This window comes from Budorcas taxicolor, chromosome 5, assembly GCF_023091745.1.
Source record: "Budorcas taxicolor isolate Tak-1 chromosome 5, Takin1.1, whole genome shotgun sequence".
Classification (NCBI taxonomy): domain Eukaryota; kingdom Metazoa; phylum Chordata; class Mammalia; order Artiodactyla; family Bovidae; genus Budorcas; species Budorcas taxicolor.
Window position 1 is genome coordinate 65,798,310 of NC_068914.1, and position 72,089 is coordinate 65,870,398.

Genomic DNA, 72,089 nt, shown 5'->3' on the forward strand with positions numbered 1-72,089 from the left:
TAAATGCAAAGTATTAAGCCTCTGACTTTTCGAAAGTGAGAAAAAAGGGATTCAAAATTACTCATTGCTTTCTCTCCACAATTTGGGAAGTTGTGGTGTTTGCAAGTAAATAAGGCACCCTGTGCATCAGGGAATACCACTGTGATATTTTCCATTTATGATTCTCATTTAAGTAAATTATGAAGGGAAAGTTTGTAATAAAATAACTACAAAGACAGTGTTGGTACAGATTTAAAGAGAAGTAAGGATATGAATTTTACATTCATAACAGTAGTCTGTGCAGGTATTATTTGCTATTGCCTTTTAAAAATATTACCAACCCTACAACAACTCAAGGTTTTCAGAGGATTAGCAAAATATATTGTAGTCCTATTATCTGAGAAATATGTGTATTCAGTGAGAATTACTTCGGAATTTCAATATGGAGATGTTCGCTTATAAATAGTTATAAAGTACACTATAATATGGGGCAATAAAATGCAATGTCCTCCCGCTTGGAAAAGAACCTGTAATATTTAGAGAAAAAGAAATGTGTATAGCATATTCATAAAGAAAAACTGTTGCTATAAAAAAAAAAGATTGTGTTTAATCAGGGATCAATTTTAGATCAGAGCTTTCAATTAAGAATATGAGGTGTTTAAAGTGGTCGTTTAAATAGGGTACATTTTAAAGGAATGCCATCATCAGTTCAGTTCAGTCGCTCAGTCGTGTCCAACTCTTTGCAAGCCCATGAACTGCAGCATGCCAGGCTTCCCTGTCCATCACCAACTCTCGGAGTCCACCCAAACCCATGTCCATCGAGTCAGTGATGTCATCCAGCCATCTCATCCTCTGTCATCCCCTTCTCCTCCTGCCCTCAATCTTTCCCAGCATCAGGGTCTTTTCCAATGAGTCAGCTCTTCACATCAGGTGGTGCAAAAATTGCATATTTTCAGGGTTATAGTACTTACTTTGTCCTTATAGAGTTGATGATGAATTGCATCTGTAAAGCAGCCTTATGAGTAGGCAGTCATAATGCCCATGAGAATGTCAACTGACCCCATAGCTTTTGCATAATGATATTCTTTTTATCCCAGTATTTTCTTTTGTTTCTTCCTTCCTTCCTTCCTTCCTTCCAGTCTTTTTCTTTCCTTCCTTTTCATTCTTTCCTTCTCTTTTCATTCTTTCTTTCTCTCTCTCATTATCCCTCCTCCCTCTTTCTTTCCTTTAACTACAACTCCCTACACCCCACTCTCATGACTTTTTAGTCATGGTGTGTTGAGAAGACTGTGAGAGCAGAGGGGTCTTCTATGACATTTGTGGGGAGATCTGAGATCATCAGTAGCTTGTGTGGGCAGGGCATTATGAATTTATGGACCCTTTCCTTCATTAAAAAGTGAAAGTTATAGTTTATATCATGTTGCTATAAACACTAATATGTTCCAGGCTGGATTCTTTATTGCCTGTTTACTATTATTATTCTAATCATATGTTTTCTTTTTATTGAAAAGCATATGCAAAGTTCCAAAAATGAGTAAGTCAGCTCTGCCTGCTGGGAGTCTTTCTTTACCCTCCTGGTCCAAAGCATCTCAGTCCATCTTTCTGCTCAAATTCTGGAGGTTGGGTATCTGGAAGCCTACTCTGGACCCTAGAAGTGTTTACTCAGATGTGACTCAAAGGCCTTTGGCCATTTGGAAGTCACTGTGGCATGCAAAAAGATAACACTGAGCTTGACACCTGTGTTAGTCTGTTTGGGCTACCATAATACCATAGACTGAGTGGCTTAAATAACACAATTTTATTTCTCCTAGTTTTGCAGGATAGGATATCCAAGATCAAGGTCTCAGCTGATTTTATTTCTAGTGAGAGCTTACTTCCTGGATCGCAGATGGATGACTTCTCATTATGTCATCACATAGATTTTCTTTTTCTTTTTAATTAATTTATTTATTTTAATTAGAGGCTAATTACAATATTGTTGTGGTTTCTGCCAAACATCGACATGAATCCGCCACAGGTGTACGTGTTCCCCATCCAGAAACCCCCTCCTACCTCCCTCCCCATCCCATCCCCCAGGTTCATCCCAGTGCACCAGCCGTGACCACCCTGTCTCATGCATCGAACCTGGACCTGTGATCCACTTCACATGATAATATACATGTTTCAACACTACCCTCTCAAATCATCCCACCCTCACCTTCTCCCACAGAGTCCAAAAAACTGTTCTTTACATCTGTGTCTCTTTTGCTGTTTCACATATAGGGTCATCGTTACCATCTTTATAAATTCCATATTCATGCATTAGTATACTGTATTGGTATTTTTCTTTCTGACTTCACTCTGTATAATAGGCAGTTATACAGAGTTTCATCCACCTCATTAGAACTGATTCAAATGCATTCTTTTTAACGGCTGAGTAATATTCCATTGTGTATACGTATCACAGCTTTCTCATCCATTCGTCTTCTGATGGACATCTAGGTTGCTTCCATGTCCTAGCTATTGTAAACAGTGCTGAGGTAAACATTGGGGTACATGTGTCTCTTTCAATTCTGGTTTCCTTGGTGTGTATGCCCAGCAGAGAAATTGCTGCATTGTATGGCAGTTCTATTTCCAGTTTTTTGAGGAATCTCCACACTGTTCTCCTTAGTAGCTGTACTAGTTTTCATTCCCACCAACAGTGTAAGAGGCTTCCGTTTTCTCCACAGCCTCTCCAGCATTTATTGTTTGTAGACTTTTTGATAGCAGCCATTCTGACTGGCGTGAGATGGTACCTCATTGTGGTTTTGATTTGCATTTTTCTGATAGTGATGTTGAGTATCTTTTCATGTGTTTGTTAGCCATCTGTATGTCTTTGGAGAAATGTCTGTTTAGTTCTTGGCCCATTTTTTGATTGGGTCATTTATTTTCTGGAGTTGAGCTGCAGGAGCTGCTTGTATATTTTTGAGATTAATTCTTTGTCAGTTGCTTTGTTTGCTATTGTTTACTCTCATTCTGAAGGCTGTCTTTTCACCTTGCTTATAGTTTCATTTGTTGTGCAAAAGCTTTTAATTTTAATTAGGTCCCATTTGTTTATTTTTTCTTTTATTTCCATTACTCCTGGGAGGTGGGTCATAGAGGATCCTGCTGTGATTTATGTCAGAGAGTGTTTTGCCCATGTTCTCCTCTAGGAGTTTTATAGTTTCTGGTCTTACATTTAGATCTTTAATCCATTTTGAGTTTATTTTTGTGTATGGTGTTAGAAAATGTTCTAGTTTTACAAGTGGTTGACCAGTTTTCCAAGCACCACTTGTTAAAGAGATTGTCTTTTCTCCATTATTTATTCTTTCCTCCTTTGTCAAAGATAAGGTGTCCATAGGTGTGTGGATTTATCTCTGGGCTTTCTATTTTGTTCCATTGATCTATATTTCTGTCTTTGTGCCAGTACCATACTATCTTGATGACTATAGCTTTGTAGTATAGTCTAAAGTCAGGCAGGTTGATTCCTCCAGTTCCATTCTTTTTCTCAAGACTGCTTTGGCTATTCGAGGTTTTTTGTATTTCCATACTAATTGTGAAATTACTTGTTTTAGTTCTCTGAAAAATACTGTTGATAGCTTGATAGGTAGTGCATTGAATCTATAGATTGCTTTGGGTAGTATACTCATTTTCACTATATTGATTCTTCCAATCTGTGAACATGGTATATTTCTCCAACTATGTGTGTCATCTTTGATTTCTTTATGGCTTTTCTTTAGTATAGGTACACACCCCCCTCCCACACACACACCCACACAGAGTAGTCTCCTTTTCTTCCTCTTCTTATAAGGCCACTAATCCCATCATGAGGCCCCTACCTCATGACCCCATCTAACCCTAATTAAACTCCCAAAGGCCCCATTTCTAAACACCATCACAATGGGGAGGGGGTTATTTAGAACTTCAACATACAAATTTTGGGTGTAAACATTCAGCTCATAACAACTTCCCTGTCCAGTACGTACACCATTTTCTTGTATTACAATACAGGGAAAAGATACATCCATGGTATATGAGACAGGACAGTGAGGTGAAGTGTAGAATAGGCCTTTGGGATCAGCCCTTAACCAGCGGCAAGTTGTTTAAGCTCTCTCTCTGATCTGTGACTGGAATAGTCATTACTATCTGCAGCTCCTAGGATGTTGTGAATTAATACATGCAGAAAACCTTAGTAGATGCCTAGTACATCTTTTGTGTTCAAGAATTGGTTCCTGTTGTAACAATATACATCCTTGGAGTAAGCTGATATCTGTTTTTCAAAATCAGTAGAGCTGTGTGTGCTAATACAGTAGATACGGTAAGAGTGATCAAGGAGTAGTTTTAAGTGAAACAAGCAAAATAGTCATTATCTATTGTGTTTAAAAATCCATGTTTACATATACCAACACATACATAGTAGTGTTATATATATATATAATATATCCATATGTATTTTTGTAAAAGAGGAGCAATTATTTTATGTGCAAGTTTTTGCTTCTCATGGAAAACTTGATAAAATAATGAAAGAAACCATTGACTATTTCCAAGGAGTGGAACTTAGGGTTTGCTGCAGGAAAGAAACTCACCTTTCAGTGTATACTCTTTTGTTATCTTTCAGTTTTTTGTATTATTATCACACATTTCAAAAAGTTCAACTTTCTCTCTAGAAGGTACTCCTTAACTTCTTCCCTACTGTCATTTTCATATTATTGTTTACATTTTCATTTTCTATGTTTTATTTTTTCCACAGGCACGGAAATATTACCAGTTAACTAATAATTTAGGAAAGGTCAAAAACGAGTTGGCAGGGCTTTAAGATGATAAAATATTATTGTTAAAATACTGAAGCTATGTTTATTATTATGATTCTTTGCATGTTGTGATTATAATGAATATTTTCCACAAGATCCTTATAATTTTCAAATATTTTTATTCTTTTCTTCATTTTCTTTAATGAATTTGAAAATAAAAACATGCTTTAGCTAAAAAAAGGAAAAGTTTAATTAAAACATTTAAATCTTGGCAATATACCTACACCATTAATTTTTAATTTTTATTATATGATTAATTTAAAATTATATAGGATATGAATTCCTAAAACTTGAAAATTACATGTGATTTGTAAGAATATCTATGAAATATTTTCTTAGTCTTCTGTTTCTGTACATTTTTCTGTTTATTTATGATTCATCTGGTGTTTTCATAGACTACTACATTGCTATCATATATTAAAACTTTTAGCTGTATTTTATGTACTTATATTATCTTCCAGAACATATTTTGAAAGTATCATGCTGAGTTTTCTTTTTGAAGCCAGCAGGAAGAATCATTTTGTTATAGGAGGTGTCATAATGCTAACCATTATCTGAAATCAGACGAGACTCCCAATAGGCAAACGAGGTAGGCACATATAGGCTTGAGGAGTTTTGCTGAGATTGATAGGGTTTCCATCCAGTCGAATATCCTCTAGTGCCTTACGAATATAAGTCAAATTTTTAACATTGCAGAAGGTATCTTCATGCATCTCCAGAATGTTGTTATTCTAAAAAAGATTAAGATAAATTATTAGATGAGTTATCACATATTCCTAGTATTGAGGAATAATATAGTCAATTTTGCTCCACCCCTGCTTTTATTCTTTCATTCCTTCTCTCATCCAGAAATGCACATTATGCGACTATTATATACATCAACACTTTCTAAAGCAGTGAGGATGAACCAATTAACATAATAGACATATGCTTGCCTTTATGGAGCTTATACTTCAGTAATGGGAATATAAGATACAAATTTAAAGAAAACAAATTATTTCCAAAAATAATCTGAACAAAGAAGAAAGGAAAGTGTCTGTGAAAAATTCTCTTAAGAGACAGCCTTGGAGCTGAGAATGGAATGACAAGGAGACATGGGCATGGGAGAGAGCTGAGGTAAGAATATCCCAGACTGAAAGAACGCTAAGTTCAAATTCTGAAAAATATGCATGGAAAGTTCAAGAATGAGAAAAAAAAATGTCAAAATGGCTATTGGGTTGAAAGTTTTGTACGTGACTGTTAGGGCTAGTTGGTGTATAGTGTTGCTCAAGTCTTCTGTTTCTTAGTTGATATTATGGCTAGTTGTTTTATCAATTATTAAAAGTGGAATATTGAGGAATCTAACTATTATTGTTGAATTGTCTGTTTCTCCCTTCAATTCTAATAGTAAAGTCCTTATAAATTTTGAGGCTTTGTTGTTAGGTACATATGTATGTATAAGCCTTATGTCTTTCTGATAGATTGACTCTCTATTTTACAAAGTGTCCATGAGGAATAATACAGATTTAGCACCTGTGCACTATTCTATTTTCTTTGATAGGTAATACATACACAGTTAATAATTATTATGCCTTATCTTTAAGTCATTATCACGTGTTAGTGAATGCAGCACCCACTTTATAAACTAAAACTGAGATGCAGGGAGGTTTAGATATTTGTTCAATCATTAAATAGTGTCAAGTACAGTTTCAGCCCAGGGAATCTGCTTTTGCCAGATCCATCATTCTTATAGGACGTTGGAAAATATTTTTCAAGTGAATCACAAAAAGAAATTTTTATATCAGCATTAAGAATAAATATAAAATGAAGACAATATAAATTTAAAACAGCTTTATACTGGATATTGGTGAGGTGGTTGTGAAAGAAATATTTTTAAATGTTCACTTGATACTTTTTCAATCCTTAGAATAGGAAATGTAAAGCCAATCGCTTCAAAAAAATCTTAGATTGTATATGCAAGCACATTATGTTTTAATGTAACATCAGAGACCTGGTTACTCTGTGGAGTCAATATCATCAGACATAGTAATGAAATTTAATTCAGAATTGGAAAAAAAATTCCAGTCCCTTTTATGGTTCCCTTGAAAATCCTCATTCTAATCCTAAACCCGGCAAGAAATTCTCATTGACATAGACATTCACCCCGAGAAAAAGAGAAGACCAATAGAGAGCCATCCAGAAACCAGATAAGGACTAGAAAGGACATCACATTAAGGAAGTTAAATAGAAAAACTCTCAAGAGATAGATATCTAAGAGTCATAGACAGATACATACACAAAGACACCAAAAAGAAATAGGGAAAGATGTAAATAGGAATGGAAGAAAGGACACAGAGGTAAATAATTACAGAATCCACAGAGCAAAAAAAAAGAAAAAAAAAGAATCAGACTTGCTCTCACATAGCAGAATCTTGTGATGGTTTATACTTTTCCTCCTAAAAGATTGTAATATTGCACTATGATTTTGTGTCTTTGACCACATAATGGTTGTGTTCTCTACAGATTTATTCCATAGAATGGATGAAATTATTACAGAAAGTTGATTACAACTGTATACCAAAAGTTACATCTGAAATAAGAAGTAATTTATCTTTCTTTGTTTCAACAACCAAAAATGTGTTTTAATCGATCATATTGTATTATACTCAATGGAATATATTTGGTTGGCCAAAGTTTGTTTGGGTTTTCCATAACATCTTACAGGAAAAAAAAAAAAAAAAAATGAACAAACTTACTGGCAAACCCAGTATTTAGAAAATATTAGATTGTAACATTTTGAAAATGTGTTTTCACTCATTACTTCAAAGAGAAAATGTAGCTTAAAGGAATTTAAAATAACGCAAGCTTTCAAATATGTTGGTTTAGGAAAAAACTGCATTTTCTTAATCCAGAGAGATGAAAGTCCATCATCTCTCAGCAGATAGGAATGTCCTAGGATTGAATTTAACTCAGTTCATGGAACCTAAAATCAAGACCTAAAACTGACATTTTTTTCCTCTGAAAGCTAGAAATCAAATTAAATTTTTCTTTGTCTCTTATTCTCTTTCATTTCTAATCTTCGCACATTTCTTCAGCAGATGAAACTCTTATTTTCTAAAAAAAGAAGATTTGTGTGCCAAAAAGATGCATCATGACTTGGCAAAAAATGAAAATAAAAACTAAAGTTATCAGAAATAAATCAGTATAGATAGAGTCATGAATATGCAAACACCTTGTTCTCAGAGTGAGAGAGAGAATAAATGAGAGAAGAAAAAAAACCTATCATAGTGTATTAACATGCCATTATACACAGCTTTTGCATCGTGGCGCCCTCCCATCTGCATCTGTTTTCCATGGGTGTGTTGGGCATAACTTACTAGCAGAAGCCTACCTGGAGGTGAAGGGCCCGCAGATTTTCTGGGAGTGGTAGAGGGATGTGGTCCAAGTTGTTATCCGTGAGGTAGAGATGATGGAGATCATACATATCCTGTAAACATTCCAAATGGAGGGCCTTAATAGAAATTAGTGGGCCACAGTCATACGGTTCATCCCCTGTCCATGAAACTATTTGTAAAATAACACAGGCCTGTTCAGTTCTTGTTTTCTAAGTGAGTGAGCGAGTGAAGTTGCTCAGTCATGTCCCACTCTTTGCGACCCCATGGACTGCAGCCTACCAGGCTCCTCCGTCCATGGGATTTCCCAGGCAAGACTATTGGAGTGGGTTGCCATGTTTTCTAAAGTTGAGGCAAATTAGTTCTCTGTGTTCCTGGACTATTCAATTGAGTTCTTCAAGAATTGATAGCAAGCAAATATCTCTCTATGTAAATGAAACATCTTAGTCTCTGGAAGAACGTACTTTGTCCACTCTATCTTTCTCAGTTTAAGCAAGGCATTGATTTCCCACATAGAGATTCTGCAATAAAATTTTTAGGATCATGGTGAGAAATAACAAGAATTTCCTTCATGTTACAGGAATGGGGAAATGAGAAATTCTCCCCAAGAAAATTGTACCACCTCCAGCGCAAGTAGCAAGAGGGCAGCGTAACAAGACAGAATATACGTTTAGATACGACCAGGTCTACTGCGACCAAATGTCATAGGACAAACTGTGACTCACTGTCACCCATGCCAATAGACTCTGAGTGAGGGGACTATATTTAATCTTTGCCAGGCTCTGATGAGGTGCCCTAACTCCCTTGCCCGCCACAGTGGTGTCACAGGAGCACAGGTGGAGATACAGGCTTTCTACCATTGCCCAGGGCTAGCAAATCCACACAACCCCTTGCAGCCTCCATGGAAGTTGTGAGATGTCCCTTCAAACAGTAGCTTAAATTTATTTGTTCAACAGATATTTAGAGAAGCAGCTCAAAGGGAGCTAAGACTGGGTAAGAAAGCCAAACTGGTTACTGTTCTCAGACTCTGCGGTTGGGCCAAGCAACTTGTTTCCTTCACTTGAAAATAAAATTCATAAGATTAACTGAATCCATCTCCCTTACAGATACTTTAGAAGGCTTCTACCCTCAAGGCACCACCCACACGCTGTGCAAGTAACTGTCCTTCCAGCCACACAAAGTACTCTCCTTGGGTGGAGCCTTGGTAAACATGTATCATTTGGCGTATAGCATTATTAGGTGCAACTTAACAGACTGGTGCTCCACCCACTTCTTATTCCAGCTCTGCTTTCTCTTCTTAGTTCTTAAGCTGCTTCAGAATGTACCAGAACACAGTATTTCCCAAAGGCATGACACATAGTGTTCTAAAGTTTATTTTAGGCATTAAAAGTCTCATCAAATTGAATCCCTTTGTGGAAATAAAAAGTCTAGACACTGATAGCAAAGGGAACGGGAAGATTAAAGTATTTCATATTCAAACTTAAAACTCACTTTAAATGCTTCTTGCTTTATTCCTTTCCTTCCAAGTCTATTGTTGCTGACATCAATAAATCTCAAAGTGGTTGGCAGTTCTGGGAGCTGCCTAATTTTGTTGTCACGCAGGACAAGCTCTCGGAGTTGAGGCAGCTTTCTGAATGCATCTTCATCAATCTCAGATATTAAGTTTGAAGTCAGATCAATCCTTCTTAGATCATCTGGAAAAAAATGAGACAAGTAGTTGAATATATTTCACTCACATAAAAATATAAAGATTTCCCACATATAAACAGATATAAACATGAATCAGCAATAGTTAATGCAACAATTATTTCTAACAACTTTATAAAAATGTAATAGACAACTGCTGCTGCTCAGTCATGTCCAACTCTCTGCGACCTCATGGACTATAGCCCTCTAGGCTCCTCTGTTCATGGGATTCTCCAAGCAGGAATACTGGAGTGAGTTGCCATTCCCTCCTCAGGGGAACTTCCTGACCCAGGGATTGAACCCCTGAACCTTATGTCTCCTGCATTGGCAGGCAGGTTCCTTACCACTGAACCACCTGGATTTCCTCCAAATACTATTCATATTTATGCACTCCAAAGAAAGTGTAGCCTTTGCAAAGAAATAGACCCATTATATTTCATTATATTTAAAATAATTTATCTTTTTCCTATATTCCTCATAAATTTTGTCTGAATCTTACTATTTAAAATATTTTTTCTCTGTGCTGGCAGGTTATCATATTTTCTAACAGTAATAGATACATTAGCATTAAAATACACAGGCATTAAAAAGAAATTTTCAAATGATTAAAACACTTAATGAAGACACATACCAACTTTTTTTCAAAGTTTGCAACAACTTTGGCCAGAATTTAGATTTGCATTCATCAATTTGCTTTTTTTTTAAATTGTGCTTCAATGGAAGTCTATTTGAACAAGCCAGATCCTACTAAATATATGGTCAAGACTTCCTGCTCTTATTGTGATAACATGATAATGAGTTTTAGCTTATAAAATATAATTACTTGTGATTTTTGTTTACTTGAAAATAGTTTGAGAATATCAACAACTATATGGTTTCATGTGCATAAGTCACATCACTTCAATCGTGCCTGATGCTTTGTGACCTCATGGACTGAGGATTGTCATTGGGATTCTCCAGGCAAGAATACTGGAGTGGGTTGCCATGGCTTCCTCCAGGGGACCTTCTCTACGCAGGGATCAAACCCACATTTCTTCTGTCTCCTGCATTGGCAGGCAGATTCTTTACCACTAATGCCACTTGGGAAATCCATATAGTTTCATAACAACCTTTAGTGATTCATCATTCTCTCTTATTGTAATTAAAACAAACCTTCAAGCATACAAATAAGTAAAAATTGATTTATGAGACATATTTTAATATTCAAGTTTCATTTTTGGTACCAACATTTTACAATGCACATATTTAAGAAACAAAAGGGAAGGATATTAGTGCCAGCATCCATACTTAGGCTTGCAAAATCATTTTTGTTGATCTTTTTAATTCTGTTAAAACGGGAATAGAAATAAGCTGTGTTCTTGGGCAGCGGAGGAATAGCATCAAGTTCATGATCATCACAGTATACGGTGGTACTTATACAAGTACACAGAAGGCAGGTGGGAAAGTCTGAAAGAGAGGCAAATAATATATGTAAGAAGCAAGCAATTTCTAACAAATAATGGGATTACAAATGTTTATTAAGCAAGGTTACAGTCTCATATAGACTATGCTGGCATATTTAACATCTTCTTATGTAGTTTCCTATAAATAAAATACTAAAGTCAAAGATAACAATGCTGCTGCTGCTAAGTCGCTTCAGTCGTGTCTGACTCTGTGCGACCCCATAGACGGCAGCCCAACAGGCTCCCCCCGTCCCTGGGATTCTCCAGGCAAGAACACTGGAGTGGGTTGCTATTTCCTTCTCCAATGCATGAAAGTGAAAAGTGAAAGGGAAGTCACTCAGTCGTGTCTGACCCTTAGCATGGACTGCAGCCTACCAGGCTCCTCTATCCATGGGATTTTTCCAGGCAAGTGTACTGGAGTGGGGTGCCATTGCCTTCTCCATGTAACAACCCAGGCTGCCCTAATAATTAATATAGTCTTTGTAATGTTTTAAAATTTTATTTTACATTATCTACTGAATATTGCATGATTGTTGCTTTTATATTTATTGAAAATTCTATTTTCAGAAGTAAATATTAACATTGTGGTTTTTATAAATTTAAAACATCACATATAATATTTTTTTTAGATCTTTCATTCAGTATTTATACACCCCACTGAAATAAAGTCAAAGGACATGGTAGGGCAATTATCATTAATATTAATTCACTCAATATGCATTTATTGAATCTATTCTATGTAAATCGCACTGTGCTAGCTGGTGGAAGAGTGGTAAGCACAGACACAGTTCTGTTTCATGATCTGCTGTGTAAGATAAATGTTAATCACACACACAAAAATGATGATTGTGGTAGATGTCATGGAATATCATAGAAGCATAAAACAGGAGACTTTGATCCAGTCTCAGAGTCATGGTTCTTTGAGGAGGTGATGACTAAGTTGAGATCTGCAGGAGGAGCAGGCCCTGACTGTTCAGGTGAACGGAGTCTGCAGGCCGAGGACGCAGCACGCACCAGGTCCCTTCACTCTGGGGGGACTGAAAGGCAGGGCCTGTAGCGGCAGCACAGAAGCATCGGAATGTGTAGGACACAAGACACACAGGCCTATGGGCTGTGTTACAGGTCTGGTGTCTTGTCCTAAGGGTGGGCAGGAGTATTACATGATCAGATTTGCATGTTAAGATATCTCCCTGCTTGAAGGTGAGCTGGAAGACTGATTGATGGGGGTGGGGGGCGGCAGAGTGAGATGGGCATAGGGGCAATGAGTTATCAAGATAAAAGATGGTGCTTGCTTGGCTATGATAATGTGATAGAAAAGGCAACTGCTGCTGCTGCTACTGCTAAGTCACTTCAGTCGTGTCCGACTCTGTGCGACCCCATAGATGGCAGCCCACCAGGCTCCCCCGTCTCTGGGATTCCCCAGGCAAGAACACTGGAGTGGGTTGCCATTTCTTTCTCCAAGAAAAGGCAACAGACCCCCCCCCAAAAAAAGTTCAAATTATATCTCCATTTATTAATCTATTTTCTCTCTCTCACACACACACACAGAGCTCCCTCCTTCACTCTCTGCTTATTGGTCTTATTGGTCTTATAGAGGACAGAAAGCCTCTAAGGGAGATAGAGAAGCAATCGTCAGAAGAAAAGAAGGATAATAGATGATCTGTATTATGGAGGCCAAGTGGAGAGAGAGTTTGAAGGAACAGGGAATAGAAAATAATCTCAATCTGCTGAGATATCAGTTAAGGACTGACAAATGTCTCTTGGAGTAGTTATTGTGGAGGTTAAAGGAGACTTCTAAGAGCTGTGGAGTGATAAGGCTGGAAGCCAGAGCACAGTCCCTGAAGGAGGATGTAGGAGGTGAGGAGACAGCTATAGAACATGTAGGCAAAGTTTCTGAGATGTTTGACTGTAAAGAAAACGCAAAGAGAGACAGTGATAACTATAAAACATATTTCTAGTGTGTATGGTGAGGAAATGGACTAAACTGGGAGAGATTTGAAGAAAAGTATCCAAAGGGAGAGAGACTGAAGATAAAAAGGATCCTGAGAGGGCAGCAGGAGATGGAACCAAGAACACAGTGGGAAGCATTTACACCCCACATGAGGGAGCACAGACAGTTCCTCTGTTGTAACAGGAGGAAGGGGAAGGGGCGAGGATGTCTGTCAGTCAGTTCAGTTGCTCAGTCGTGTCTGACTCTTTGCAACTCCATGGACTGCAGCACGCCAAGCTTCCCTGTCCGTCACCAATTCCTGGAGCATGCTCAAACTCATATCCATCAAGTTGGTGATGCCATCCAACCATCTCATCCTCTGTTGTCTCCTTCTTCTCCTGCCTTCAATCTCTCCCAGGATCGAGCTCTTTTCCAATGAGTCAGTTCTTCCCATGAGGTGGCCAAAGTATTGGAACTTCAACTTCAGCATCAGTCCTTCCAGTGAATATTCAGGACTGATTTCCTTTGGGTTGGGCTGGTTTGATCTCCTTACAGTCCAAGGGACTCTCAACAGTCTTCTCCAGCACCACAGTTCAAAAGCATCAATTCTTCAGTGCTCAGCTTTCTTTATGGTCCAGCTCTCACATTCTTACATGACTACTGGAAAAACCATAGCTTTGACTATACAGACCTTTGTCAGCTAAGTAATGTCTCTCCTTTTTAATATGCTGTCTAGGTTTGTCACAACTTTTCTCCCAAAAAGCAAACGTCTTTCAATTTCATGGCCACAGTCACCATCTGCAGTGATTTTGGAGTCCGAGAAAATAACATTGGTCACTGTTTCAATTGTTTCCCCATCTATTTGCCATGGGGCCAGGCCATGATCTTAGTTATTTGAATGCTGAGTTTCAAGCCAGCTTTTTCACACACCTCTTTCACTTTCATCAAGAGGCACTTTAGTTCCTCTTCACTTTCTGCCATAAAGGTGGTGTCATCTGCGTATGTGATATTATTATTTCTCCCGGCAATCTTGATTCCAGCTTGTGCTTCATCCAGCCCAGCGTTTCTCATGATCTACTCTGCATATAAGTTAAATAAACAGGGTGACAGTATACAGCCTTGACGTACTCCTTCCCCTACTTGGAACCAGTCTGTTGTTCCATGTCTGGTTCTAACTGTTGCTTCTTGACCTGTATGCAGATTTCTAAGGAGGCAGGGAAGGTGGTCTGGCATTCCCATCTATTTAGGAATTTTCCACGCTTTGTGATGTCCATACAGTCAAAGCCTTTGCCATAGTCAATAAAGCAGAAGTAGATGTTTTTCTGGAACTCTCTTGCTTTTTCAATGATCCAATGGATGTTGGCAATTTGATCTCTGGTTCCTCTGCCTTTTCTAAATCCAGCTTGAACATCTGGAAGTTCTCAGTTCACCTACTGTTGAAGTCTGGCTTGGAGAATTTTGAGCATTAGTTTGCTAATGTGTGAGATGAGTGCAATTGTGTGGTAGTTTGAGCATTCTTTGTCATTGCCTTTTTTTGGATTGGAATGAAAACTGACCTTTTCCAGTCCTCTGGCCACTGCTGAGTTTTCCAAATTTGCTGGATGTAGATGGAAATGTAAGTAAAACAGGTATGGCGTGGATATGCTGCTGCTGCTGCTAAGTCGCTTTAGTCATGTCCGACTCTGTGCGACCCCAGAGACGGCAACTCACCAGGCTCCCTCGTCCCTGGGATTCTCCAGGCAAGAACACTGGAGTGGGTTGCCATTTCCATCTCCAATGCATGAAAGTAAAAAGTGAAAGTGAAGTCGCTCAGTCATGTCTGACTCCTAGCGACCCCATGGACTGCAGCCCACCAGGCTCCTCCGTCCGTGGGATTTTCCTGGAGTGGGTTGCCATTGCCTTCTCCAATAGCATGGACATAGATGTAGGTAAATTATGTGTCTGAAAATAGAAAGACCAAAGAGCCGTTAACCCGAAGACTGTATTTTCTTTGTGTAGGAGGAAGCTAAGCTCTCTGATGAGTTCGAAGAGTCTCGGGAGAAGGAGAGAATGGTTGTGAGACGTGAGATGGAAGGAGAAAGTCAAATAGCCATGAGAGACAGAAGAAAAAAGTGATGAAAAACTTTCTTGGAATTGCTTGGTGATCCTCATTTGGCTGAGAGTTTGCTGATTTTAGCATTGGAAGCCTCGTGTCTTGGGATCCCTCGCTCCCAGGCAAATCCAGACATTTGGTTGCCCTTGTTGAAGGATCCATTTGTGGCTTGAGATCAAGAATTAGTAATGCACCTACAAAGGTCTTATTGTTGTTGTTGTTTAGTTGTTAAGTGATGTCCAACTCTCTGCAACTCCATGGACTGTAGCCCACTAGGCTCCAATGTCCATGGAATTTTCTAGGCAAGTATACTGGAGTGGGCTGCCATTTCCTTCTTCCTGACCCAGGGATTGAACCCAAGTCTTCTGCATTGCAGGTGGATTTTAGTGATTTTAATTATAAAGTTAGGATTCCCAAGAAAACAATGTCATTAAATAGAAAAAAATCACTTATAACAACTTCAGGAATGAAAGTTATTTTAGGAATGGAAGTTTGGGAAAAATTTTTAAGAGAGAGCTATAAAATATTTAATACTTGCTGCTGCTGCTAAGTCACTTCAGTCGTGTCCGACTCTGTGCGACCCCGTGGACGGCAGCCCACCAGGCTCCCCCGTCCCTGGGATCCTCCAGGCAAGAACACTGGAGTGGGTTGCCATTTCCTTTTCCAATGTGGCCATGCTAATTTAGCAGTAATTGCTTAGAGTAATTATAGTCATAACAATTGTTTTAAATTCTAGGTTTTTTTCCACTTATAACTCAAGCCTACTCAATGTAGCTTCTGAGTATTATTTCTAGAAATTGATATTTAGTAACAAATAATGTTTCAGTTTTTAATGTTTTAAATATATCCAAACTATTTGACTTAAATAAATTTACGATTTACATTTAATTTTTAAAGTTTAGATTTTACTTTTGTGCAAACTAAAATGTGAATTAAATTTTTAATTTCATTACTTAGACTCCTTAAAGAAACAAATTTTTTAAGTCATAGTTTTTCTTACATTGTTTCACGATTTACATTATCGAGCCATACATTTTACTAGAGCTTTTCAGAAGACTGGGCGTTCTACTCCTCTTAATCTTGGGACATCAGGTAATTCCAAATCAGTCAACTTTTGAAAGCTCTGAAATTGCTTAAAAGTAAGTAATGTTCTAGAGATATTTAATTTCCCTGTTTTGAGGACTTTCTGCTGGGCATGCACATTTCCTTCTCATTGTGTGTGTATCTCCCTGGTTCTGTTTTTATTTATTTATTTATTTTTTCCTGGTTCTGTTTTTAGCACGTTCTATCACCCCACAGAAAGTTAACTGTGTGGGAAGAATACGATGTATTCATTAAAGGCAGGATTTAGCGGTTTCTGCCTTCATTCCAGCACCATTACGTACGACTTCCATGATCTTGGACCACTTTCACGGTATTTGGAATTTTAGTTTGCCTGTTTATAAAGTGAAAATAATAATAACTAGCACATACTTAGTACTATTGTATCTCTTCAAAGACACAATATAAAACACTTTGCTGCTGCTGCTAAGTCACTTCAGTCGTATCTGACTCTGTGCGACCTCATAGACGGCAGCCCACCAGGCTCCCCCGTCCCTGGGATTTTCCAGGCAAGAACACTGCAGTGGGTTGCCATTGCCTTCTCCAATAAAACACTTTAGTGACTGGCATATTGGCAGCATTTCACGAAAGACAACTTTTCATATGACTGCTTAGTGAATAGTGAGAAACTCATAGAATCAGAGAGAACATTGGTGATTACCAGGGACTGGGGGGAAGGGGAAATGGTTTCAGGTGTGTAAAATGAATTATGTTCTAGACATCTGCTTACAACAGAGTGCCTACAGTTAATGTATCATACACTGAACAATTTATTGACAGTAAGTAAAAAAAAAAAAATTCTCTTCTATCAATAATAATGAGAATCACTACCATTGATGATGTTTACTGTGGGCCAGGCACTAAATTTATTCAGTTAATCCTTGCAACAACTCTATGAGGTAACATCTGTTACTGATTACCCCATTTTCTAGATGAGGAAACAAAGGCAAAAAAATATTGAATGCTTTGCTCAAGACTGAATATCCAGCAAATCTGAAAGTGGGGATCTGAATGCTCTTTCCTCTCTTTCTTTCTCTCAGTGTGCTCTGTACTGACTTTTTCTTATATTACCTATAACACCTACTGTCTCTAAGTTGGTTCACATGTCTGTCTCTCTGTACTAGACAGAAATATCTGTGAAAATAGTAGTCATTTAAAGATGTTTGCATATCCAGAACTTACAGTACAGAGACATTCGATGCTAAGTAAACCTTCTCAATGGAAACTATTCATTTTTTTCTGCACCCCCTTCATCAGAGCACACACTTTCTCCATGTGTGTAAAAGTATTCTAGTGTGAGTCCACTTGAATACCTCCCAAGATTGACACTGACAAATTCTAACATGAAATATAGACAAACTGTAGACTCACATTTATCACCAGGAATTCCTTTTATCACCCCAAAAGCCCTGATTTACATAATGTTCAGGTTCTACAAAGTGGAGTCCAATATTATGGAACCCTGTCTTCCCTTTTCCTTTCTCTGCCCCTGGAATTGAGTGGAAAGGCAGCCTGGTTTCCACTAAGAACACACTCAAGAATCAGAACAACTTTGCTTAAAACTCAATGTGTGAAACTAATGTTCAGTGATCTCTGGAAAGTTCCAACCCTTTCTGAGCTAGTTTCCTAGGTAATAATGTAAAAAAATGAATACTAATAACTTCACAGGGAGGTTGTAGTAGTCACATGAGGTAATGTGACATGCTGAGCATTATGGCCCCCAGAAAGTGTGTGCGCAATCAATGGAAAACATTATTACTATCATCACCATCATCCTCGCCATCATCACTTATCTCCTAGAAATGCTGGAACTTGACCTCTCAGCCGTGGATTCGGATCTTGTAACAGTGTATCCTTTGGTCTGGAAATGCATTCCACCACAAAGCTTTTTGAGTTATGATGCCAGACAAATATTTTCACCCCAGATCTTTGGTTATTTGATCATTTCCATCATGCCAAAGCTGAATTATTAAAACTGCTTTATATTTTAACACAAAATACACATGTATCCCCTGCTTCAAACCTAGCCTCTACCAAAGCTCTCTCCTTGGGTCATGTGGGTCCCTGCAGAGTTGGAACTTGGCAGTTTTGAGAAAGAGACAAGTGAACGTCATTACAGTCCAGCCCTGATGGACCTGACCTTCATTGGTCTGTGGACCCAGAACCCCGGTGAATTCAGGCTCTTGTGGGGAAGAACCATCGAACAGCCTGGGGGTAGATTCCTCTTCCTCTTCCTCTTCAGCCTCCTCTGGCTGTGGGGGCGGAGTGAGGAGCTCTCTGTTTCCAGAAGGCATCACTGTCGCTATTTCAATCTAAAAAAGAAGCAGAATTTCATCAGGCAAGCTTCTCAATCACCCTTTGTGGCCGTGACACAAATTTAAAAAAATGTATCCATCTTTGCCACAAGAGGGCGCTGGTGTCCGGAAGTTGAACACTGTGACGCCTGCTTGCCTCTGAAGGCACATGCGGTTCCTGTTTTGTTTTTAATTAATTTTGTTTCTCAAATAAGTAATAGTTTCCAGCGCTTTTTTAATTTTGGTCTTATTGCTCTTTAAAACACCCGCGTGTGTTTATTTCATAGGTTTAAAAATAACCTTGTTTATTGTTTTCTAAATACATAGTGTTGCAAGAATGCCTTATTGTGAAAGATTCTGAGAGTAAAATCTGAAATTCCCCTTCCTCCTGCAGCCCCAATTCTACTCCCAATAAGAAATTGATGTGTATTTTCAAGTCTCCTTTTAATCTTTGATTTTCTAGATTCAAATATTCTGTTCCTTTACAGTGACTTACACTTCCTTCGGTTGCATTTTTACTGAAAAGTAAAAGGCAACCCACTCCAGTACTCTTGCTTGGAAAATTCTTTGGATGGAAGAGCCTGGTAGGCTATAGTCCAGGGGTTGCAAAGAGTCAGACACAACTGAGCGACTTCACTTTCCTTTCCTTTATCTTTTATGCTAAACTACAATATGTAAAGGTATGAAAACTACATGATTTGATCATGGAATGCCATTTCTCATGTGTTTTCACTATTATTTGAATAACAAATATTACCAATAATATTGGGATATTAAAATTGACCTTCTTGAGAGCTTTGAGAATACAAGGCACTTTTATAAAATTTGGAAACCTAGTTAAAGATGGCTTCTATTTTAGATTATTCTTGATTTTCTCTTCTTACTTCCATGTTTTATGCAGTGAGTTTTTGATTCTAAGAACACTGTTTGGCACTTAGAAGAACCCCTTACTCAACTTTCTTCCCTTATCTCAGTGTCTGTTTCTTTGTTGTTATTTAGTTTGTAAATTGTGTCGGACTCTTTTGCAATCCCATGGACTGTAGCCCACCAAGCTCCTTTGTCCATTGGATTTTCCAGGCAAAAACCTGGAGTGGGTTGCCATTTCCTTCTTCAAGGGATCTTCCTGATCCAGAGATTGAACCAGGGCCTCCTGCATTGGCAGGTGGATTCTTTATCACGAACCACTAGGGAAGCCCCTGTTTCTTTGTATCCCTTAGTAAATCCCTACCACCCTACTGTAACTTCCTGCTGACCTTGAAACTTTGGGTGAGAAATTTGCTCAAGACAATTGGTTGTCAACATGTAGGAACTGGCTCAGAGGTAAAGAATCCACCTGCCAAGCAGGAGACACAGGAGACCTGAGTTCCATCCCTGGGTTGGGAAGATCCCCTGGAGGAGGGCATGGCAACCCACTCTAATATTCATGCCTGGAAAATCCTGTGGACAGAGGATCCTGGTGGGCTACAGTCCATGGGGTTGCAATCAAATACAACTGAGTGACTACACCCGCTCACAGGCTTATGTAGGAATCATCCTTAGAGGACTAGTTTTTTCAGGGCACCCTAGAATTTCCAAAGTCTCCCTTTATCACCTTGAATTTTTTAATCCTTCTTTATTTGTTTTCATTAAACACACACACACACAAATTACTTTCTAACTTACTTAATGTCGACATGATATGCAAGTTATTACTTTCATGTTTGAAATATGAAATATGTAAAATAAATACATAATTACACTAGATACTTTCTGAGTATTTTAGATAGATGTTTCAGATTATTTTAAAATTTTATGATAGACTTATGATTTAAGGTCACTTTTATGCACTTGAATATATTGCTTCACAAATGAAAATTATCCCTTTAAAGGAAACTAAACTATTTTTTGGTCAATTTATTTTTCTGGATTGTGTCTCCTTCTGTGCATCTGTAGTTTCTCCATTTCAGCCCTTCCTGCATTGTATTGTATTGATTCCATCGGTTTTCTGTACGGTACACTTTGAGTTAGGTCTTCTATCTTTGCACCTCAAGGCTTTGGCATAGTAGGTGGTCAACAAGTGCTTATTGGTTATAATTTAAAAAAAATTTTGCTTGTCCAAAATATATCTAATTCACAGCTCCATGCTTAGTTTTAGACATTTTGCTAAGAAAAATCAACACAGGTATTAAAGCTTATTTTACTGCATTTAAAGCATGAAAGCAAACGTAAAGCAAATTACAGTATATTGGGTGCATTAGGAAGCCATACATGAAGATATTATAAAACGTGTCCAGAAATCTCTGCCTGAGAAGCACACTTCCTTAAACAGAGAAACATACGGTTTCCATCTGCAGGGTCAGAAGGAGGCAGTTTCAGAAGGAATGGATTTGCAGAGAGACCAAAAGGAGGTTCTGGGAAGAACGGAAATTGAGACAGATGTTTCATGGAACGGAGGCAGCCTAAAGGGAGAAACACATTCCAGACACGTTGCCTTGAATCTTTAGCTTTGTAGAAAAATGTTTGTGCATGCTTTTTTTTTTTTACAGATAATTGTTTTTCCACTGATTTGACGTGAAGCTGTAAGATCTCAGTTGTCATTCAATATAATGAGGCAAAACAGCTTTTATGTTTATCAAAAACTGTTTTGTTCATGCTTCCTTGCTAATAAAATGTGAATGTTGAGCAGCTATTAAGACCGACGAAAAGGAATGCATTTTCAGTTCAGCAAAGTTACGGAACTATAGCCTCAAAGTACTGTGCCCAGAAGACTTTTGCCCTGCAGACGCATTTATTCTCACCATTGGATAGGAGTGATTTAGGGTTCTGTCTTCTTTTCCTCTTTAACAATTTTCATACCGTGATATGAAGCGGTGAGGCAATGCATGCAGGAAAATGAGGCCAGGGAGACGTAACCACCTGGCTCTCCGAGTAACAGACTTTTATGCTTAATGCTGCACAAACCTAAATTTGGGAAGAAACATAAACGGCCAGAAAATACCCCTGCCCCCTTTCTCAAATGCACACATAACTGAGCCTCTGATATAAATATTTATTCTTTTGGAGTTTTTCTCCCCTGTTTTTCATTTCGCCTTCTTATTTTATTCAAACTTGCTCCCTACTGGGTTGACTTTGGATCTGATCATTATATTTCCCTAAATTTAAAGACACAATACAAGGTCATTCCCATGTGTCATTACTTCTTGTGCTTATCTTCTTGACCCGGTACCAGTAGGGAATATTTTTGAGTTAATCGGTTTTCTCATTCTATTTTCTTGTTTACTGGCCTTGGAACTGTAGATAGTTGATGCCATGGCAGACAGTGTTTAGAAGTACCTTCCATATCCATGAAAGAGGTATATTTCTATCAGAGATTACAGATGCATAGCCCACAGGCTGGGTAGAGTGCTGAATTTAGTCGCTCAGTCTTGTCTGACTCTTTGAGACCCACTGAGCTGTTGCCTGCCAGGCTCCTCTATCCATGAAATTCTCCAGGCAAGAATACTGGAGCGGGTTGCCATTTCCTTCTCCAGGGGATCTTCCTGACCCAGGGCCGGAACCCATGTCTCTTGCTTCTTCTGCATTGTCAGGCTGATTCTCTACCACTGAGCCACTTGGGAAGTCACAGTGAGGTCTCTGCAAATGTCACACTGAAGAGATAATGGTACCAAGAAGTGTCCTCCACCATCCCTTGGCCTCCGCACGCAGCACAGCCCTGATTCCATGGTGGTAACCCCGCACCTCAATGCAGTCTCTGAGAAAACAGGGCTGAAATGACCCTGAGGTGGCTTAGATGAGGGTTCTCCTCCTGGAGAAATAAGGACTCTAAGTGGAAAGAAAGTCAGTTACTGTTTTTTTTAACCAGATTATGTGTACTCAGACTTTTACTGGCTGTGTTTGTTTATATTCTTATTAATAAAACTGTGAAAGATTTGAAACCTTCATTCTCAAACAGTCAGCAGACAGGGAACTTAGCTCAGTGCTCTGTGATGACCTAGATGAGTGGAATGAGGGTGGGTAGGAGGGAGGTTCAAGAAGGAAGGGATATGCATTTACATATAGCTGATTTATTTAGTTGGATAGCAAAGACTAAGAGTATTGTAAAGAAATTATACTCCAATAAAACTTATTTTTAAAAAATAGTCTGCAGAGCTGCCCATGGAAGAAACTTTCTCTGAAAGCACACAGCACCATTTTAAGTGACAGTAACATAAAGAAGGGGGGATAAATTGGGAAACTGACATATATACACTACAATATATAGAAACATATAACATAATAAGGATCTATTGTATAGCACAGGGAACTCTACTCAATACTCTGTAATGAGCTACATGGGGAAATAATCTAAAAAAGAGTAGATATAATATAACTGACTCACTTTGCTATACTCCTAAAACTAAGACAACACTGTCATCAACTGTACTCCAATAATAAGAAATATAATATTAAACAACAAAAAAACCCAAAAAATCCTTTTAATCAAATCAATTTTGCCCTCTAGCAATACGTATATCTAAATGATCTCTGCAACTGAATTACTACCGTTAAGCCTAAATTTATTTGTCTTAATTTCAGAGTGAAAATATGAATAATTAGTATGTTCAGAAACAGCAGCCACACCTCTTCTAATTGTCTTATTGGCCACTGATTCTTTCAGTAGAGACCTGTTGTTGAGCATGCTACTCACACCTGTTCAGGGTAGTCACAAACCATTTTGCTGCTCTTAAGCACTGTTTGAATTAATTAAAACTAGTATATTTTGTTTTTTGATATTTTAATATTTTTCATCTCTGTGCTTAATCTGCACTAAGTTTCCAGTGAAAAACTCAATGAAAATGTTACACCTGTGAGATGGAAAGAATGGAAAGAAAATATAATACATGTGAGATGGAAATCATTACTTGGGTTCAATTCTCATCTTTATGAATGAATGAAAAGATCACTAAATGAATGAATGAATTTATAAATGATGGAAGGTTTGGCAGTGTTTCTCATTATCTAATCAACCAGACTGAATGCCTATGCCAAGCATTACAGTTAAGCTATGGTCAACTGTCCATTTCCCCTGTCATTAATATTTTCTAAACATTGATCCAAGAATGAAAATATAATTGACCCTATTGGAAAAAAAATAATGCAGATTTTAGTAGACAAAATAGAGTCCAGGATAGAGTCACAATGAGATTCCCAGCCCAGGAAACTGAAGTTACTTTAGATTGTTCTTATGATGTAGATCTGATCAGTGAGAAGAGACTGTTTGTCTCAAACCCTTGGGAGCAGTTTCTTGACTCATGACTCTTGACTCGTTAGTGATGGTGATATAGTCAAAGAAAGGAAAGCGAAGTCGCTCAGTCATGTCTGACTCTTTGTGACCCCATGGACTGTAGCCTGCCAGGCTCCTCCGCCCATGGGATTTTCCACTCAAGAAAACTGGAGTGGGTTGCCATTTCCTTCTCCAGGGGATCTTCCTGACCCAGGGATAGAACTCGGATCTCCCGCAAGTAAACTGAAGAAGAGGATAGTCTAGAAAAATCGAGTTCAGGGAAATATGTGATATTTCCCTGATATTTTGTTATTGTAGCCTTCATTGTTTGGAAGAGAGAAACACTAAATTCACTGAACCTAAAGATATCATCTCTAAAATGGAGAAGAGAGGATTCATTGGATCTCATTATGAGCTAGATGAAAATATTGGGCATGGATTGAATACTCATTGTATATGAACAACTGTTATACTCTTTCCATTGATTTGCAGGTAATTCTCAAAATAGTCCTCTGTGGAAGGTGCAATGATTGTGCACATTTAATAGATTTGTAAACTGAGAATGGAAGGAGGAAGGGCTGAGAGAGCTGTCTGAGGTCACACAGCTCCTATGTAGTCAGCCCAGGATTTAAATCTGATTATGATTGTCATAAAACTACACAACTTCCTTAATACTTACTGATTCTGTACTCAGCCAAAAAAGTTTATGCTGAATCATCTGACTTCTTACATATCTTCATTCTGAGAAAGAGGAGCTCTGGATAGGAGAAGTAAGCATTGTCATCGGTGGAAATGACCTCACATTATAAATTCATAAATGGACTTTCTTGTACATATTGTAAGCCTCATGTGATTTTTTTTTTTTAGTGTCATTTATCAGCCTACCATCATATCTGGCCATGACTGATTACGTAGGTCTGTTGCTACACATGAAGGCTGAACACCCTACCAAGGCCATGCTCCCCTATGAGAGCACTTGGCAGCCGATCAGTTTTTCTCCTGAAATTGACAAGTATAAAAAATATTATGTAACACTGATGTAGGTAGAATGTAAAATTCAAGCAGCATTGGTTATAATTTTCTCGATTTTGTAAGAAATAAGCTTTTATGTAGAATGAAGCTGTAGTCTGCTTAAGCTATGAAAGTTTCATATATTCATTTTCCTCTTGGGCATTCAGCTGAAATCAGTTTCCCACTTTCTTAGACTCTAGATTGGGTCATGTGGCTAGTTCTGGCCAACTGATAGGGAGAGAAGATCATGTGCAACGTCTGGTTCAAATCAGAAGAGCAAGCATTCTTTCTTCAGACTTTCGCTCTTCCCTTAATCTGTCAACAGAAGGTCCACTGTGACTTTGAAATCCAAAAGTGAAGATGGTGATGTTCTAACATGAAAGATGTTTTTGAGTCCCTGAATAACTACTTGGAAGGCAGTAAACCCCTTGACCTGCATCAGGTAGCCATGTCAGCAAGATATAAATTTCTTATTGCATTAAGCCATTGGGATTTTGAATTATTTGTTACTGCTGCTAATGTAACTTGCCCTAAAATAAACCTTTTCAATCTTTGTTTTCTTATTCATTTCCTAATTAAATTAATGAAACCATTTTTAACATTTTTGGAATTTATTTACCTAGCACATTTCATTGACATTAGAGAAATATAAATATGCACATGTTTTGTCTCTTTATCCTCTCTAATTTCTCTTTAACAGACTACTGTTCTTTGATCTAGGTCACTTAGGTAGTACTTACTGAAATATATCACCAAATTTTACTCAATTCATCATTATTTCAATTTATCTATCTTTAAATCTCAGTATTTTATTAACTTATTTCAAAATTAGTAAATCTATATAATGAATAAATGAAAGTCAAAATCAAGACTAGTTAATGGCTTTTTTTAATCAAAATAGCATACAGTCATAATATTTTATATTAACTTGCTAAGATATGTATGTATTGAAGAAAACCTGTAAAATGCTTTCTTTTTTTAAATCTATCCTAATATACAGTTATTCTTTGTAGATTTGTGTTCAATGCCATGTTTAAGTGAAAACTGTAATGCAAAAGAAGCAAAAGCTGATGATTTGAAGGTTGCATTTAATCATATCCTCTCTAGCCGGTGTCTCTTCTGGGACCTCAGTGTTTTTTCCTTTGTTCACATGTTTATTTTCTCATTTCCTTTTCTTGTTGTCAGAAAATGGATATATTTCATTTTTACTTGCCAGATAGACTGTTTTTTACTTCAGTTTTATCCCAGTTTATTCAGGACTCTGTTCACCATCACCCCCTTAGGCTCCAGAAACTAAATAGGTTTTTAATATCTTAGTTCTCACAAAACGTATCATCTAGTTATAATTGAATGTCTCCAAATGATATTGGTAGGGGACTTTGGCAAAGGCTGTAGAAACATTATCTAATAGCAAAGTCAGTTCATTTTCCCTTTCCCCTTACTGCCCTTGTTCCCCAAGTAAGGTTGCCAGAAGGACAATTTAGTGCAGGCTGAAATCAGTAATCTCATGAGGATGGGAGTAGGGGGAGAGAGTCAATCACAGTAATTGAAAACAAAGAAGCTGGACTGAAAACCAAGATATTTGGAACCTTTCAAACACTGGCTCTTTATTTTATGATGGAGTAATTTCGTATTTTTTTTAAGTTTCAATCTTTCCCATCCTAACACAAAGCAAATTGTTCCTTCTAACACAGACTTTCTTGGGCACAAAGTATAACAAGCTGTGCCTTTTAATATGCAGACCATCTCTGAATACAACTGCTTTTCATTCACGATGATGATTTATGTATTATCAGAGGTGATTATAGACATTTTAAACAGGAAAACTTGCATTTCAGAGGATGTTTTAGGGAGAAGCAGCTAAGATTCAATTGTCTTCAAAATAGTTATTACATTATATTTTTTTCCTATTGTACAGGATTGGTGGTAAGGCCTTGCAAAATGTTGCAAATTTAGAAATCTGACTTAATCTCTCAGTGCCAGAATGACTTTAAACAAATTCAAAAGAACTTTTTAACCTAGTGTGTTAACCTGAACCCTGTTATTGCCACCAGTATGTTCTCTGTAGTCTCTGTAGCTTCACTTGGGGGCTTCAGTTCAGTTCAGTTCAGTTCAGTCACTCAGTTGTGTCCCACTCTTTGAGACCCCATGAATCACAGCACGCCAGGCCTCCCTGTCCATCACCAACTCCCAGAGTTCACTCAGACTCACATCCATCGAGTCAGTGATGCCATCCAGCCATCTCATCCTCTGTCATCCCCTTCTCCTCCTGCCCCCAACCCCTTCCAGCATCAGAGTCTTTTCCAATGAGTCAACTCTTCGCACGAGGTAGCCAAAGTACTGGAGTTTCAGCTTTAGCATCATTCCTTGCAAAGAAATCCCAGGGCTGATCTCCTTCAGAATGGACTGGTTGGATCTCCTTGCAGTGCAAGGGACTCTCAAGAGTCTTCTCCAACACCACAGTTCAAAAGCATCAATTCTTCAGTGCTCAGCCTTCTTCACAGTCAATTATAGTTAAAACTTTGTAGAAACAGAAGCAGAACAGAGGACCCTGTGTATATCAGCTCTATAATAACGTAAAGTAACAGAAGGCTGTTTTTCAAGGGTTTGTTGACTATCGTACGTTTTTGCAGTCATTAGCCCGATAGAAGTCATCCTGTCAACAGAAGGCTGCTGAGTAGTAGTTAATTGACTCTGGTAATATTTGGCTCTATGATCTTCCTATTAATCTCAGTATCAAAATGTATGGATCTGCTTTAATCTCCATTCTATATATGTGTTATAGATTCAATATAGTTACGGTGAAGGACTTTTAAACGTTCTGAATTTGATTTTGTTCATATTCATGTCTTTGATCAGAGTTTCAATATCATAACTCCAGAGAGAACACATTGAAAAAAGATTTGATCCATCCTCAATACCTTCTAGATACATTTCATTTGTTCTTCTCCTTATATGCTTTAAGAAATGGAGTGTTTTATATATTTACACATATGCTTTTCCTCTTTAAAGCCCACATTGAAAGTTAGCAAAGATATTGACATGATGTCACTGTGATTATCCTTTGGGGCCCACCTATCTGCATCTTATATGGAGTACATTGACATCATAAGCCAATAATTGTACAGCCTAATGGATGACAACATTGCTTGACCTCTTATTGTCCCGCCTAGCCTTTTTTTTAATGCCCTATTTTCATTGGGTCTTCCCTAATTCCACAAATTTCTCATTCTAACACTCCTAGGGAAAATTACGGTAAACTTTGTCTTGAGTTTGCTAGGAACAGAGAGGCTTACACTGCATTTTTGAAAAAGGCGATGCAGGACAATAAGAGGTCAGGTCCAATCCCGGGTTAGAAATTAGTGTAGTGGAAGACTACGTCTAGTATAGGATTATCCAACTCAGAAATGTGAAGATGTCCGTAATTCCTTTGAACAATGTTACTTTTGGCATATTTATCATTTACTGATTTTTTAATGTCTCTGTAGAAGATGCCACAAAACAATATCTGGAGAACTTTATCAGAAAATAGTGGCTCAGACAGTAGAGAATTCACCTACAATGCAGGAGACCCTGGTTCAAACACTGGGTCAGGAAGATCCCCTGGAGAATGGAATGGCAACCCACTCCAGTATTCTTGCTTGAAAAAATTTCACAGACAGAGGAAGCCGGCGGGTTACAGTCCATAAGGTTGCAAAGAATCAGATATGACTGAGAAACTAACGCTTTCACTTTTGTCAGAAAAACAAGTCTGGACCGGAAAGAAGAGAGAAGGCTCTCATTACTAGAAGGCACAAAGTACTAAAGAAGTAAAGGGACCAAACTAAAAAGCATATTAAACTGGTTAAACACAATAGTAACTGACGAACACTGAAAGAATAGCCGAGGGACGTCAAACACCCAATCTGAGTCCTACCCCTAGATATTCTGATTTGAATAATCTAGAGTGTGGTCCAGGCATTAAAATGTTCTTTGATGGCTCAGACGGTACAGAATCCACCTCCCTAGGTTGGGAAGATCCCATGGAGAAGGGAATGGCACCCACTTCAGTATTCTTGCCTGGGGAATTCCATGAACAGAGCAGCCTGGTTGGCTACAGTCCATGGGGTTGCAAAAAGTCGGACACGACTGAGCGACTTTCACTTTGAAACTCTAGAGGTGATTCAAATATATGGCCAAGTGAAGTGAAGTGAAGTTGCTCAGTCATGTCCGACTCTTTGTGACCCCATGGACTGTAGCCTATCAGGCTTCTCCGTCCATGGGATTTTCCAGGCAAGAGTGCTGGAGTGGATTGCCATTTCCTGCTCCATATATGGCCAAGGTCAACGTTAATTCCACAGACTAGAACGTAGGAGACACAAGTGCCGATTAAGTCCTGAAACTCTGAAATGTTGAGTATAGCCTTAGCACACACAGTAGAGGGATTGATTTTTACTGGCCTCCCAAGGGCCACAATCATGAGAGACATCAGCTGGCAGTTTCACTTCAGGAATCTGCGGAAGTTCATTCTCCAGCTTGAAACAAAACAAACAAACAAACAAAAACTCGTGGGAAAGCAGTGGAAACGCTCTGGGAGGTAGATTTCTTGAATTTCACAGCCTGAAGCAAGGCTAAAAGCCCCCGGCACACAGAGCTTCCAAACTGGAGAAACCCCTGGCTGAAAACCCTTGCATACAACCATCTGTCCCTTGAAAGAACACATACTCAGTGCAGCACCAGGAGCCAGACAACCAGGACTTAGCAGGAAAATGGAGTTCAAAAGCTTTGACTGTGCAGAAAGATAAGCTTCAGGTGGATCTGATGATTGGTGGGGTGGTGGTTTAGTTGCTCAGTCATGTCCAACTCTTTGCAATGCTATGGACTATTACCTACCAGACTCATGTGTCTGTGGGATTTTTCAGGCAAAAAAATCTAGAGTGGGTTGCCATTTCCTTCTCCAGGGGGAACTTGCTGGCTCAGGGATCGAACCCAGGTCTCCTATATTGCAGGCAGTCTCCTGCAATGCAGGCAGATTCTTTACCAACTGAGGCACCAGGAAAACCATCAATCACCTGTGCTGAAAAAATGGATGTTTAAAACTGGGCCAATAAACAGTAATATCTCCAATGATACTGTGAGGGAAGAGACATGATGTTTGGGGATGTTTTCTAGATCAGTGCAGCTCACAGGTACATCAGAATGACCTGGAGGGTAGGTTTCTGATTTGTTAGATCTGGAGTGGAACCTGAAAGTCTGCATAACTGACCAGCTTAATGTTGATGCTGCCAGCTCAAGAATTACTCTTTGAGAACAGCTGCTCTCGTAAAGGTAAAAAAGTGCCAAAATTTAACTTCTAGTGGGAGATTTCTCCAAATTGTACTTGACCTCAAATTCTGTAGGCTAGGGACAATGAACGTAAGCTGACCAATATCCAGATGAGGTTAAACCAAAAGTTCTTCCATCTTCTGAATTCTCAGATACCATCAACTCTCTCCTTGGTCTCTGGCAATAGTATGTACAGGCATGAGGAATACACTTTTGCCTAGAATAGCTGTTGAGGGACTCAGGATTAACATATTTCTTAAAATTTGATGGAAGTTGGGCTCAACACTGTGATAATATTGTATGTGGCAATCAGTGCTTCATTCTCTTTAAATATCAGGGTCATGGGAGACTTGGTAATGAACAAACAGCAATTTACGTGCCTTTGAAGAACTACATCTGTACCTGGTAAAGAGCACTCAGGTTGTGAAAAAGGCGAGTTTGGGAGTCCGTATTCTTTGATCTTTTAAATCATGAGGCAAGTAATTCTGACTTTGTACTATAATCTCTGTGGATTTAAACAAGTTTCTACTTTAATATAGGCTTCCCTTGTGGCTCACCTAGTGAAGAATCTGCCTGCAATGTGGGAGACCTGGGTCCGATCCCTGGGTTGGAAAGATCCCCTAGAGAAGGAAAAAGCTACCCACTCCAGTATTCTGGCCTGGAGAATTCCATGGACTGTATAGTCTATGGGATGCAAAGAGTCAGACATGTCTGAGTGACTTTCATTCATACTTTAATATGGACTTTCCAGGTAGCTGAGTGGTAAAGAATCTGCCTCCAATGCAGGAAATGCGAGTTCCATCTCTGGATCAGGAAGATTCCCCTGGAGAAAGAAATGGCAACCCACTTCAGTATTCTTGCCTGGAAAATTCCATGGATAGAGGATCCTGGCAGGCTACAGTCCATGGGGTTTCAAAACAGTCAGACATATCTTAGCGACTAAATAACAACATGCTTTAATATGCAAGGGACATTAATGTGTAGTTTTTAACTTTTCCTCCAAAACATTATAGAGGTAGGGGAGCTATAGGCAAATCTGTTTCCTCTATGTTTCTGAAATTGTCTTACTGGTGTAATTACTCAGCATTTCACTTCATTGCAGAAGCTCTGATATTAAATAATGGGGCTTGATATAATTTGAGGTTACAACATAGAACCGAGAGTGAAATTTCAATCTTTGAGATAAGTTCACTGATGTTCTTGGACCTACTTCAGGATTTTGTGCAATCAAAACCTACAGAGGATATCTAAGAGTGCTGGTTGGCCTCATGCAGGCCTCAAGGGCAGGCCTCAGGAATGTGGGAGCCAGTGTCCTAAAAATGGGCTGACTTCCCCTCTTGATGTGGAGAGCTGTATTGAACTCAGTGGCCACGCCTAATGGCTTGTGAGGCCACCGTGTTGGGGATTAGGTCCATCCACTCCTCCTAAGGGAAGAAGAATGACCAGGGTAATTAGTGAGTAAGAAAAGGAGCTCAGCATGAGTGGCTATCTCCTTTTTTAGAAGAAGTTGCCTGCTTGCCAGGAGCATGCATTCTGTTTTGCCCCTTCGCGCAGGCAATAAGGTTTACTGTATTCTGGGTCCTGAAGTTGACTAGCCTTACCTGTGACTGATGACCTGGCCTATTTCTGAAGTTTTATATTAAAAACCCCACAGTTGCTTCACACCTAAGTCATATATTACAACTCAGCCTTTATCCGTAATAAGGGGGATATCTTGAACTCGATTTGTCTTAGTCTCATTGCTGTCTCTCAGTTGGTCCTAAATTTAGGTAGGCCATAGCAGGAACATGCATAAGGTTCCTTAAAACCTAACACTATTGCCCAGAAAATTTCTATATTATATGTATCTCTACGTGTCATATATAGAATAGTATGCATTTTCAAATATGTACTAAACCCTTGGCTTCATGTTATGTTAACAACTCTTTTCTTTGCCTCACGGTCTTAATTTATATTTTATATCATAATATAACACATAATTAATAATATATAATACAAGATGTGATGTGGGAAATATAATACAATATACTTTATGTATATTTTTTGTAAACTATTTTATGAGATAATATTATTGTATATAGCTCTTGCTGTGCTTGTCTGACTCTTTATGACCCCATTAACTGTAGCCTGCCAGGCTCCTCTGTCCTTGAGGATTCTCCAGGCAAGAATACTGGGGTGGGTTGCCATACCCTCTTCCAGGGGATCTTCCCAACCCAGGGAGCAAACCCGGGTCTTCCACACTGCAGGTGTATTCTTTACCATCTGAGCCACCAGGGAAACCCACTGTATATAGCTTATATTAATCTGATCTTATCTATAATTATACTTATCTATATATTTATACATCTATTTCTGTATTCATTATAGAGTTTATGCATGTAACTAGACTTACATACTATTCAAAAACAATAGCAGATAAACACGAGAGTAAAATAATTTATTTTTTTTACAATATCTGACACCAATTACTTTTATTTTTTTTTCATTCTTTATCTGACATTTTATTTTTTATTTTTTAATGCAATCATTTTTTATTTATTATTTTTTTTTAACTTTACAATACTGTATTGGTTTTGCCATACATTGACATGAATCTGCCACGGGTGTACATGAGTTCCCAATCCTGAACCCCCCTCCCACCTCCCACCCCATATCATCTCTCTGGATCATCCCTGTGCACCAGCCCCAAGCATCCTGTATCCTGCATCGAAAATAGACTGGTAATTCGTTTCTTACATGATAGTATACATGTTTCAGTGCCATTCTCCCAAATCATCCCACCCTTTCCCTCTCCCTCAGAGTCCAAAAGTCCATTCTATACATCTGTGTCTCTTTTGCTGTCTCGCATACAGGGTTATCATTACCGTCTTTCTAAATTCCATATATATGTGTCAGTATACTGTATTGGTGTTTTTCTTTCTGGCTTACTTCACTCTGTATAATTGGCTCCAGTTTCATCCATCTCATTAGAACTGATTCAAATGTATTTTTTTAATGGCTGAGTAATACTCCATTGTGTATATGTATCATAGCTTTCTTATCCATTCATCTGCTGATGGACATCTAGGTTGTTTCCATGTCCTGGCTATTATAAACAGTGCTGCAATGAATAATTTATATTTAAGATTTTCTGTCAGGTCTGTGACTCATGACAGATGTGGAGACATAATTTCTCAGCACTTCTGTACATTTTGTGGCTGAACTCATAGAAACCTTATGTCCCCAAACTACAGATCTTGTTTATACTAAATTTTTTCACTCCCTTTATTATGTTGAAGCTGTGTGTTTCTAAGATGACTAGACTGAGAGCTACTGAGGGACAGGGAGGGACTTGGTCTGATTTACCTGCTTCTATTCCTGACTTTCAGCAAAAGATTGGTAAGTGGACAATTTGTAAGTGAACCCATGCCAGTAGAGTTAGTCTTCATTATAGCACAAATCCTCTCCCTTCCATGAAGGCTTCTCTGATCACCAGTGCATAACCCTCTGTGGCTGTTGACTAATAACTGATTCCATGGTAAAGATAACATTCATTAAACGTTAGCTATGTTCCAGGCTCTAAGTTAAATCATTGTTATTTAGCCTCTTAAGTCATGTCCAACTCTTTGTGACCTCATGACTGCAGTATGCCAGGCTTCCCTGCCCTTCACGATCTCCCAGAGTTTGCTCAAGCTCATGTTTATTGAGTCGATGATGCTCTCCAGCCATCTCATCCTCTGTCACCCACTTTCTAGTGCCCTCAATCTTTCCCAGCATGAGGGTCTTTTCCAGTGAGTTGGCTCTTTGCATTTTTAAAGCTGCTACCTTCAAAAGTTAACTTTTTCAAAGATTCCCTTGAAAATTATTTTGAATTAAATCACATGTTCTGAAGATGATCTTTCCCATCAGGGTTTTTTCCCATGAGTCTGCTCTTCACATCAGGTGGCTAAAGTACTGAAGCTTCAGCTTCACCATCAGTCCTTCCAGTGAATATTAAGGACTGATTTTTTTAGGACTGACTGGTTTGATCACCTTGTAGTCCAAGGGACTCTCAAGTCTTCTCCCAAGGTATCTTAGGACTCAGAAGCTGAAACTCAGAGGGTTTTTATGGCATTCCAAGGCACACAGTTGGTGTGACAGACTTGAGACTCACACATGAGGAGTCTGACTCCATAGCCCATGTCACTTAACTCTGTGAAAAATTGCCTCTCAAGGATGAATCAGTTGTACTCATGAGCAACGCCCAAAGCTGGTGGTTTCTACCCACATTCTTTGCAGTGTGTGTGGTAATGATTTAAGTGCCCAGGCAAAGCCAGATTGAAAAGCAAATGTCCTACTTATCTATTTGCTCAGAGTCTCCACTCTGCCAGTCTATACCTAACCAGTGAACTCTGTTCCTCCGGCACATAATATTTAAATTACAGGCTCATCTCCCTGTTTTGTTAAAGTCTTCAAAATCCTAAATACTGTTTGGATTCTTATTCAGCACCAAGTAAAACAGAACAGAATTTTAAATTTATCTTTCTCCCAAATTACCCCACCAGTCAATACTCAGTCTTAAAAGTGTTCTTTGTTGTCATCATTATATCAAAATTTGGTTTCCAAATAGGCCCTGGGCCATTCATTCAGCCTGAGTTACTAAGAGTATTCTTGTGGGTTCCACATTCCGACATGTAGGTAGGCTGAGTGTGATGAAATTCTGCGCTAAGCATAAGTTTGGTGCTTAAATTGATTTAAGTGATTTATATTAATTATCTAAATGAATGTGACCATGAACACTGGCAATGAAAGCTATATCTTATTTTCTACTTTATCTTGAAAATGTATGAGGAAGAAATGTGTTTGGCAAAGATTACTCAATCACCATGTGTTTTACAAAGCTGCTTTTGAGTTCAGAAGGATCATCTTTTCGGTCTCTTCCTTAAATACTTCGACAGCTAAGAAAGATACTTAGATAGTGTGTTAATTGCAATCACTAGAAAATTTTTTTCTGGTTCCTAATACTCAAATAACTTAATTTCAAAGAAAGTAAGCCTTAATATGGGACACAGCTAAAAGAAGCAAAGATGAAAGAGAAGGAATTGAAAAATAATGGAGGTTTTAGTGCCTGGATCTCTGTACTTCGGCGTCAGAAGAATCTGGTTTAAATTTTACTCTGAAACTTCCTAGTTGAATAAGAACTCTGCTCCTCAGTTGTTCTTAAAAATAAGTCTTATTTCAAGGGCCAGTTTTGATAATTAACTTATATTTGTGGTCTCATAAGTAATGTATAGTACAGATACAAACACAAACAAATCGCTGGCAAATAATATCAGTGATCTTTTTCTCCTGATGAGCCTGCATGATTGTACCATTTTTGTTACTTCACTTTTTTAAGGGTTTCAAATAGCTTAAAATAAAAATCAAATGGTTTAATGCTGCTTTGGAAAGAAGCATATGGAAACTCAATCAGACAACCATATTAAAGGATCATCAGCAAAATTCTTTCCTCTCATCCTCAGAGCATCTTTGATGAAAAGGGAGGGTAAAGAGAAAGATTAGCTTTTAATTTTTGCCATAGCCTGAAAAGAATATTTACTTCAGGCTGACTGATACTTTAAACAAGTTACTTCTTCCAATAAGAGGTATTTTATATGCCAACCATATGTTTGAAACTTTAAAATGTATTATATAAATTAGCCAAAGTAAGACATCATTCCAGATACAATATAAAGTATTGCATGCCTTTTTCACCAGAAGAAATAAATAGTAGAAATATTTCTAATTTAATTGTTTTTTGTTCAGAATATATAGAGATGAGTTTTGAGACAAACTGTCCTCTGGTATTAATGAAGTTGTACATCAATTCATTATACTTGTATAACCTAACTTCAAGATCCTTTTTATATGTAATTATCTAAAGTGGACATTGATTTCTGTAAGTAGTCCCATATTAGTTTGATTCTACTTCAGCAATTTCAGGTGTTACAGGCCATCAACATATATTCTAAATTTTCTTTGCATAACATCCTGTTATGATAAGAGATAAATCTATTGTTAATTGATACAACTGCCTTCACTGAGTTTTCTCCCATTCCTATAATTTCACTAAATTTAATTTTCATTCCCTTGAAGGTTATTGACAAATGCTATTTTTGAAGCTGAATATATTTATTTCAATGGCAGTTTTAAGGATAATTTTAAACAATCTGGCTGCCTGTTCTTTCTGTGAAATTTGGGGGAAAAAAAAAGTCCTTAATTTTAAGATCAATGAAGAGTAACAGCAAGAAAAGCATTCCTCATTCAAGAAACTTACTCTTGGCCAATTATTACTGATGTTTTTTGTTAGTTATTAATGCCATTTCCTTATGAATGCATACTTTCTTTCATTCCAGTAGGTATATAAGGCAATTTTTGAAGCACATATGGTAATATTTCAGAAAATAACCTCCTTGAAGAGATTTAGGGTGATGGGAAGATAGAGGTGTGGGAAATAATACAAAGCCAGGGAAGTATGAGGCAAAAATTAAGATCGAGTTTTCTGAAAAAAAAAAATGACAAACCCATTTACAAGATGGATGGCCTAGAACATAAACAAATTTCTTTAAAATTGCAACCTGTTCTGACACTGAGGCCTGAGAGAAATGTTTCCTTCATGTCCTCATGAAAGAGCATCATGTGATGTTGTCCTAAATGTCCCTGACACCATCCTACAACAAATACAGTCAAGTGCTTCACAGGATATATATCTCTGGTATTTATTGAAGATACGGGAACAGTGCAGGCTCAGTTAAGTAGAAGTAATTATCCAAGACTAAATAATGTGATAGAGGTATGGAGAAGTCTAATTACCTGGAAGGAGCCAAGAAGATTTCCTGGAGGATTGGAAGTTCATACCTTTCAGCAGAACCTCAATAAATATTAATACAGCCACTGAGTATGTTTCTGAGCAAAATCATTTACTCATGGACAAGACCAATGATTTTTTAGACTTAAGAGAAATGGACAATCAATAATGCAAAAACTGCATCATGAAAATGTGAACACCAAATACCTGCTCAATCAAAAGCACAATCTCAACTTAAGCCATTCAAAGAATACAGAATTTTGAACTATTTAGATTTTTCATGAACCTTTTAAAAAAATTAGTGAAATGTTTCCTTGGATCCTACACACTCAGGTTATTCCTTATAACTTAGATACATACACCTATTCACAATTATTCTTAAGTAGTCTTAAACCATTTTTTCCTAAAAAATTAAATAACTGTCAGTTGTCTATAAAGTTCATTTCTAGTTCACCATATTCACCCATAGAAGAATGTTTTTCTTTCTAAGAGTGCAGTATAAAATGCACCTGGCATTAAGTTCAACCAAAACTGGTGCAAGTTAAAAGGGCGATTAGAAAATGGTAGAAAATGAAGGGAGGATAATATAATCTTTATTAGTTTGTTGGAAATATTCTGGTAAGAGAACATCACTATGATTATATATTATGGATAACTGTAATCTTAGTCAAGCTACTGAAGTGCTCTTTGTCTCAACATTCTTATCTATTCGATGGGAATAATAATGAACTTCTTTGGTTGGGAGAAATAAATGAGATAATACATATGATATTCCTAGAATAGTACTGACATGCAATAAGTGCTCAGAATTAAGCTATTATCCATCAAGAAGGAAAATATCTGCATTTCAGTCTTATGGCTTATAACCAGTTCCTACTCATATATCATTATGGTAAAATGAAAGCTAGAGGTAAAAACTGCAGCAACTTCATATCAGCAATTTTATCCACAGGATAATTTAAAGCACTGTGATGGAATTTGGTGGTGTTGTTTATTTGCTAAGTCATGTCTGACTCATTTGTGACCCCATGAACTGTAACCTACCAGGCTCCTCTGCCCATGGGGTATCACAGACAAAAATACTGGAGTGGGTTGCCCTTTCCTTCTCCAGGGGATCTTCCCAACCCAGGGATAGAACTTGCATCTCATGCATTGGCAGGCAGATTCTTACTGCTGAGCCACCAGGAAGCCCAGATGATGGAATTGCTGGGTCTAAAATCTTTTTCTAACACATGTCCAGTGGATCCCAGACATTCTAGAGCTCCAGAAATCACGTAAGTCATCAGTCTGAAATATTAACTGCATATAATTTTCAAACCATTGAAAGAAATACTTCCCAACCACTGAGGAGGTAATGAATATACTACTACCAGTAGAAATTCAAAAAGCTCTACTGAGATTCTAACCCTGGGAATCAAGGGTGGTTTGGCTCACTGACTAAATAAATCATTGGACTCGTAAATGCAAGCCTTGCAATCTTACAGTAATTCAAATGTGACTTTCAGAAAAGCAGTTTAAATCACTACATATTACATTAGTTTTCTGTTGCTGCATTGAAAATTGCTATCTGGGTCAGGAAGATCCCCTGGAGGAGGGGATGGCAGCCCACTCCAGTATTCTTGCCTAGAGAATCCCCATGGACAGAGGAGCCTGGAAGGCTACAGTCCATGGGGCTGCAAAGAGTTGGACAGGACTGAAGTAACTTAGCACACACACACACATAGTATGAAACTATACTCATTTTTAAATTCATAGTTTCTGTGGATCAGAAGTTCAAGAATTGTCTGACCGGTTCTCTGCTTAAGGTCTCACAAGGGCAAAACAGAGGTGATGACCAGGGCTGTAACCTCATGTGGAACCTGAAATTTCTTGTATATTTAGAAATGGGTTTCTTCTACCCCCATATACTTGCTGGCTATCAACTTCTCCTCAGCATTTAGAGACTTCCTGCATTCCTCCTGCTTCAAACACCCATCTGTTTTTAAAGCCAGAAACAAATCATTTCCCTTGCATTGAATTTCTCTCGTGACTCCAATTTTGTCCCTAACCTCAAGACACTGACTTAAAAGGGCTCATGAGTTTAGGTCAGGCTAAGATAATCTCCCTTTTTAAATTTCAAGTATGCCATAGAACATAACCTATTACAGGAGTGATATCCCAATATATTCATGATGTTAAGAATTGTAAAGAGCATGGATGCCTCCAGGAATGGGCCACTTAGGGCACATCTTAGAATTCTGCCTACCACATATATCAAAGGCCTTAAGTATTAATCATACCAAGTTTAGACCAAAGGATCAACTATATTAGCAAAAATTGCCAAGTCTTAGACTTTATAAGAAAGAAAATTGGCATTTAAAAGCAGTTATCCTGTCATTTTACAATTTTAGAATATCAAGTTGTCTTTTGTGCAGATGAAACAAATTCTAGGCTAAATTATGCAGAACCACACTCTTGGCATCAAGGACAAAAAAAAAAAAAAAAAAAAAAAAACACTGAAGAATCAAATCCCCTCATTCTCAATGTGCATCATTTACTCTGAACTTTTTCATCAACAAGACCCTGTATGGGTGTGTTATCAGTGTTCACACAAAAAGTATCCCATAAGATCAAGAACATGTGGAAACACTGCCTTTAATTTATAAGGATGAGACATATAAGTTTATTTGACCTTCCAGAATCTAAACTTCCAAGACTGCATCCAAAAAATTCATGCCATGTTAATCAGATTCTAGAATCCATTCACATGACTGGAACTATTGGCTGTATTTCATATTTTCCCATAGGGAATTATATGGTTGGTGTTTATAAGGAAATTTATAGTAATAATTTGTAAAGATCTGAACTAAAGTTCTTCTGAATTTTGTTCCTCATGTCACCTTACTTTATCATATTGATTTGTTTGTTTTTGGATTTTTGCCATAGGTGAGTGGATTGGTTGATTGATTTTTGCTACTGGACCAATTTCATAAATATCTTTTCAAAATTATATATAGTTTATGTTTTCAAGTGTGTTATACTTTCATAGCAGAAGATATTAAGAAGAGGTGGCAAGAATACGCAGAACTATACAAAAAAGATCTTCATGATCCAGATAACCAGTATGGTGTGATCACTCACCTAGAGCCAGAAATCCTGGAATGCGAAGTCATGTGGGCCTTAGGAAGCATATCTATGAACAAAGCTAGTGGAGGTGATGGAATTCCAGTTGAGCTATCTCAAATCCTATAAGATGATGCTGTGAAAGTGCTGCACTCAATATGCCAGGAAATTTGGACAACTCAGCAGTTACCACAGGACTGGAAAAGGTCAGTTTTCATTCCAGTCCCAAAGAAAGGCAATGCCAAAGAATGCTTAAACTACCACACAATTGCACTCATCTCATACGCTAGCAAAGTAATGCTCAAAATTCTCCAAGCCAGGTTTCAACAGTACATGAACCATGAATTTCCATGTGTTCAAGCTGGGTTTAGAAGAGGTAGAGGAACCAGAGATCAAATTGCCAACATCTGTTGGGTCATTGAAAAAGCAAGAGAGTTTCAGGAAAACGTCGACTTCTGCTTTATTGACTATGCCAAAGCCTTTGACTGTGGATCACAACATACTATGGAAAATTCTGAAAGAGATAGGAATACCAGACCATCTGACCTGCCTCCTGAGAAATCTGTATGCAGGTCAAGAAGCAACAGTTAGAACTGAACATGGAAGAGCAGACTGGTTCCAAATAGGGAAAGGAGTACGTCAAGGCTGTGTATTGTCACCCTGCTTATTTAACTTATATGCAGAGTACATCATGTAAATGCCGGCCTGGATGAAGCACATGCTTGAATCAAGATTGCCACCCTTATGGTAGAAAGCAAAGAAGAACTAAAGGGCCTCCTGAGGAAAGTGAAAGAGGAGAGTGAAAAAGTTGGCTTAAAACTCAACATCAGAAAACTAAGATCATGGCATCCAGTCCCATCACTTCATGGCAAATAGATTGGGAAACAATGGAAACAGTGACAGACTTTATTTTGGGGGGCTCTAAAATCACTGCAGATAGTAACTGCAGCCATGAAATTAAAAGACACTTGCTCCTTGGAAGAAAACCTATGACCAACCTAGACAGCGTATTAAAAAGCAGAGACATTACGTTACCGACAGAAGTCTGTTTAATCAAAGCTATGGTTTTTCCAAAAGTCGTGTATGGATGTGAGAGCTGGACTATAAAGAAAGCTGAGTGCCAAAGAGCTGATGTTTTTGAACTGTGATGTTGGAGAAGACTCTTGAGAGTCTCTTGGACTGCAAGGAGATCCAACCAGTCCATCCTAAAGGAAATCAGTCCTGAATATTCATTGGAAGGAATGACGCTAAAGCTGAAATTCCAGTGCTTTGGCCACCAGATGCGAAGAATTGACTCATTTGAAAAGATCCTGATGCTGGGAAAAACTGAAGGTGGGAAGAGAAGGGGATGACAAAGGATGAGATGGTTGGATGGCATCACCAACATGATGGACATGAGTTTGAGTAAGCTCTGGGAGTTGGTGATGGACAGGGAAGCCTGGCGTGCTACAGTCCCTGGGGTTGCAGAGTCAGACATGACTGAGCAACTGAACTGAACTGATTAGCACATTTATATCTATATTTCTATCTGTATCTATCAATGTCTATATCTATCACCTACCTAAAACCAGTTTTCTGATGATGACTTCGCCACAAAGAATTATTAAATCAGTGATGATTTGTGTATTTTAATTAAGTACGAGGTGTTGTCTGTGACTCTTTGGAACCCTCTGCTGTTTAGGTTTCTGAGCTTGGGTAGGCCATTATGAAAATTAGAAATGTTTGCCTGAAGTAAGGGCTAGAGTATGTAAGGATATAATGCCACCTATTCAGTACCTTACAGAAAGGTTCTATTCTAGAATAAGCAAACACTGAGGAAAGGTTGTCTACTAAATCATCTCTATGTGGATATATTGATTAGCTTAATTTTCTTGATGGTAGAAAGAACTTTAGACTTTCATGAGAATGTGTAGGGATTCTTGGTCAACAAAAAAAAATCCTGACAGTGAGGAATAACTTAAAAGCAATCTGCAGATAAATTTCACTTCCTTCACAGTTTTCCCAGGGAATTAAAAAAATGTGAAAGTGTTACTCACTTCTGCGACCCCATGGACTATAGCCCACCAGGTTTCTCTGTCCATGGAATTCTCCAAGCAAGAATACTGAAGTGGGTAGCCATTTGCTTCTCCAGGGGATCATCTCAACCCAGAGATCGAACCCAGGTCTCCTGCATTGCAGGCAGATTTTTTTATCGTCTGAGCCATGAGGAAGGCTTAGTCTCAAAAGGTGTTTTCTCTATTGTGCATCTGTTCTTCTGAAGTGAATATATAGCCCCTTGAATCCAAATTCCTTAGCTCCACTTAAAATAGAGAACTCACTTATGGTACTCACCAATCCTATGAAATATTTTTTGGAAGAATGACAAATAAGTTTAAAATATTTACTTTAGTAGATAACTGCAAATATGCACTGTGGTTTAAAAAAAAATATGCAAGATGGAAAAAGGAGAAGGGCAGATGAGTTAAGCGCTGCAAACTTTCTTCTAATGCTCTGCATTGATGCAGTAGAGATATAGACATCACATTTATAGCAAGATAGATATTAATAACTATAAATTCTCTACAGAAAGCCCCCTTTGTATAATAGAAGGCACACAGTGAAATGAATCAACAGTGAATATTAATAAAGATTTAAAGAGTCATAACCAAATGTTCAGAAGAAAAGTCTGTTATCAAGCCTGAAAATTCACTAAAAAAAAAAAAAAGAAGAGAAAGATAAGGAGACAGAGGGCAAACGAGAGAAAGACAGTAAAAGAATAGGGTAGGGTGAGAAGATATAAAAATATTGTACAGTGAAAATGTAACCGTATTTAATAAGGCAATAAAAAGAAAGATGAGAACATTTACTCTCTTAAAAAGGATGTCTCTAAGTCTCATACAATTTAAATACATGCTTTTGTTTAAATATTTCATGTCCGTAGTTATCAAAAGTTATTCTAAGGAGATTTGCACTTGAATGACTGCCTCAAATATGTTCTGATTCTGTAAAGGTGATGTAATTTCCCTTTTGGTTATTTGTACTTAATTAGTTTTTGTCAATGTTGTATGTTCATTATACTCCAACATTTCAAGGTCTGCTTGTTTTCTGATTCAGAAAAATTAGTCTGTATCCTTTAGTTATATAAAAAGCCTACCATTTAATTAGGAACATGTCATATTAGATTTAGGTAATGGTCTGTAACCTTGCCAATGCCTACATTACTGCTGAGAGTAATCAGTCATTTAGGGAAGCTTATTTTCACTTGGAAAACAGTAAAGTTTCAAACCATTGTCCCTTTTTTGCATTCGTTTAGTTTTCTTCTATTACATTTTAATCTCTCACACCTTATTTCTTCACTTCAAACTTCCCAAACTTCTTTATCATTATAGGTGTACTATTTGAATTCACCTTACTCTCACTGATTGCCTCTTTCTAACTTGATAGAAACTCTTATTTTTCAACTTTATGAGGAGCTATAAAGACAATGAAATGAAGCATAAAAAAGAAAAGAGTCTTCCAATGTTAACCTCCGTCACATCAAACATGTTCTGGAGAAAATGTTAATATGAAATTATTAAGTTGGAACATCTCCGTGTATGCTCTCTGTCACTCAGCCGTGTCCAACTCTTTGCGACCCCATGAACTGCAGCCCACCAGGCTCCTCTGTCCATGGGATTTTCCAGGCAAGGATACTGGAGTGGGTTGCCATTTCCTCCTCCAGGGGATCTTCTGGAACCAGGCACCAAACCCGTGTCTCCTGCACCTCCTGCATCTCCTGCATTGGCAGGCAGTTTGTACCACTGAGTCACCTGGGAAGCCAGGACCATCTCTACTTCTAAGTAAACAAAAATCTATTTGAAGAGAAGAAACCCCAATAATCCCTTATATAACGCTTAAAAAATCTCAAGAGTTGGAGAAATCGGTTACCTCAGCTCGCCCCACTGGAATGTTCTCATAGTTGTACAGATGGTCCAGGTCTTCTAAGGTGGCATCGTATGTCTCTGAGTCGTAGTTGATGGATTCTAGAGTTGGGGCAGTCACAGCAGCATCCAAGAGGACAAGTCCCACGATGAGTCTTGCTAATACTTTCATTTTTCAAACTTTCCTAATCATAAAACATTGGAACACATAAATATTTAATTGCTAATAACTTATGAATAGTTTGCACTAAATAGGAATGATATATCACTGCCAATACTGAGAAACTCAGGCTGGTAGTTTTCTTTCAATGGATAATTTATAACATAACATGTGTAACTGTGTGGATTCTGAGGACTACTGCTGCCAGGTATTCAAATTAATTCACAAACCTACCCACATTTTTGCAGTAGATATTGTAATGATAATAAACTGATTTTATTTTACAAAGAAACGTGGAGAAAAAGAGATGCAGAAAGACTGTGATAAACTTAGGTGGCTCAGACGGTAAAGAAGCCACATGCAATGTGGGAGACCTGGGTTCGATCCCTGAGTTGGGAAGATCACCTGGAGAAGGGAACAGCCACCCACTCCAGTATTCTGGCCTGGAGAATGCATGGACTATACGATCCATGGGATTCGCAAACAGTTGGACACGACTGAGCAAATTTCACTTTATTCACGAAAGCCTTCACATTATCTAAGTTTCACCACTTACTAAGCATGAAGTTATTTCATCCGCTCTGGGATGCAGAGCTGAGGATGATGATAATTACTACACTGTCATACCATTTTAAAAATGAGGAAACCAAGACAGAGTTGGCTAGTAATACAACTAAGACTGTTTCTTGTTCATTTAAGCCCAAGGCTTTTTCCAGACAAAATAATAAAGGCTGTTTTTTTTCCTTCTTTGTTGCCTCTGGGTATCATTAATACATAAAATAATTTAATATGTACATACATAAAATTAATATTTCATGCAATATTTTCAAAATTTGTTCTTAACTAAATGGAGGAGATAAGAAAAACCATTTTTCCTTTAGTCCTTGGTATTTTATTTCAATTCTTAATGGCTATTTAAAATTTAGATTCAGAATCAATGGGAATACATGTTTAAAAGTCACCGTTTAGCAAGATTTCCTTAGAGGAGCATTTGCACACACAAGATTAGAGCAATCTTTTGTAATTCTTTAATTAATATAATTCTTATTTTCCATGATAACATCATGCATTTGGGAGAATCAGTCAATATCTTATAATTTCAATTATTTTCATTCTGTGTATACTCCTTTGAATACAGTGTAGTTTAGAAAAAATCTCTTAGCATAATTTTAAATGTTTAAATTAAACCTATCAAAAGTGTTACCTCATGACCCTTTATTGAGGAACAAAGTATTTGTAAAACTTTTTATCAAGCATGTCTAATTTTAAAGGTTTTGTATTTCAGATACACTTCTTGGATTTATTTATGAACAGTACATATGGTTTTTGTACCTATGCAGACATATAAAAAGGAATTCATGGTAAATATTACCTTTAAACTTGAATGCACTGGCAGACCAACTGACCTTCAGTTACTTGAAAGAAAGTCTTTATGAAGCAGGTTTAGGCAGAAGTATATGAAATTCCTCTGAGAATAAAAAGTAGTACAAGGAGCTCCTTTTCATCCCCTCCTATGGTTTTTTCAAATAAATTTTATTCACATAGGATAAACTAAACCTCTATTTTACTTGCCTTTGCAGAAGGTTTTGCACAATCTCAGATTTGAAACTGTATTATGCAATCACCAACAAAGTCCTGCTTAATAAAACAGTGTGATTTGCAAATCTCTCAAGAACCAATCTCCATATTCAGGTGGGAAGCAGTAACAATGGCCAACACTAATCTAAGAAGTATATATTTTCCTTGTACAATTCCGGTGAGTTTCATTGTTCCAAAAAATTATGCACTTGCTTATTTTTTCTCACTTCACACTGTAAAGATCTGCATATTAGAATTTACTTGCATTTGACATATTTGCTAAAGCTATCACCAATAAGGCAGTCTGGGAACCTTAGAAATATGAAGAACACATATCCATGTGTAGATAAAAAGCATATCTCTTCCTTCAAATACTTACATTAGTGTTTAACGTAGTGGCTTGTTGAAACTTTGAACTTATTGTCTACTATATGCCATCTAATGATATTTTAACAACATATACTTATATAAAGCTTTAAAATATATAGCTTAAAAAGGCATTCTAATTGCAGAACTCTGATATGATCATCAATACATTTTAAACATCTGATTCTTATAATTTTCTTCTTTTGCATAATATTTCAATCAATAACAACCAATAGTGCCTGTCAATACTAGCAAAGAACATGTTCTGTATCAGGGCACCTGATTTAAGGAATATATTGGAAACAACTATAATTTTATTGGCATCTGTGATGGCTGTTAAGATAAACTCTTTTGCTGTATGTTTTGAATTCCTAAGCTAATTCAGAATTTTGGATTTTCCAAGAATAATATAAATATAAAAGGAGTAAACTAAACCCAATCCATTGAAGTTCACCATGAAATACTAAAGCAAGGTGAATTATTTTTTTTCAAAGGTTGTTATAGTAGGAAAAAAAGTCTATAACCCAAGAAGAAGGCAAGTGTAAAAACTTACCTTTGGCTCCGACTTGTTGAAATGGCATGCAGGGACTGAGGATGCCGTCCCAGTGGTATTTGCCCCTGACCAATGGTTGTGAATTCTGGTCTGTGGGAGGTGGAATTTATAACACTCAGTTTTCTGTTTGGAAAAGCTCACCTTGAGAAATGCTTCTCAGTCTTTAAAAAACCCAAATTATTTTATAATCACTCAAATTAAGCAGCAGAAGCCAAATTACATAGTACATAAAGCTCCTGAAATTATGTTAAAGGAATTCTGATTACAAATGTGTCACCTTAAAAATTTTAAATGGAAAAAGTTTGTTTTAACATATCTCATCTACAACACATTCACCAGTTAAGGGAAGACATTAATGTACACAGTGATACTATAAACAGATATTTCAGAAATGTTCTAAGAAGAAAGAATTTTACCAAACCTTGCATATCTTGAATTGTTTTTCTTTTTCAATTTTCATTGACATTAACTGAAATTTAGTAAATGTTGCAAAAACCTTACCTATATAATGTTGGGTAAGGAAAAGAAACAAAAGAAAACAAATTATTTTGATTGCTTGGAATGCTTTGAGAGCAAACAATAACCTCTTGCATGATTATCTTTTTAAAAAATTATGCCCAGAAATAATGCATAAATATGATATAAGTGTTTTGAAAAGAAGGCTCCATTTCTTCTCTTTCATCTATCTATCAGAGCCCCCAAAATCAAATTACATTAAAAACTTTTTTGCCCCAGAATACAAGATTTATTTTAGGCTTTTGGTACCTGACATGTTTTGTGAAGCTGAGTTTTATTACAGGAATATAGAGAAAATATATTTGTATTAAATTTCTCTTCTTCGCTTTTACTCACACTGCAAAAGTTCTAGAGAAAACTAAAACTTCCATCTGGTGTTCTGGTATGTCTTGTGTAAATCTAGGCATCTGGCTCTCACCTGTACATCAGGAATCTTTCCTTCATGACCAGAGGTGAACAGCTTCCCTGGATTTTGAAAGCAGGTTTGGTCCTGGACAAATCGAAGGAGGAGATGGTCTGTCTTCAGAACACTCATTCCCCTTTCTGGTTGCCTCCAACATTTCGTCCTTCAAACTGCTTTGCCCATCTCTTCAGGGCACTCTCGGTCATTATCCCCATCATCTGTACCTGGTTACAAATAATTTGTTCTCAGTGTGAATTATTTTTCTCAGGGTCAGCTTTATTGGTAATTGAAGCAGTAATAAAATGTATGAAATCTACACAGACCTCTGAAACAGCAGTGAGGCCATCTTGGAGGCAGTGGTTTTCTCCTGGCAGCCGTGCACACTTTCAGTCTCACCGCATCATCTAGAGGCTATTTTCAGAGCATTTCTGGAAAGAGGCATTTCTGTCCTTTAAACCAGGAATCCCCAGCCCCAGGGCCACACCTGTTAGAAACTTACCTGTTAGAAACTTACACAGCAGGAGGTGAGCAGCAGTCAAGAGAGCAAAGCTTCATCTGCTCCCCATCACTAGCATTACTGCCTGAAATGTCCCCTACTCTTCCCATGGAAAAATTGTCTTCCACAAAACCAATCCTTGATGCCAAAAAGGTTGGGAACTGCTGCTTTAAGTTATTGATATTTCAGTGATGTCTTCCATAGGCCTCAGGACACTCTCCACGAATGCAGTTTTTTCATGATGATTTCATAGCCAAATTACTTGTGTTATATATAGAACTATATATAGAATTAATATTATGTTGACAATTACTAGTCTTAATATAGAATGGAAAGCAAAAATAATCATTTCTGAGTCTTCTTCCAAGTTCTCTTTCCTTGTAAAAATGGAAATTGTCATACTGAGTGAAGTCAGACACAGACAAATATCATATGATATCGCTTATATGTGGAATCTAAAAAAAGGGTACATGTGAACTTATTTGTAAAACAGAAGTAGAGTCACAGATGTAGAAAACAAGCTTATGGTTATTGGGGGTAATGGGAAGAGGGATAAATTGATAGATTGGGATTGCCATATACACACTGCTATAAATAAAATAGATAATGAATAGGAACCTACTGTATGGCACAGGCAACTCTACACCCTGTGATAACCTATCTGGGAAAATAATCTAAAACAGGGTGAATATATGTATATGTATAACTCAGCCATTTTGCTGTACACCTGAAACTAACACAGCTTTGTAAATCAACTGTACTCCAACATTTATTTTTTTTTAAGGGACAATTCTTAAAGTACTTTCTCTTATTCTTACCTGGACCCTCTCCAATATTTCAAAACTGTTTTGAACTCTGGGAGCTCAAATTTGTAACAGCCTCCTGAGGATCTAATCTCCACTGAACAATGAGGCAGGATTAATTACCAGTTCCAGCCTTTCATATCCCTGGTAAATATCTTCTAGTTTCATGATAATTTTCTTAATAGAGCCTGAACTTGGTCATCAGATATGCTCAGGAGATCAGTTATTATGACTACTTGTATTATCTAGTAATTGAGGCCTTATGGCTTTATCCCTTTTAAGTCCCCAAACATTTTATCAATACAAATCCTTTTGGCTATAACTCCCTACACAGTTAATTAAATACCATCCTTCTTGCTGAGACAGAATTAATTTTTAAACAGAATGGTCTTGTACTAATGAGTCCCTTCTCTCTCTTCTGTAGCAGTGGTGAGCAGAGCAGAGCAGTCACTCCAAGGGCAGCCCACAACTCTCTGCCCTTGTTATCAGCTCCCAAAGACCACATCAGTAAGACTCAGCAGGAGGGTATAGATGTCCCACTCCACTGATTATAAGGAGAAAAACCACTGTCCATGTGATTAGCTCTGAAGAATCCCCTTGTTGCCTCAAATACCTGGTCATCATCAGACACTCACAGCTCTTGTACGTCTTCTAGCATCACCATACACTCGTATTAATACAATGCGCTACCTGTGTTCCCTAGTCCTAGCCAGTCTCCTCTTCCTGTATTCTTTCAAGCCTGATCTCCGATCCAAAAATTCTCCTTTGTCCTCAGTTTCTTTTGAAAAATCCCCCCCTGTTTTTCTTAATCTTAAAATTCTGGCTGTCTCCCGAGAAACATTTCCCCCTGTAGTCCTTAAAGCTGTGCTTCTTCTTTACTCACGTGATGCAAAGATGGAGGGATGTTCCCTGTTCTACATCTTCTCTTCCAAATGATTCTTCTCTTTACTCTTAAAAAAATAACTTCATCCATTCTGAAACTCATGACCCTTGGTTTAATTATCTGCGACCTCTTCCTGTTATCAACTGCTGGACCTCCTAGGCAAGCCTCTCCTTGTCTATGACTTTGACTCCTGGGTCCCTCATACTCTCTACTGATACCCTGTGATCATGTGCAATGACATGGTTCTATGTGCATAATCCACGTACCACGGTGGCCTTGGAGTTGCCTTATCGTCTCACGTGAAGTTATCCCCTATTATTGTCATAACCCCAGCTTGTCATCACTAGACATGACATAATCCTATTACTGAGATATTGTTATTTTTCCCTTTGCCTCAGGAGAACATCATTCCACAGACTCTGTCTCTTTTTCACTATTTATTAAATTTTCTATCTTCAAATTCCTCCTTAGCTTTTAGATTTGAGGGACCATTATCATAATTACTCCCTTTCAAGCACTTTCTGCTCTCTTTCTTTTTTTTCTTTCATCATGCTCATTTATGAAAACTTAAATTTTGGTTAAACACAACTCCCAACCCTCTTCTCTCTTGCATCTGAGCAGCTGTATATTACTAATGAAAATCACCTACAGCAATTGGCGTCACTTTAAATTCTTAAAAATAAGCTTCAACCCTAGCCAGCAGATCTACCATTTTTCTGATTTGATTCCCTTCCCAGTACTCTAAGATGACTACATTACATTTCCGTTGTCCTTAAATGCATCCTATATTCTGTTTCTCCTCACAAACATCAGCAGAGTAATAGTGAAAGTCATTACAGAAATGTTCAATTAACTCATTATAAAACCCACCTGCACTTATGTGTGTTTTTGTTTTGCCTTCTGTGACAGTGGAAGAAGTAAAGTAAATTACCCAAACAGGATCTAATTCCGTTTCTCTGCTCAAGGTCTGCTTCTGCTGCTGCTGCTAAGTCACTTCAGTCGTGTCCGACTCTGTGCGACCCCATAGACGGCAGCCCACCAGGCTCCCCCGTCCCTGGGATTCTCCAAGCAAGAACACTGGAAGGGTTGCCATTTCCTTCTCCAATGTGTGAAAGTGAAGTTGCTCAGTCGTGTCTGACTCCTAGCGACGCCATGGACTGCAGCTTACCAGCCTCCTCTGTCCATGGGATTTGCCAGGCAAGAGTACTGGAGTGGGTCTATGCTTCTTTAATTTTCCCCTCTTGCTCCACTAGCTCCCCTCTCTATTACTGTATGTAGAAACACACACAGCCTGTGCATAGTCAAGCAGATATTCTATACTGAGTGAAAGTACAAAATACCATGGGTACTGTAGTAACTATCAGAGCATATGCCACTTCTAAAATAAAATTCAAAATCAAATTATTTTAAAACACCCCAGGATCCAAAAATGTTTATCTACAGACTTGAGTCATCCTATAAATTCTACAGTTATGACTTCAGATGATATGTCTCATCGTTAAAAGTAATGGCTCTTAGATTCCACATTTTCATCCTACTATTATTCCATTTCTTTATCCCCTTTACAGAAAAAAAAAATTCTCAAACTAATGGCATGCATTTACTGTTTCTTCTTGCTCTTTTCTCATCCGCTCTCCATTCTACTGCACTTTGGGGTCCTGTCAAAGCTAGTGGAGGTGATGGCATTCCAGTTGAGCTGTTTCAAATCCTGAAAGATGATGCTGTGAAAGTGCTGCACTCAATATGCCAGCAAATTTGGACAACTCAGCAGTGGCCACAGGACTGGAAAAGGTCAGTTTTCATTCCAATCCCAAAGAAAGGCAATGCCAAAGAATGCTCAAACTACCGCACAATTGCACTCATTTCACATGCTAGTAAAGTAATGCTCAAAATTCTCCAAGCCAGGCTTCAGCAATACGTGAACCGTGAACTTCCTGATGTTCAAGGTGGTTTTAGAAAAGGCAGAGGAACCAGAAATCAAATTGCCAACATCTGCTGCATCATGGAAAAAGCAAGAGAGTTCCAGAAAAACATCTATTTCTGCTTTATTGCCTATGCCAAAGCCTTTGACTGTGTGGATCACAATAAACTGTGGACAATTCTCAGAGAGATGGGAATACCAGAACACCTGACCTGACTCTTGAGAAATCTGTATGCAGGTCAGGAAGCAACAGTTAGAACTGGACATGGAACAGACTGGTTCTCAATAGGAAAAGGAGTGTGTCAAGGCTGTATATTGTCACCCTGCTTATCTAACTTATATGCAGAGTACATCGTGAGAAATGCTGGGCTGGAAGAAACACAAGCTGGAATCAAGATTGCCGGGAGAAATATCAACCTCAGATATGCAGATGACACCACCCTTATGGCAGAAAGTGAAGAGCAACTAAAAAGCCTCTTGATGAAAGTGAAAGAGGAGAGTGAAAAAGTTGGCTTAAAGCTCAACATTCAGAAAACGAAGATCATGGCATCTGGTCCTATCACTTCATGGAAAATAGATGGGGAAACAGTGGAAACAGTGTCAGACTTTATTTCTTTGGGCTTCAAAATCACTGCTGATGGTGACTGCAGCCATGAAATTAAAAGATGCTTACTCCTTGGAAGAAAAGTTATGACCAACTTAGGTAGCATATTCAAAAGCAGAGATATTACTTTGCCAACTAAGGTCCGTCTAGTCAAGGCTATGGTTTTTCCAGTAGTCATGTATGGATGTGAGAGTTGGACTGTGAAGAAAGCTGAGCACCAAAGAATTGATGCTTTTGAACTGTGGTGTTGCAGAAGACTCTTGAGAGTCCCTTGGACTGCAAGGAGATCCAACCAGTCCATTCTGAAGGAGATCAACCCTGGGATTTCTTTGCAAGGAATGATGCTAAAGCTGAAACTCCAGTACTTTGGCCACCTCATGCGAAGAGTTGACTCACTGGAAAAGACTTTGATGCTGGGAGGGATTGGGGGCAGGAGGAGAAGGGGACGACAGAGGATGAGATGGCTGGATGGCATCCCTGACTCGATGGACGTGAGTCTGAGTGAACTCCAGGAGTTGGTGATGGACAGGGAGGCCTGGCGTGCTGCGATTCATGGGGTCGCAAAGAGTCGGACACGACCGAGTGACTGAACTGAACTGAAATGAACTGAAGTGATGGATAGTTCTCTGGCTTTGTCCCAATTGCTGTCCTAGCAGCCCTCCTTGGTTTCCATATCTCATTGGCTATGCCTTCTCAATTCCTTTTTCAACTTTCTCTTTCCCTAGTAGGCCTGTAAATGTTGGAGTACCTTAGCTTTTAGTCTTTGGGTGACCTCATCTGTTTCCACTCTAAAATTACAACAAAAACAAAATTTTAAGAATAACTACCACTTTGAATGCTTACTATGGGCCTGGCATTGTTTATTATCCTCACTTACTGGAGAAGCAACTAAGGTTTAGGAAGATTAAATGACTTTAGCTAGTAAGAGGCAGAGCCAGAATCAAAGCTGAAGCCATCTGGCAGCAAAGCCCAAGTTTTTAACCACAACTTTGAACCACCACCTTATGTTTAAATCTCCCACTGCTGCCTCTCCAATCTGCATAGTTCAATTTGAGCTGCCATTTCTTTTCTTTCATGTCATTGACTACTTAGAACTTGACATCTTCACTTGGGTGTCTAATCATACTATACGCAAAATAATGGCCTTAGGACCCACTGCAAACTCTGTTCCTTTACTCTACACTTTATTAAATGATAATCACATCTCTATAGTTGGCTCCAGCTCAGAGCCTTACAATTATTGTAGATTCCTTCAAATTCTTTACTGTGTCCCATCCAATCCATCGAAGAAATCAGTTCTACTTAAAATATATTTCATTCCACTATCTCCTCTCACCTGAACTACCAAAAAAGCATGCTGCTGGGTCTCCTTGCTTCCTGTTTTGTGCTTCTATCATTTATTCTCCAAACACCAGCAAGAGTCATTTAAACTATAATTACATAAAACTCCACATCTTTTTCACTGGAAGCGTTCAGTAGCTTTATATTTCTCTTTGAACAAAATCTAAACTCCTGACCCATGTCCCAGAAAGTTCCCCGTCAGCTGGAGGCCCCCTCCTTCTCCATGCCTAGATCAAGCTCCTCTCCCTCCGCCTCTCTACTGCAGGCATATGAATGACCTTTCTGTTCTCAAGTCACACCCAGTCATTGTTTCCTCCAAGTGCTGATTTTCATGGCACCTGTTACAACCTGCTGTTATAGTTTTTCTTTTCTTATATACATCTCTCTTAGGTGAAAACTAGCTTCACGAGGCATAAACTTTACTAGTCATAGTCACAGTAGTATCCTTAATGTCTAACATAGTTCTTGGCCCACAATTTGTGCCCAGTGTTTCTTATGTGAATCAGTCAATTAATGATTGTATGAATCAAATGCATAGTAATTCAAAGTAATAAATAATCACTTAACAAAATTACAATGATTTGCTTGGGCTAGTTGGATTACTTCCACTTATAATAACTGGTTCTTGGGTAACATACCAAATTCATTCTCTTCTTTTTTTTTTTTAACTACATTTTCTGTTCTAGCAACTGCTAATCTGTCCAGCGACACTTTCCAAGCTGTTGTCCATTGGCCTCATGTGGACGGGGGAGCCTGGTGGGCTGCCGTCTATGGGGTCTCAGAGTCAGACACAACAGAAGCAACTTAGCAGCAGCAGCAGCAGCAGCAGCAAGGTTTTACATTTGTTTGTTATGACTTTATTGTGTCACATACAAAGATATATAGCATAGGGTTTTGATGAGAATCTAAGAGAGCTTCCATACCACTTAGGATTCCTGGATAGAAGTATAAAAATCAAACTGACTTAGGAAACAGGTAGTTCATTGGCCCAATAAACTGAAAAGTTACTTGTAACTTGACCCAACTTACAAGTTTCTCTTTTTCCAGAGAGCTTTCTTTTTGTTGATACCATAACTAGTGATCTTCCACATAGAGGTGGTAGCTACATCTGCTCCATACCTTATATCATTTTAGGTTAAAAACAGAGAAGAAGATGAGAATTCTTTGTTCTCATAACCCAAGAAAATATTTTCTTTTGTACTATTGATTCTGATCAAATCATAGGCTCACCACTCAGAAGACAAACAAGGAAAGAGATAACAATGGGGTTGGGAGAATATAGTGTCTATTTGGTTGAATCCTTACCCCATTTGGGACTCTGCTTAATGTTACCTCCTCAGTTTCTCCTTCCCTGAGCACTCAATCTAAAAGTGAATGAACTTCTTCATAACACTCATAACTATATGACATAAATGCATAAATTATTAGTTGACTTATTTTCTCCACCAGAATGCTATCTCCACAAAACATGGTTTATCAGTTTTGTTTATTGCTGTACTTCTGGGCCATTACACATATTAGGCATTCAGTAAATATTTGTTGACTTAGACCTGTGGCCAAATGCATTCTCCTTGATCTTGTAACAGACTGAAAAGAGAGTGAATGGTCGTTCCCAGCAAAAACTAGTGAAAGAAGAGTGAATTTATCATGCATCACAAAGTCTTTGAACTTTTGTGCATGGACTTTCTAAAAACTATTTTGGCTGCTTCTTTTGTTCAATTTCTGATTCTTATCTGTCTTCTAGTGAATTAGATGTAAGATATATCTAAATCATTGAAAACCAAAATGTTATGGTAGTATCGTTAAATCTCTGCTTCATGTAGAGCATATGTATATATTCTGTTTTCCAGGTCATTTTGGCATTACTCATGCTTAATCAGTAAAACTTAAAATAACAATTTTATATACTGTTAATTCTTGAATAATTACCTTAATAATCCTGAATTATTACCCTTTACTTGTCTTTTTTATGTTGCATTTTTTAAAAAGCTTATTATCTTGGTAGAAATTATACATACTCATCATTATGAAAATTCAGGAACTATAAGTTTTGAGGAAAAGACCCGCTAATCATCCACATGCTTACCACACAAAATGTTATTATCTCTGATTATTTAGAGATAAAAAAGGATGAAAAAGATAAGTATAGATAATATTATAAGGTATAATAATATGATATATTATTTATATAAGGAATTGGTAAAAGTTTAATAGACATTTTATCCAAAAAATTCAAAAGTATTCACTTAAATATTAAAAATTATGAAATTACCGAGTTAAATCTTTTAAAAATATTTCTAACTTTTATGTACTCATTTATATTTGCACTTCTTTTCACTTTCTAATTTTGTTATATTTTACTTATCAGAGATTGGCAATTTTTCTTATTGTCCGAATACATGTTTGCTTATTTTAGCCAACATAGTCTAATGTCTCCTGCACTTTTATTTGCAGATTATAGCACATTTAATTTTCAAAATGACCTCATGAAATAGTTTGTATCATTAATTTGCCCAAGGTTATAGACCTAAGACTTGTCAGAGTTAAAACTATAATATAAGAATGTGGATCCATACCATTTATTTGTCACATTATACAATTATATGTCTTGTGTTTGACTTTAGATATATGCACAATAGTATTTAATATGAATGACTCATTCTTTTTTATTCACATCTGCTTCAGTTTTGAATGTACGCTTTTGCTAGAACTCTTTTTAAAGTATATTCACTTCTTTCTCATATGTGCTATGTTCCCTGAGTACTTCCTTCTTTTTCTTTTTTTCTTTTTTTTTTTTTTGATATCTGTGAACATTTTACTCTAAGGACAAATTGGTAGAATACTCCTAGGTCACATTTTTCTTAGAATATTGAGACATTGCTTCATTGTGTTCTGGCACTAAAAGTTGCAGTGGAAAAGTCTGAAGCCAGCCTAGTTATTTTCCACTGTTTAGGTTACTTACTTTTCCTCTCTGGACACTCAAGATGTTTTCTAGACTTCAAATCTTGGAACATCACAAAATATGGCTTGACCTTTACAGTTTTGTCAATCTTTACAAAAGAAAAAGTTTCATTTTTTACTTGTAGGTTAATTAGTATTCTTAATTTCAGGACAAATCTCTTCTAATGTACCTTTGAATCTGTTTAATTCCTTGTAATCATTTTCTGGAATAATAATTATGCTATATTAAAACTCATTTTGCTTTGTTCCATCACCATCAGTTTTTGCTCTAATCAGTTTTTTATTATTTCAATATTTTCTGTATATTTTCTTAACTCTGCCACTCTTCCACAGATTTTAGTGAATATTTAAAAGTATGCCCAAAGAAAACTTAACAATGTCCTCCATGGGGAGCTACCCTACCCTATCTTACTTGAGCAAAGAACAATCGGACAATTCCAGCCCCTGCTAGACTTGTCTGTCATAAACAATGAGAAAATAGGGGCTAAGGAATGTTTTGAAAGTCACATTTCAGGGATTAAGGTCTATTAAAAATCTGAGATTTATTATAAGAATATAGAGTTCTTACCTTTCCCAACATCTTACAGCCACTTCAACAGGGCTTCAATATTAAAAGATCATGAGTCACAGATTATAAATGAGAATCACAGATTCTATCTAAGAAGGAGTCCCTAGGGAAACCCAAAAGCAACAGGAAGAAAGAAGTCTGACAAGGAAACTAGAGAAAATCTAAGCTTCTGGCAATTACAGTTATGGCAAACACTGAACACAACCCAACTCCTAGCCAGATTAACATAAAACATCACAGTAAAAGCTTAATTACTTCAATGACTATTACTCAATACATCATGTCCAGCTTTCAACAAAAAATTACAAGGTATTCTAAAAGATTTAAAAAAAACAAAGAAACAATCTGAAGAGACAAAACAAAACAAGTTTTGGGATAAAGAGAAAAAATGACACAACTCAGATATGACATGAATTTTGAAATTATCAGAGAATTTAAAACTATTACGTTTAGTATTTTAAAGACTTCATTGGAAAGCATACGCAACTTTCAAGAACAGATGGGTGATATAAATGGAGGGACAGAAACTCCCAAGAAAGAATATCAAGCAAATTTTTTTTTTCCACCACACTGCATGGCTTAGGGAATCTTAGATCTGAACCAGGGATCAAACTTTAGGGTCCCAGCAGTTAAAGCACTGAACTAACAGGGAATTCCCAAAAGGAAAATATAGAAGTCACAGATACTATAATAGACAATGAAGAATTCTTCTGATGGTCTCATAAGTAGACTAAACACGGCAAAGGAAAGAATTGGTGACTGTCAGTTCAGTTCAGTCGCTCAGTCGTGTCCGACTCTTTGCGACCCCATGAATCGCAGCACTCCAGGCCTCCCTGTCCATCACCAACTCCCGGAGTTCACTCAGACTCACGTCCATCGAGTCCGTGATGCCATCTAGCCATCTCATCCTCGGTCGTCCCTTTCTCCTCCTGCCCCCAATCCCTCCCAGCATCAGAGTCTTTTCCAATGAGTCAACTCTTCACATGAGGTGGCCAAAGTACTGGAGTTTCAGCTTTAGCATCATTCCTTCCAAAGAAATCCCAGGGCTGATCTCCTTCAGAATGGACTGGTTGGATCTCCTTCCAGTCCAAGGGGCTCTCAAGAGTCTTTTCCAACACCACTGTTCAAAAGCATCAATTCTTCTGTGCTCAGCCTTCTTCACAGACCAACTCTCACATCCATACATGACCACAGGAAGAACCATAGCCTTGACTAGACGGACCTTAGTCGGCAAAGCAATGTCTCTGCTTTTGAATATGCTATCTAGGTTGGTCATAACTTTTCTTCCAAGGAGTAAGTGTCTTTTAATTTCATGGCTCTCAAGATATGCCAATAGAAACTGCCAAAAGTGAAATGCAAAGAGTTTTTTTTAAAAATCAAAAAAACAGAATAACCAAGGCATGTGGGAGAATTTAAAAAGGTGTAAAATATGTATAATAAAAAACATGAGAAGAACAAAAATGACGGGAAGGAGCAGCAGAAATATTTGAAATACTAATAATTGAATTTTCTAAAGTTATTTATAGACACCAAACTACAGATTCAGGAAGCTTAGAGAACAACAAGCAGAAAATAAATACCAAGAAATCTACACCTAAGCATATTAGAGTTAAACACCAGAAAACCAAAGACAAAGAGGAAATCTAGAAAAAATTATTAAACAGTAGAGGAAGCCATCTCTTGAGGAGTAAGGATAAGAATTACATTGGATGCAAGCAAGAAGAGAGTGGAGTGAAAGATTCAAAGTGTTGGGGGAAAAAAAAACCAACCCTAAATTCTTGAGTTATGTCTTTGTTTAACCTATCTTTCAGGCTTCCCAGGTGACACTAGTGGTAAAGAACCCGCCTGCCAGTGCAGAAGACATGAGATGCAGGTTTGATCCCTGAATTGGGAAGACTCCCTAGAAGACAGCTTGGCAACCCACTCTAGTATTCTTGCCTGGAGAATCCCATGGATAGAGGAGTCTGGTGGGCTGCAGTCCATAGTGTCATAAGTCAGACATGACTGAAACGACTTAGCACACACACATGCAACCTATCTTTCAAAAGTGAAAGAGAAATAAAGACTCTTAGACAAACATATACTGAGGAAATCTGTTGCCAGTAGGTCTGCCTTGCAAGAAATGTTAAAAGAAGTCTAAAGGGAAGAATGATATAGGTCAGAAACTTGGACCTAAATAAAGAAAGGAAGAGCATAAGGGAAGGGGCAAATAAAGATGAAATTAAATACTTTATTTATCTTATTCTTAATTTAATAGATAATAGTTTGTTTAATAATCATAGCAATAATGTTTTAGGTGATTATAGCATATGGACAAATAAAATAAATGACAACAATATTGTAAAGGATGGAAGGAAGGAGTTGGGAACACTCTGTTCACAGCAGTTTTATTTATAATCACCCAAAACTGGAAGGAATCAACATGTCCTTCAAAGGTGAATGAATATACAGTGCTATATCCATACAATGAAGCATTATTAAAATAATTTTTTAAATGAGCTATCAAACGATAAAGTAACTTGTAAAAATTTGAATACATGTTGCTAAATGATAGAAGACACTCTTAAAAGTCTACATTAGTGGTTCCTAACTTTTTTTGGCATCAGGGACTGGTTTCATGGAAGGTGATCTTTTCATGGACAAGGTGAGGGGGTAGTTTTGTGATAATTCAAGTACATTACCTTTATTGTGCATGTTATTTCTGTTATTACATCAGTTCCACCTAGGATTGTCAGGTATTTGATCCTAGAGATTGGGGACTCTTAGTCTACATATTGTGTGATTCCAACCATATGACAGTCTGCAAAAGGGAAAACTGTGGAGACAGTGAAAAGATCTGTGGTTGTCAGGGGTATAGAGGGAGTGAATAGGGGTTAAGAGGTGAGGCAAGTGGGATTATTAGGGCATGTAAACTCATCTTGTATGATATTGTGATGGTAAATATATGACATTATGTGTTAGTGTTAAGTCACTCAGTCATGTGTGACTCTTTGCGACCCCATGGATTGTAGCCCACCAGGCTATTTCCAGGCAGGAATACTAGAGTTGCCATTCCCTTCTCCAGGGGACCTTCCTGACCTACAGATTGAATGTGGGTCTCCTTCATTGCAGGCAGATTCTTTACTATCTGACCCAACAGGGAAGCCCTACATGACATTATGTATTTGCCAAAATCTATAGCACCATACATTGCTAGTGGTGAACTTTAATATAAATGATGGACTATAGTTAATAATAATGTATTAATATTGCTTCATTTATCATAACAAATGTACCATGCTAATGCAAGATATTAATAAAATAGGAAATGTGCGCAGGGGATGGGAGAGTGTTACATGAAAATCTCTGCACCATCTGTTCAATGTTTTTGTAAATACAAAACTGTTCTAAAAAATTAGATATCCAATCTCTTCATTTCACATCAATAAAAAAAGATTAATATATTATTTTACTCCCTAATTTGCCTTATTTTCTATGTTCCTGTTACATATCAGGCACTGTATTTGGGGTATATGACTTTACAGAATTCTCCTGATGTAGAAAGAACTTAGACTAAATATTCGGTGTTATACTGGATTAAAGATCAACTTGCAGAAGGAAATGGCAACCCACTCCAGTATTCTTGCCTGGAGAATTCCATGGAAAGAGGAGCCTGGCAGGCTATAGTCCATGGGGTCGCAGATTCAGACACAGCTGAGTGACTATCACTCACTCAAAAATCAACTACATTTTAAAATGAGGTAAATATGATTATGGGTACTACCTCTCCCACAGTCACTACTTTAATTACAGATAGGTTCCTACATTAATCTTCAGGGAAAACCCACACACTGTGTACATTATATACCAATTCCAGAAATTTTGTCTCCTTTAGCAAATATTTGCTGAAGGAAAACATTTGAAATCAAAAGAGGCTTTTATCAGAACAGGAAACTGTATCACACAGTCCATTTATGATGTTCTTCCTAGAGATTATTTTCTGACGTCTAACTTTTAAGGTCTACACAGGCATATAAATGCCAACAGTCTTAACACTTCACTCCTAAGTTTTCTAACTCTGATGTTTTTGGCTCTGTTACAGTTAATATCTAGTCTTTCTTGGCTGAAGTTACTTTATGTTGTCTAACTTGGTTAAATCACTTGTTCTGGACTGAATAAGTTAATTCATGTACTTGTTTACAAGATGATATGTTTTTCTTCTTGGCCTTCACAGTTGGTGTAAGTGAATAGGCTTTTGCTCCAAGGTTGATTCTGATTCCAAAATATCATCCAACTTTCACTCTTTCTGTGTTTCAGACATTAATTTGACTCTGGTGTTTGCCACTTCAGATAGCACTCAATGAGCGTTTATATGTTGCTACTAAGATTTCCAGGCCCCCACCCCTTGTCCCTTAGGTTTCCCAGTTATAATCATTTTTAGGCTTTATATTTTATTATTTAGTTGCCAAAATCATTAACAAAATAAAGTTAGATAATAAAAAGAAAAATATATCAAAGAAAGAGCTAGCATGGGGTTTCAGAAAGTTTATCAATAAATGATAAAAAATTTTAAAAGCAACTGTATAGTATATTAGGGCTTCCCTGATAGCTCAGTTGGTATAGAATCCACCTGCAATGCAGGAGACCCAGGTTTGATTCCTGGGTTGGGAAGATCCACTGGAAAATGGATAGGCTACCCACTCCAGTACACTTGGACTTCCCTTGTGGCTCAGCTGGTAAAGAATCCGCCCTCAATGCGGGAGGCCTGGGTTCAGTCTATGGGTTGGGAAGATCCCCTGGAGAAGGGAAAGGCTACCCACTCCAGTATTCTGGCCTGGAGAATTCCATGGACTCTGTAGTCCATGGGGTCGCAGAGAATCAGATGACTGAGTGACTTTCACTTTCACTTTTATGTAGTATATTACATAGAATGACACCAAACTTAAAAATTTACTTTTATTTCATCTTTTTTTATGATTTAAAATGCCAAGTAAACATCTCAAAGAATCAGAAATGCTTCTCTTTATAAGAGGAAATATAAACAGTCTGTTTATAACAACGAAGGAAATTTTCCATTTGAAGGACTATAAAATTTATATTTCTACTCAATGCATTGGTTTGAATTTCTTTAAATTGTCTACAGTGCATTGTTTTACATTGTAATTACTAAGATAACCCTCTGATAATTTGGTTGATATTTACAATGAAGCAATGACTATTGTGCTTAGAATTAAATCAAAAAACACTAATATAGCTAAAATATGTTTTCTGATATGACTTAGTGCCTTTCCAACTTGATATTATCCAGCCATGTTCCTAATTCATCAAAAATTCAGCCACAGCAGTCTTTTGTGCCTCCAAAACACCAAGTTCATTCTCAGTTCAGGCACGGCACCTCTTTGTTTCCTTTGTCTTATTTGCATTGTCCTCCTACCACCAACTTATGTCTGGGAGAGGCCTTTCTGACCCATCCAAACTAAGATACTTCTTATTATTATTTTCCATAGCATCCTGCTTTATTTTACTGTATTTCATATCAGATATTTTGCACTTGTGTATTATCAAATTTAACTTCCACAGAACTGAAATTCCATGGGAGCAAACATTATGCTTTATTTTCCCTCCTTTGGATACCCACTGTCCAGCTCTGTCTCTGGAAGAAAGGAGGGCTCAGATCAATGTTTGCTGAATAAACAAAATATAACTTCAAAATTTATATTATGTTACCCTTCAGGCCATTCAGTTTTACTGAGTCGGTTAGTATAGAACTTCCCTTGTAGCTTAGTGAGTAAAGAATCTGCCTGCAATGAAGGAGATGCTGGTTTGATCCCTGTGTTGTGAAGATCCCCTGGAGAAGGAAATGGCACCCCACTCCCATATGCTTGCCTGGAAAATCCCATGGGCAGAGGAGCCTGGAAGGTTACAGTCCATGGGGTAGCAAGGGTCAGATACAACTTAGCAACTAAACCACTACCACAATACTAATACCAATTAGATAGAAATACGTTGGTCCAGATTAAGACCACCGGCACCACTGTGTCCTTGTATCATCAACGTGTCTATTTTGGAGACAGTACTGGCCACTGGTGATTATTCGGTATGTCTTGTGTCTGTCTTTGAGCTGATACCGTTTACTGACACTTGGTTAAGTGACACACCATCCTAGTTATTCAGTGAGTAAATGTTGTTGGGTTTTCCTGACTTTCCTTCTGTTGTGCATTTCATAAGAACCCTTCTTTCATTCAAGAAGCTTTTTTTTTTTTTCAGTTCCAATATGCCAGTCACTTATAAGTCTTATAAAAATTAAAGTGAAAGCAATTATTATTTTGCCAATATTCCCAGTTACAATCTCAATAGAAAATATTATGTTTTACTCTCCTGTTTAGGTATTTTGTAATTATATATCTCAACTACTTGTAAGTGTTGCCAGATCTAAGAAATAAAAATGCAGCAAACACAGTGAAATTTGAATTTCAAGGGAGTGAAATATTTGAAAGGTGTCATTATGTCTCGTGCAATATTTGAGACATATTTATACTGAAGAACTTATTATTTACCTGAAATTTAAAGTAACTGAGTGTTCTGTATTTTATGGTCAACTCTAATTAGTTCAGAACTTGAACAAGAAAAAGTAGGAGTGGATCTTTTTAAACCCAAAAAGTCATTGCAAAGATCCCTCATAGAACCTCACAAATCTCTAAAAGGACAAGAAATTAAAGGTGTTCTAGGAACTAAAATGTACCATATGTACATAACTCTCATTGGGTATTCAATGAGGTTTCAATGAAGGCAACTAAATCTACCACAATCAAAAAGAATTTGGGGGCAAGTGTGGGGAGCCTGGGGGCAGTGGGAATGGGCCAGGGCAGGTTTATTCATCCTTTGAAATCTAAGGTGATATCCTTGAAGTTCCCTGAAATCTTAAAGGCATGTATAGTTTCAAAGCAGTGTGTAAGATTTCTGAAAGTATGCATGAAAAAATTCCTTTGGTTTTTAATGGCCAGCATGAGTCAGCATGTACCATAAGATGGTGCCATTTATGAGTTCTGTAATAGCAGTCTAATTTAAGCAAGCAGGTTTTTAACCAGCATCTTTCCTTAAGTGTCAGTGATGCACATGATATGTGTTAGAGTAGGTGTGAATGAATGCCCCATACATCAGTCAGGATTCTCCAGAGAAACAGAACCAAAAGAATTATAAATTCTTCTATATATGTATATTATATTGTGTGTGTGTATTCTATAGAGATTCATTTTAAGGGATTAGCTGAAACAATTGTAGGGGTTGGCAAGCCTGAAATTCTAAGGGCAGGCCAGCAAGCTGGGAATTTAGGCAATAGTTGAGGTAGCCTTGAATCTGAAATGCATAGGGTAGAATGCAAGTTGAATACTGAGGGAGGATTTCTATATTACAGTCTTGAGGATGAATTTATTCTTCCCTTCAAAACCTTAGATTTTTTCTCTATAGGCCTTAAACTGATTGGGTAAGCCCCATCCATATAATCAAGGGCAATCTCTTTGACTTTAAGTCAACTGACTACAGATCTTCATCATATCTATTAATACAAAATACTTTCACAGCAAAATCTAGACTAGGGCTTGACCAAATGATGGGTACATTAGCCTAGCCAAGTTGACATGTAAAATTAGCTATCACACCATGTTATTTCTGCTATTTATTTAAAGATTTTAGAGCATTTTATTCCTAACACCAGGTAAAGAACTTTGGCTCTGGAGTCAGATCGCTCCTGAGGTCAATATTTGCTATGTAAACTTGACAAACTCATTTAATCTATCTTTACCTCAGATTATCATTCTGTAAAACAGGAAAAACAATACCCTCATAGGATTAACATGAAGGTGGTATATTAAAATGACACATTGCATGTAAACGTATTTAGAGCAATTTCCAATGCACAGGGAGCATTTGATAATAGTAATTTTTGTATGCATTGATAGTTATTGCTATTATTCTTTAACTTTCAGTGAGTCTTATTATAATTAATGCTGCTCCCTGAGTTATTTAATTAGATACATGAGGAATGCTGGCACTATCCTTTACCACTATTCCCCTTCCTTGTAGATTTTCTAAGGGAGCTCCACATACAAGGAACATCAAGAAGTAAGAAATTAAGTACAAGTTTAACCTTAACTGGGCTTCCCAGGTGGCACAGGAGACACCAGAGATGCAGGTCCAATCCGTGGGTTGGAAGATCCTCAGAGAAGGAAATGGCAATCCACTCCAGTATTCTTGCCTGGAAAAGTCCATGGACAAAGAAGCCTGGCAGGCTATAGGTCCACTGGGGTCTCAAAGAGTCGAGTGCCACTGAGCACACAGAGAAACATACACAAGGTCATTCTTCACTGATCTTTTTACTGACAACTTCAAGCAGAGGTCTTTGGTAAACCTTTCAGGTAATCTCATTCCATTATCTTGAGATGATGATAAATACATGTGTGTGTGCTAAATCGCTTCAGTCTTTTCTGACTCCTTGCAACCTTGTGGACTGTAGCCTGCCAGGCTCTTCTGTCCATGAGATTCTTCAGGCAAGAATAATGGAGTGGGTTGCCATGCCTTCCTCCAGGGGATCTTTCCTGACCCAGGGATCAAACCCATATCTCTTATTTCTCTTGCATTGGCAGGTGGGTTCTTTACCTCCAGTGCCACTTGGGAAGCCCAATGACAGATGTTGTTGTTGTTGTTCAGTGGTCCAGTTGTGTCCGACTCTTTGCGACCCCATGGACTGCAACATGCCAATCTTCCCTATCCCGTGCCATCTCCCAGAGTTTACCCAAGTTCATGTCCATTGCATCGGTGATGCCATCCAGCCATCTCATTCTCTGATGCCCTCTTCTGCCCTCAATCTTTCCCAGTGTCAGGAACTTTCCCGATGAGTCGGCTGTTCACATTAAGCGACCAAAATACTGAAGCTTCAGCTTCAGCATCATCTTTCCAGTGAATATTCAGGGTTGATTTCCCTTGAGACTGACTGGTTTGATCTCCTTGCTGTCCAAAGGACTCTCAGGAGTCTTCTCCAGCAGCACAATTTGAAGGTGTCAATTCTTTGGTAGTTTGCCTTCTTTACAGTCCAGCTCTCACAACCATATGTGACCACTGGGAAGACCGTAGCCTTGACTATATGGACCTGTGTCTGTAATGTCTGTGCTTTTCAACGCACTGTCTAGGTTTGTCATCGCTTTCCTGCCAAGAAGCAATCATATTCTCATTTCATGGCTGCAGTCACCATCCACAGTGGTTTTAGAGCCCATGAAGAGGAAATCTGTCAATACTTCCACATTTTCCTCTTCTATTTGCCATGAAGTAATGGGGCCATGATCTTAGGTTGTTTTTTTTTTTTTTAATATTTAGTATTAAGCTGGCTCTTTCACACTCCTCCTTCACCCTCATCAAGATGCTGTTTAGTTCCTCTTCACTTTCTGCCATTAGAGTGGTATCATCCACATATCTGAGGTTCTCCATGTTTCTCCCACCTATCTTGATTTCAGCTTGTAACCATCAAGCCTGGCATTTCTCATGATGTGCTGTGTACAGGTTAAATAAACAGGGTGACAGAAGACAGCCCTGTTGTACTCCTTTCTCAGTCCTGAGCCCATACAGTGTTCTGTTACTTCTTGACTCATATAGGATTCTCAAGAGATAGGAAGATGGTCTGGTATTCCCATATCTTTAAGAGCTTTCCACAGTTTGTTATGATCCACATAGTCAAACGCTTTAGTGTAGCTGATGAAACAGAGTAAGACATTTTTTCCTAGAATTCCCTTACTTTCTCTATGATCCAACAAATGTTGCCAATTTGATTTCTGATTCCTCTGCTTTTCTAAACCCAGTTTGGATGTCTGTAAAGTTCTTGGTTCACATAATGCTGAAAACTAGCATGCACGATTTTAAGCCTGACCTTCAGTTCGTTCAGTTCCATTGCTCAGTCGTGTCCAACTCTTTGCAACCCTGTGAACCACAGCACACCAGGGCTCCCTGTCCATCATCAACTCCCGGAGTTCACCCAAACTCATGTCCATTGAGTCGGCGATGCCATCCAATCATCTCATCCTCTCTTGTCCCCTTCTTCTCCTGCCCTCAATCTTTCCCAGCATCAGGGTCTTTTCAAAAGAGTCAGTTCGTCGCATCAGGTGGCCAAAGTATTGGAGCTTCAGCTTCAACATCAGTCCTTCCAATGAACACCCAGGACTGATCTCCTTCAGGATGGACTGTTTGGATCTCCTTGCAGTCCAAGGGACTCTCAAGAGTCTTCAACACCACAGTTCAAAAGCATAAATTCTTCTGCACTCAACTTTCTTTATAGTCCAACTCTCACATCCATACATGACCACTGGAAAAACCATAGCCTTGACTAGATGGACCTTTGTTGGCAAAGTAATGTCTCTGCTTTTTAATATGCTGTCTGGGTTGGTGATAACTTTCCTTCCAAGGAGTAAGCGTCTTTTAATTTCATGGCTGCAGTCACCATCTGCAGTGATTTTGGAGCCCCAAAAAAATAAAGTCTGACACTGTTTCCACTGTTTCCCCATCTATTTCCCATGAAGTGATGGGACCAGATGCCATGATCTTAGTTTTCTGAATGTTGAGCTTTAAGCCAACTTTTTCACTCTCCTTTTTCACTTTCATCAAGAGGCTCTTTAGTTCTTCTTCACTTTCTGCTATTAGGATGGTGTCATCTGCATATCTGAGTTTAGTGATATTTCTCCCGGCAATCTTACTAGAGGATAAATGATATTCAGATAAATAATGTATACTTTTCAGGGAAGAAGGGAAGTATAGAAGAAAGTATGAGAGAAGCCTCACATGCATTTTCTCAGCAGACATATCTGAGAACAGGTTTAATTAGAAGAATCTGTGCTGAAAGGGAAACACATGAAACAAATTAGAAACAAACTAAAAATCCACCTCATGTCTGCCCAGCTTTCTCAAGCCAGCCACTTCCTAAAAAAAATAAAATAAACTGAATTTAAAAATTGATAGCTAGTGGGAAGCAGCTATACAGCACAGGTAGCTCAGCTCAGTGCCCTATGATGACCTAGAGGGGTGGGATGGGGAAGTGGGATGGAGGCTCAAGAGCAAGGGGAATATACGTATGCTTACAGCTGATTACCATTGTTTTACAGCAGAAACCAACACAACACTGTAAAGCTATTATCCTCCAATTAAAAAAAATATTTTAATAAAAGGGAAAACAAACAAACACAGAACCTGCTGTTGTTCTTTTTAAGTCAAGAATATGGAGCTGCGTTAAGAGCCCATGTGAGTTCCCATTCTCCTGGCTTGGCCAGTAGACAAGAGATAGCAGGACAGGGGCTCATCAGGGATCTTTAGAGAGAGAAGCTTGGAAAAACACTGTCTGGGCAGGTAAGAGATTGAAGTCATTGCAGCTGGAATGATTAAGAAAACATCACCTGATTCCTAATCCAGCACTTGTATGGCCCAGTAATATCATGCTTAAATATATGAATCAATACAGTATTTTCCAAACTTCCATATTCCCAGACCCTTAAATGAGTTTTGTCATATCCCTATAAACCCATTGTTTTAATTGTAAAAGCTTAATATTTTTTCAAATCAAATGCAACTTGATTTCTTTAAATGTTTAGCCTCATACCATCTCATGATTTCTGTGAAGTTGTGTTTTTGTTAATGTTGTGTGTGTGTATCACATTAAAAATAAATTTTAAAGCTGCCTATGTAAACTGCCAATATATGTGTCTATAAAGCACTTGGAAGTATATCATGCTTTGGGAAAAAATTAGTTTTATGTGGGTGAAAAGACAGCTTTTAATAAAATATGTGTATATCCTGGACTCCTATTGCTTCAATAAATACTTGTGAATTATAATATCAGGAGCTGTTCTATGCACTACAAATGCAGAAACAATCTAGGCAGTCAAAATGATATGTGTTATAGAGGAAATAAAACATGTCAAATGAGGAAAGTTCCCAGGAAGGTGAAATTTTATTTGAATATGGCCAAGTATAATCAGGTGGCACTAGTGGTAAAGAAGCGGCCTGCCAGTGCAGGAGATGTAAGAGACATGGGTTCCATCCCTGGGTCAGGAAGATCCCCTGGAGGAGGGCATGGCAACCCACTCCAGTATTCTTGCCTGCAGAATCGTATGGACAGAGGAGCCTGGTAGGCTACTGTCCATAGGGTCGCAAAGAGTCGAACATGACCGGAGCGACTTAGCATGCACACAAGTAAAATCAACATCCCCCTCTTTTTCGTAGTAATCATCCAGAGCTAACAAGGACGATAAGAAATAGAAATGAGAAGCCCATTAGCAGCTAAATGAAAATAAATGAATAATATCTTAGATGTATCAACGAGCAATCCTGAATTGCTAATTAGGAGAGGATTTTCCAAAAAGTGAAGACCAACAGGGTAATAGAGAGAGGATCTTTGTGGTTGCAGAACTGCATGAAAAAACCACAAACACTGCTTATTCTTAAGTAGGTGGTAGAGTCTTGAAATTCAAAAGCAACATTTTCTTGTTTGCAAAAAAATGCAACGGGGTACCTGGGGCCCCTGGGGAGTTTCCTTGGAATTGGCCCTACTTTAAGGAAAAGAAGATGGAAAAGGATGTAATCGCACAGCTTACATTTCAGGTCAGCCCAAAGAGAGGTGAGAGACACTTCACATCATTGTGAGCTGCCTGCCAGTTGCTAACCTCAATATTTTTGGATCAGTAAAAGCTAATAAACTTCTCACATACACCAACCTAGCGCATAAAAACTTTCTCAGCAGCCTGGAATATAATATTGGTCCATCCTTCAGGAAAAGCCCGCTGAGGTCTTAGGGGAAGAGACTTAATTTCTGAGGGCAGCACAGCAAGTCTTCCCATTGCAGTAGGTTCCAAAGTCAGCTAACTACTCAAAAGACTTCATCTTCTCCATTTGCCTGAAGACTGCATGCCTTTGTATCTATAGCCTACTCCTCACTGTTATGCATGCAAACAAATCTGTTTGCATCATAAAAATAAATATATCAATAAATGTGTGTGTACTCAGTTGTACCCGACTCTTTGCGACCCCATGGACTGCAGCCCACCAGGCTCCTCTGTCCATGGGATTCTCCAGGCAAGAACACTGGAGTGGGTTGCCATTTCCTTCTCCAATGGATCTTCCCAACTCAGGGATCGAACCGACATCTCTTGTGTCTTCTGCATTGGCAGACCAATTTTTTACCACTGTGCCACCTGGGAAACCTCAAATAGATAAACAAATAAATAAACAATTGTTTTAAAAGAGATGAATCACTGCCCATAAATACAGCTCTTCAAATGCTTCTCGCCTTTGCAGTCACCTGTTTCTGATATAGCTCAGACTGCAGGAGAGTTTAAAGATACAGATGTCACTTCAGAATTGAAAAGTAAGATTTGAATGCATTAAGGAATTGCCCATCATTTTATGTATATAATCATCAGAGCTGAGTCCTATTCTGGCCTTTGGATACAACAGATTCTTCAAATCAAGACTCATTGCCTTTAACACATCACTGAAGTTACAAAAACCCAAATCACTGCATAGTTAGGATTTTCATAAATTATGACCATAGGACAGGACACAGAGTTGGAATATTGGGGTTCAGGGTATAAAACGTTCCCCCACCCACCTACCACTAGTTTTTATACTAAGGTTTCAGTACTAATTGAAAGAAAATCTATAGTCCTTGTTTGTGCACTGTTAAATCATTAATGCAATATAATTTCCCTAGAAAATGTGTATTTGATCTTTCATGGAGGGAATATTTTTTCATTTAGAACAAATTCACTTCTTTAGTAAAAGTCATTTTTGTAATACGTTTCTTCGCAAAGCATTGGTTTTTAATTAAAAAAGAAAAAAAGAAAATTACCCCAAAATTTGGCAGCTTAAAGCATCAGTTGTTTATTCTCATGGATCTAAGGTTGCCTAAGGCAACAGACTGCTATAACTGCAATGGCTGTGCTCCACCTGAGACCAACAGGTTAGTTGGAGTCTGTTCATCTAAAGAATGGATATTAGGTGGGTAACTAACAGTACCACAAGGGTTAGGTTAATGACTGAATTTAGCAACAAGGGTGACCCTGGTGACACTAAAAAAAAAAAAACAAAACTGCTTTAGTGATACTAGTTGGGTTAGGAGACAAATTAGAGAAACTAGAAGTAAAGAGAAAGGAAAAAGAAAGAATATGAGGACAAAATTTTCATGAAATTTGACTCTAAAAATAGCTAAAGGAAGTTGGTATAGGGTAAGCTTCAAACACTACACAATTATATAGATGTGCAATGTTTTATTTTTATTAATTTTCTTTAGATTTACAAAATTTTGAATTAAAATGTATTTCAAATTTTAAAATATGTATATATTCCCGTATGAAAATGACTCAATATAAATAGTGACTCACTAGTAAAGAATCCATCTGCAATGCAGGAGACTTGCAGGAGACATGGGTTTGATCCCTGGGTTGGGAAGATCCCCTGGAGAAGGAAATAGCAACCCACTCTAGTAGTCTTGCCTGGGAAATCCCATGGACAGAGGAGCTTTGTGGGTTACAGTCCATGGGGTCACAAAGAGTCAGACACAACTGAGCAACTAAACAACAACAGATATTTATATGTATAGACTTTCATGACTCTGTTTGCAAGATCTTATATGTCTTAAACTGGACAGTTAGAGGAAGAGTCTCATAAAAATGACATGTAATAGCAGATCAAGGTTTAACTGAAAACCAATTTACCACAAATATTACATGGGAGAACTCCAATTCTGCAGTGGTCACTGGCCTACCTGTGGACTTGGAGAAACACGGTCTATCTTGGAATCCCTTTCTATTCTCATTTGTGGAAGCCTAGTTGAGTAATTTGCAAATATTCTACCCAAGAAA

General features: G+C 37.9%; 1 protein-coding gene across 1 annotated transcript; it reads right to left on the minus strand.

The window, feature by feature from the left end:
- Nucleotides 1-5,347: 5,347 nt before the first annotated feature.
- On the minus strand, nucleotides 5,348-44,238 carry EPYC (epiphycan). The gene is made up of 6 exons (XM_052641068.1): nucleotides 44,074-44,238; nucleotides 18,550-18,721; nucleotides 11,132-11,290; nucleotides 9,650-9,852; nucleotides 8,158-8,253; nucleotides 5,348-5,518 (listed from the first exon to the last, which is right to left on the minus strand). The coding sequence occupies exons 1-6, from the start codon at nucleotides 44,236-44,238 to the stop codon at nucleotides 5,348-5,350; spliced, it is 966 nt and encodes a 321-aa protein (XP_052497028.1).
- Nucleotides 44,239-72,089: the final 27,851 nt, after the last annotated feature.

What these genes read in the sequence shown, in the direction of transcription:
- EPYC (XM_052641068.1), bottom strand. Translation starts at nt 44,238, where the DNA reads ATGAAAGTATTAGCAAGACTCATCGTGGGACTTGTCCTCTTGGATGCT. An exon ending in AAATGATTTTGCAAGCCTAA is followed by an intron (nt 9,853 to 11,131) that starts GTATGGATGCTG and finishes ATTTTTTTCCAG; the next exon opens with ATGATCTAAGAAGGATTGAT. An exon ending in TAAAGCAAGAAGCATTTAAA is followed by an intron (nt 8,254 to 9,649) that starts GTGAGTTTTAAG and finishes GAATGTTTACAG; the next exon opens with GATATGTATGATCTCCATCA.